The sequence below is a fragment of the Eublepharis macularius genome, chromosome 10 (assembly GCF_028583425.1).
Source record: "Eublepharis macularius isolate TG4126 chromosome 10, MPM_Emac_v1.0, whole genome shotgun sequence".
Lineage (NCBI taxonomy): Eukaryota > Metazoa > Chordata > Lepidosauria > Squamata > Eublepharidae > Eublepharis > Eublepharis macularius.
This window is the reverse complement of record NC_072799.1, coordinates 27214759-27286847: the sequence shown is the minus strand read 5'-3', so window position 1 is coordinate 27286847 and position 72089 is coordinate 27214759. Positions and strand designations below refer to the sequence as shown.

Below are 72089 nucleotides of genomic sequence, written 5' to 3'. Positions count from 1 at the left end.
CAATCAAGTTTTGGTATCAACCTATAAAGCCCTAAATGGACTGGGACCAGTATACCTTAGAGACCGTCTCTTCCCATATGCTCCCCGGAGGGTGCTGTGATCAGCTGGTAAGCACCTACTGGTGGTCCCTGGCCCCAGGGAAGCTCAATTGGCCTCAACCAGGGCCAGGGCCTTTTTGGTCCTGGCCCCGACCTGGTGGAACTCTCCGAGGACACCCGGGCCTGCCAAGATCTTGTCTCCTTCAGGCGGGCCTGTAAAATGGAGATGTTCCTCCAGGCGTATGGTTGAGGCCATCAGGGATCCCATCAAATGAGCCTCTCTCCCAGTCTCCCCTATGTCTGTAGGGGGGGGCACTGACCATCTACCCCCCATATATGAGCCACTATGCATGGTTAAGCTGCACCTCCACCTCTGTCAGATGCTATATGGTTTTTTATACGATGAAGTGTTTTATTAGATGGCTGTGTTAAATGATTGTGATTTTATCTCTGTATATTTATCTACTGTGACCCACTCCGAGCCCAGTTGCAGGGAGGGCGGGATATAAATATAATAAATAATAAAAATAATAATACAAGAGTAGTTTTTAAAAAGACCCCCTCAGGAAAAATGCAATTAAATATGATGCAAGGATAACCATATTTGTGTCCAATAGCACCTTAGAGACAAGCTTTTCATGGTGCAAACTTTCAAGAGTCAGAGCTTCTTCAGATACACATCTGAAGAAGAGAGCTCTGATTCTCGTAAGCTTACTCAACCTGTACTCGGATCCTGCCATTCTACTGTAGACCAGCACGGCTACCCAGCTGATAAAAGGATGCTATTTCTACACTAATAAGCTGGAGAAATATATAAATTATTAACAAAGGTTGCAATTCAGCCACTAGAAACTGCGTGGTTCCATGGCAGATGGTCAGCTATCCCACTTCATAAAGACTAGTTCTTGAGCATAATTAGTGCTTGATGTTGGGAAAAAGTGGGATAAAAATAGTTAAATTCAGAGTTGCAATGGCTCTTGATCAATAGAAAGTCAGATGCTTGATTGCTTTTAAGAAAACATTTACTATAAAGGAAAAAGGTACACGGGATTGCTACATAAACAAAGAAAGCTACTCCCTACATCGTTACACTACAAAGACCACATGAGCAAAATGGAGATTCTCCTTCTTCTTGACCCTTAGAGAGGAAGTCACCTGACCTATTAACCAATAGTAGTTTCTCAGTTCCCTGGGCTTTCAGATAGCTAAGGCTATTGGCTCTGTGCTAGGTTTCCTTCCTGGTCAATACAAACAGGGAGTAAACACATTAACCTCATAATGACTGAATGTCAGACCTTGCAGCCTGTATTCCAACACTTGAATGGATCCACATTTACATCGTGAAAACGGAAAGAGATAATTGTCCTTTTCAATTGTTGCTCTGTGTACCTAAGACTTTTCAAAAGTGCTTCAAACATTAATTACTTGAAAATCTGCAAAATAATGAGCTATAAAGAATTTGGAGATGTCATCTTGGGTAGGTGCTTCACAGCCATGCACATACTTCACAGCCAGAGATACTTACATTTTCGGGCTCCTGGGCCTAGCAAATTCTCCTTGTAGCTGGACTGAGAGCATGAAACCAAAGTACAGAGCAAGTCCTGGCTTTCCTGTGCCTTCTGGGTGAAAAGGTGGATCAGAAGAGCTCAGGAGACATTGTCTTTGTATTTGCAGGGAATGCCCATTCGGAAGCAGCTTTCTCTGAAGCTTGTATTGAACCGTCCCAACAGTTTGCCATTGAACTTACCCCAGGATTATCCGTTTATGGTACTGCCTACTTCTTTAAAATAGCTTGTGGGCAGGGTTGTGGGCAGGGTCACCCACACCAACTTGTGTGTGGGTGAGTGGGTGTGGGTGGGTGTTATGTGCCCTCAAATTGCTTCCAGCTTGTGCAACCTTATGAATTAAGGACTTCCAAAATGTCCTATTATTTACAGCCTTGCACAGGTCTTGCAAACTGAAGGCTGTAGCTTCCTTTATTGAGTCAATCCATTTTATGTTGGATTTTCCTCTTTTCCGACTACCTTCATCTTTTCCTAACATTATTGTCTTCCTCAGTAAGTGTTGTCTTCTCATGATGTGACCAAAATATGATAGTTTTGTCATTTTAGCTTCTAGGGAGAATTCATGCTTCATTTGATCTAGAACCCATATTTGTCTTTTTGGTGATCCATCGTATGTCTTCCAAGACTCAATTTCCTAAGGTTTCCCATGAAGATGGAATGACTCTTTATCCGTTTTCTTTATTGAACTGGATGTAAAAGGTTGAACCACAAAGTTCTTTGGTTTTCTTCCCTCCTCTTTGGAGCTGTCCAGAGACATCATGGCTGAGGGCAGCCGAGTCCCGAAGCAGTTTTTGACAGGGAAAATCCATACCGCTGGGCTTAGGGAATATGGCATTCTTAATTTAAAGCAAAACAGTGAGAGATTCCTCTGTAAACTACTGATTTTCTCTTCTGACAGATGTGCATTAATGATCAGACTAATATTCAAGGCGGACAGAATACACCACCATGATAATTTTTTTTTAAATGCAAATGATTTAATGCATGCATTGGACAAGGTAAAGAATTGATCTTTTCTTGGGTTATATATAATCAGTTCCTGTTTCCGCAGAATATTCTTGAATGAAACAAGTCTACATCCGAAATGGGTTGAGATTTTTGTTTTGTTTTGGAGGGGAAGGAGATTTGCCCTGTAGCTCAGTTTTAAAAGTTCACTTTTAACCCCGACCAGTTAAAAACACTGCAAGAATGGATGGTGCATTCCAGAATACACTGTTGCAACGAAAGGTCCAGTGCTATAATAAATGGTTTGAAGTGTACATGTGTGAAAAATTGTCTATACTTTCAAGCCATCTCTAGGTAATTTGAAATATTGGCTTTCAGCAAGCTGCCCTGAATGCTTTTCATTTTCAGCCGGTTACTCTACTGCCACAATTGATAGCTTTCCATGGTGTGGAAAATATTTCATCCTGCTTTATATGTCTCATATAAATTGGAAAGTAGAAACACAGACAGTGGGGGGATGGGGAGGTGAGATATCCACAAGGAGGCAGGTGAGCAGGCCGCTGAAATGCATATATTTCCGAACAGTGCAGGTAATAATTCGGACAATTATTATCAGATTCTTGGTGCTGATTTGTGCCAGCGTTGGGCATGGGGAAGTTGCTGCCAATGGCTGGCAATTGCAGTGTCAGCAGAAACATCGTCCTTTTTTTGCCAGGTTAAGTAGATTAAAGTTTCATATCATACATACCCCTTCCAGTCTCTCAGTTCTCTCAGTACCACAAACCACCTTGAAGAGACTAGAAAGAAATATTCAGCCTCCCTGGCAAAGGGAGGAACAAAGTGTTGTGATTTGGGTGACCCAAGACCATTTCATTAACTGAGTAGAATCTTAAAGGGATGTTGGTGTGACTGTTGTTGTTTTTATGATGTTGGCTTTCATACAATGCAATGGGAAATGATCAATCAAATGGAAAAATAACTTTCCTATTAGCCTCAAACGTCAGCAATCCTCGATGTGGCACCTGTGAGAATTATGGTCCCACTGATGTGTTTCCCAGCAACTGCCTCCTTCCTTCACAGAGCAAAGAACCAAGCCTGGCTTCCTCATTAAAACAGGAAGACCCTAGGAGGCATCACCTTGTATCTACAAGGACCGCCCATTTGAAAATACTGCCTCCATCATAGAAGGGTGTTCCGTTTGGATCCTCCCAACATTTTGTCATTTGCCCCAGCATCTATAGAAGCCGTTTTGTGGTGGCACACACTACCTGCTCTCAAAAATTCCATAAGCACTCACAGGGTCAAGAAGGTTGGGGATTCCTGTCTTACATCCAGCCAACGTGTATTGCAAATATCTCCTATAAAATGTGCCGTGGAGTATAAATGCAGACGCATGAGGAAAGTGTTCAGGAAAGGGGCCACAGACCAGTGGTACATACTTTGAACACAAGAGCTAAGATTCAGTCCTTGGCATAGTAGGAGGGCTGATACAGATCTCATGGGAAAGGCACGGAGAGTTACTGCCAGTCAGACTAGTCAGTATACAGAGGAGATCAAGAGTCTGAGTATAAAACAGCTAGCTTCCTGAGAGGGGTTACGTATGATGAGAGATTTTCCATCCTAGGTACAGATCCATCATAGAACGGGAGAGAGGACATTGGTCATTCTAGACACTCATCCAGATTGGATGGACTGTACTGTTAAGCCAACCGAGCTGTTCTGCTCAGGTGACAGTTTCTTATGAGGGTTCAGGAAGCCCTACATGGCATGGATGACCACCTGCACTGAGGTCGAAGGAAGTGAGCAAGGAGGAAGGACTGCCCCAGCTTCTAAGTAGTGGCAGAAGTGGGAGTGGAGATGGCCGTGAGACTGACCTCCAGCAATGAAGTTTCTTGATCTGGCCCTGTATCATTGTTTTCAAAGCTTCCTCTAGCAAGTTCAGGATGATGTACTATCGCACAAGGCAGGTTAGGTGACTGGCCCAAAGTCCTGGCTGATTTGAACCCCAAGAAGGATATGTGCACAATTAATGCATCATAGGGGGCTTCCTGTGCTTCTGTACCCATACACAGATAGTATTCAGTTCCATCTCAAAGTTCCCAGGGAAGCTGTAGAAACCCTGAAGCAGGGTCTGCGGGGGCAGGGGATATGGGTGAATAAACTGAAGCTTCATCCTGACAAGATCGAGTGCTACTGGTGAGCAGAAGGTCTGGCACAGGATTTAAGGTATCGCCCATTCTGGATGGGGTTTCAGCACTCCCCTTGAAGGAACATGTCTGTGGCCTGAGGATGCTCTTGGCCCCAGGCCTACTGCTGGATAAGGAGTGGCCAAGGAGTGCCATTTACCAGATGCAACTGGTTAGCCAGCAGTGGCCTTTCCTGGGAAGAAAAGATCTGGCACTATGGTGCTTGCCATGGTTACATCTAGATTAGATTACCACAATGTACTCTAAACGGGGCTGCCCTTGAAAAGTGTTTGGTGCAGAATGCTGCAGCCGGAATGTTCACTGAACCATATTACTCCAGTCTTGGGCCATCTATACTGGCTCTCAATCCATTCCCAGGCACAGTTCAAGGTGCTGATGTTGACCTTTAAAGACCTATACAATTTGAGACCAACATACCTGAAGGACCACTTCCTCCCTTATGAACTTACTTGGTCACTGTGGTCATCTTCTGAGGCCCTGCTTGGATGCCCCTGCTTTCTGAAATTAGGTAGGTGGCAATCCAGGAGAGGGCCTTCTTGGTCATGGCATCAAAACTTTGGAACCCTCTCCCCAAGGAGACTCTCTCCTCCTATTGCCACCTTCCACCAACAGGTAATGGCTTTTTTGTTTCATTTGGCATTCCCTCAGTGATCCTTCCTTCCTGCTCAATGTTTTATCTCTTTTAATCAGCAGCTTTGCTCGTCTGAACAGGGCTTTCTGCAGGTGGCACTCTACAAATGGGCAAAATCAACAACTGCCTGTACATGCTCATCCTCTGCTGTGGTCTTTTCCTTGTGGAATGGCCTGTTTGCTGAAGTCAGGAAATCTTCTAGTCTCCTAGCTTTCCACAAACTATGTAAAACTCAGGAGTGCTTTTTTACACAGGTAGGAGGGCTTTACCATAAGGAAATCTTTCAAAAAGATACTTCAGTGAAGAGATAGGGGTTATGGACTATACAGCATACTACTATGTATTGTCTGTTGCTGTAAGTATGTTTCTACTAGGTAATTTCTGCATTGTTTAATATGTCCCGTTTAATTGTTTATGCTTTGTTTCAGCAGTATCAGATTTCCGCTTGCTTTCAAATTTCTGCAGTCAGCACCCTCTTGCATTGTTTATTTGAGGTCCCAGCTGCTGATCGTACTGGCCTGTATTGTGTATGCAGATGCCTTGAGATACAGTAAGAAAGGCAGATTAGTAAATAAATAAATAATAAATAGCTTTGGTTTTGTATTAATTATGTGTTTTTGTTGGTTTAATGACTTTTAAGATCTGGTTTTTATTAGGTATGTGTTTGTTAGCTGCCTTGGAGGCCCTTATGAGGGCAGAAAGGCAGAGGTATACATTTTGTAAACAAATAAATAAATAATAAACATCTAAAGTGGGTTTGTGGTGTGTCAGGGGTATGTTTTTAAACAAAAAATAAGCGTGTTGGCAAGGGAAACTAAACCCTGTCCTCTCCTGCAGTGTACTTTCTGCGTTCTAGCACCGGAAGCAAATTTCTCTTTGTCTTGCCTGATCCAAGAATTGAGTCCATAGTCTGATGTTGGAAGCTAGTAAGGTTTCTATATGTTTATGCTGGGTTCCTATACTAAAAATTATTCCCTTTACCAAAAAAATTGTCCCTATTGTCTGTGTCCCTGAGAACATGCTACCATCACAGCTTTGAAAATGGCGATGTGCTTTTTATATCTTTTAATATCTTTATGTTTGGAAAAGAACTTTCATTTCTGACACCATGTTTTAGTAGTGCTTGAATTACACTAAGAGTAAAAAGATTAAGTCTTAATGACTCAGACTCTGTAGTCTGATTAGAAGATACTTGATCTTCTAATCTCAACGTTCCCTTGGCTCTCTGATTTGTAATCTGGAGCTGCATTGCCACTTTCCTGTACAAGTCCAATAAAGTCTTTGTTGCACCGCCCTCTGTTATGCAGGAGGACTAGCAGCTTGCTAGGGGATGAGTTATGCTTCCAAATTCATCTCACATTCATGGCAAATACGTCTCTTGACAGCCATGATGGCTAAATCAAACAGCCTCTGTATATAGCAGATGCTGGGGGCCAAATAGTGGAGGAGGGACATTGCCTTCATGCGCTGTTTGTCAGCTTCCCAGAGGCACATGGGTGGTAAATGCGTGTCTTAGCCAGCAAGGCTCTTCTTATGTTCCTAATCATTGCTTAGCTTTAGAATTCTCTCCATCCACCCTATATTCTCTTCTCCAGTCTCACTACTACTCTCATATTACATAGGATTTGGATCGAGATGTGATTTGTGCTCTGATAGATAGTGGTTAAGCTTCCCCAGTCTTTTGGAAAATTAAGGCTTGGCCCTAACACATGGCTTCTGTTTTGCTTCCTGTGAGACAGCCAGGAGTATAATCAGTGCATGGATTTCAAATACCAAGAGATGCCAAAGAGACTGACTCACTGTTTCCCATTTAATTAGGCCAGAGCAGGATGCCGGGCTCATAAACACATACTGGGAGCCTTTCTATGACACAATTATTCACTAAAGCTGAGAGCCTCCTCTTTTTAATCTCCCACCACGTCTTGCCTCCAGACTCGCAGTCCTATTAGCATGCCAACTTACTAGTCAGCAACCCAGCAGCTGTACAAACAATACCTCTGCTCATCTTATCCCAAGACGGATATGGACTATCAACCAATTTTATAACAACAAGAATCTTTTGCTTTTATTAAAAGCAACAACGAAACTTAGGCAATGATTTTTACGACTGGGTATTTGCCTTGGTGGCACTCATATGCCAATGGAGTGGTTTTGCTACAGATCCACAGGTGGCCCAAATAATAATTCAAATCTGGTTTTAGGTTGTGGTATCACAACAGTTTGTCAAACCGTTCCTTTGAGGCATAATGGGGGGTTTTCCACTAGAAAATCAGTCATGGTATACTAACCATGGTATACTAGCCGCCGAACGATAGCTTACCCTTGGTTTCAATCTGAATTTGTAATGTGCTGTCAGACTAGGATCTGGGTTCAAATCTCCACTCTGTAATGAAACTCACTGGGTGACTTTGAGGCAGTTGCTGTCTCTCATCCTGATCTCACAGGGTTTTTGTGAGATAATTGCATATGTCACCCTGAGCTTCTTCGAGAAAGGGTGGGATTTAAAAATGTACTAGGTAACACATAGCTACAGAGGATTATTGGGTGTGTTTTAGATCAACTCCCAGTTAACTCCCAAATGATGTTGTTATGGAATTTAAAAGCAGGGACTGTCGAGCTCCATAAGGGATGGAAATCTATCTGCTTTGCATTGCCCCTCGCTGCTTTTCACTCCCTCTTTTGCTGCCCCCCTTGCCACCTTAAATTTCCTCTTTCCCACCTCTTTGCAACTCCCCCCCTTTGCCACTCTGCTGCTTTTTGCCATTTTCCCCATCCCTTGCCACTCTGTACTGTTTGCTCCCTCACTTCTTTTTGCTCCTCTTCCTCGGTCCCTTCTCTATTTTTGCTCCCCTTTCCCCACTCCTTGCTACTTTTCACCACCCTTCCCCACTTCATTCCATCTTTCTCTGCTCCCTCACCATGTTGCCCCCCATTGCTTCCTTCTCAACTGTCAGTCATTTCTTTCAGTGCCTTTCCATGAGGAAAGCCAACTAATCTGGTAGTGTTACCCAAGTAGGAGGTTGGGGGTGTCAGGTTCTGTCCCGGGCACTGCTAGGCTGGGCGCCAGCACCCCTGATCTTGACTCTGGGAGGTCGTTAGGGACAATGCAGGTTCTCGCTCTGTGGAAGGAGGGGAGTATACATCACCCTCGCTCCCTCTCAGTCCACTTGCAGGCCTGCTCAACCTGGCTGCCTCCCCTTACTTCTCGCCTTCCAAAGCCTTCAGCCTCCTTGTCTCCTCCAGGCTCGATCTTTCTCCTTTCCTCCATCTTCCACGCTCTTCCTCCTTCCAGCTCCTCTCTCACTCTATCAAACTCCATCACAATCCACACTGTCCTCCTTCTCCCACTTCCTACTCCTAACTCACCACCCCAACTTGTGAGTGAACTTTCCTTATATGCCTTCTCCCATTCCCGGCTCCACCTGCCAACCATGCCCCCCAGCCCTCTAGCCATGGTTCCGGCCATCTTAGGCAGCCACAGCTGTGGTTGCTTTGCTGGCTGCTGGGCTTCCTCTGCTAAATGCCTCAAGCAGCCCTAACTGTGGCTGCTTTGCTTCCAGCCTCATCTGGCTCTTGTTACCTCCTTCTAGCCTGCCTGCAGGTTGAGGCACAACCCCGTGCTGCCTTTTCTCCACTACAGGTAAGGTTGCCGGCTGACCGTCTCTGCGTCTTGTGCTCTCTCCTACTGGTGGGGTCCCTTCTTGGCTGTCCTCACTCCCCCTATCAGGGCGCCTAGGCTCCCACTGGAGGGTGGGGCTAGCTGGCTTCCACCTGCCCTGTCTGACCCTCTGAGGCTTTGGTGCTTCTCCCCCTCCCTCTGTTGCTGTTGGGTTTGGGGCCAGGGTATCAGTTGGGGCGGCTGGGTAGCTGTCTCCTGGTTGTCACCCATCCCCTCCCCCCAGTAAGTCCGGGGGCTGGGCCTCAGACCCCAGATAGGTGGAATTAGCATTAAAGGAGACAAGCGAGAGGGGGTAACTGGGATCCTCCACTTATGTATACGGGGATTGTTCCCTTAGAGAACTCTCAAATAAATAGGCAGATGTTGAATCAGAAAGATTTTCTTTATTAACAGAGAAATAAAAGGCAAGCACACAGAAAACACACACAGTATACACACAGAGCTAACTTAGAAGACTAGTGAAATGGGAAAGCTGTTTGTGGGGGAAGGGCAATAATTGCAAGTCTTTGAGAGGAAGAGATCCACAGAGGAGCAGCAAAATGACCAGTATTTCATAGAGAGAAGTCCTAACAGATTGAGGGTGTGTGAGCAGATACTGGGGCACACATACACAGCACATGGCTGGGGAGCCCAGTTATAGGACAAACATTCCCTGGAGCAATGCTGACATCTTGCTCCCCAAAATAATGAATTAGTGGCCTGTCCTGAGGTAGGACAATAGCTTGAGAAGGGTTTAATATAACTATCTGGGATGGTCTATAGGTAAAAATATTGCTTGATGAACTGGTAAGTACCAGATGGGAAAGCTATCAGATGTGTTGAATAGCTTTGATTAGGTAAATGGGAGAGGGGAGGTAGAGGAAGGCATTGATGAGATTAGGCAAGGAGTTTTCTCAGGAAGCCTCATTATCTCAGCTTCTCTTCAGGGTGTGGGGATTGTCAGTCAGTCACGTCTCCTCTGACTCATATCTTGGTAATTTTCTTGTCTCCAGGACAGCTGGCATCTGTTCTGCCTTGAGCCAGGCAATGCCTAGGATTTATGGCAAGGGGTTTACCATGTTCCATATTCATAAACTTCCCTTACAATGTGGGGAGAGGGTCTGACTGCTAACAGTAGGGTTGCTAGGCACCCCATAATGCCAACCATGATCCTGTGAGATTTTTCATAAACTCAGTATGTATTATCTCTTGGGGGGGGGGTGATTATAATCCCCATACACAACTTTTTCTTTGTCTGGATTTTTCTGCAAAACACTAGGCTGTCTTAAGTTTGAAAGGGGGGGGAACCCTTCTCTGCTTATGGCACCATTCCATAGATTTTTGTTCATTTGCACTCTGGGACCATGTTCAAAACTAGATATATTAACTTTATCTTTGGTTTTAGTGCTGTTGGAGTTTTGAAAGTTGGGATTCTGATTGTTGTGCTGTTTTAAGGTTTAAAATCTAATTTTTGGAGGCTTTGAAGGAGTTTGTTTTTGCTTTTTACTCTGGTTAACTTGATCCATTTTTGTGCTGTTATCTTTCTATCATTTGCAGTGCAATCCTAAAAAGAGTTACTCCATTCTAAGTCCATTGATTTCAATGGGCTTAGACGGTAGTTAGTCTTTTTAGGATTGCACTGTTAGACATGTCTATTGTTTCATTTGTGGTAAGCTACCCTGAATTCTTTTAAAGCTAGAGTTTATTTTCTATAAGCAACACACAAAAAATCTAGTATCTATTGATTGTAGTTGTCTGAACAGGCGTAAGGAAAAATATCTTGTGTTGACATTTCCATATTAACAGTATCTTCAGAGTGGAATTCAGCTGTATATTTATTGTAAGCATTCCAACTTTCTTCAAGTGCCATCCCTTGAGGACTTGCTTTTGTTTACCAACTTCCTCAAATAAGTCCCACCTCTCCATTTCCTTCTCTGTCAGGGCTTAGAAAACTCACTATATTTCAGCCTGGTTTACACTTGGCACTATTAAGATACATGAGAAATATTGTAAAGCAAATGGAAGGAGTCAATAGAATTTTCCTCAAATTCCTTTTGAAGGAAATCGAAAAATTTTGCCTCAGAGATGCATCAGAAAAGTCTAAAGGGAAGCCAAAAGTTTCAATAGTAATAGTGGAATTTCTTGTTCTATAGACACATCAATTTTACTCATTACAAGATAATATTAATAATGATGTAACATGATGGAGTTAGCAGGATTTGAATCCAGTGGCACCTTACACACCAACAAGTTTTTCGAGAGTCAGAGCTCCCTTCTTTAGACCTTATAATATATTACATTAGCTTGATACATGTGCTTTGTTACAGTATTTCACTACTTTAAATCGAATTATAATACTTATGGGTATGTAACATTTTTTGGTCTGTGTTTTTTAAAGTTAGTTTTGTAGTATAATAGCATAGTACCAACCCTCAAGGGGGGGGGGGGCGGAATGAGGTGTAAAATGTTGTGAGCTCCAATCAGTTTGCGTATGCAAATGACCTTGAAAGGCTGGCCCAATCAGTGAAGAGTGGCTGAGCTGGCAGTGGGTGGAGGCAAAAGCAGGCTGCAGCCTGCCAGCCACACAGGGAAGCTGTATCCCTTTGGGAAAACACACTGTACCCCTTTTTACCCCCTTAAGGGGCGAATTTCTTAAAATCGCTTCTTAGTGGGTGTTTACATCATGAATGTTCTCCCCAAATGTCATGTTTCTGGGTCCAGGGGTTTGGGCTGGGTATTGATGAGTCAGTCAGGACACTTGTCTTTATATAGAGATTAATGATAATGTAACATGAGGGAGCTAAAAATATCTGTGATACTTTATTTGTGCAATTGAAAATTGCTATTAATATTAATTTCTCCTCAAAATATATAGAATTCCAACATGTCTTTTTTAAAAAAATATGAAGCTAATCCTACTCTAAAGAAAGACCCAATCTCTTCAGAAACTTTCCTGACCTCTGAGGGCAAAGAAGAGCAAAATAAAGTGGTAACAAAAACATGGTAGCCTGCCAAAGAAAAGGAGTTCCTGTTAACAGGCTGAAACAATAAATCTCCTCTGTGCTGAACTCCCAGAGGGAGTCTGTCGTGTTTCCTCCTCTTCTTTATCAAGGCCCCCAAAATAAGCAGGAAGGGGCAGAGTCTCTGCACACCTTTCCCACTTGCTAATTAAGGCCCTGTCTCACAGCAAGAGAGTTTGTGGCCTGCTGTTTCTGAAAGGGAAGGCCGAGGGCAACTATGAAGCTCTTTGGAACTGTCCTCTTCTCTCTGGCTGTGTTCAGTTCTTGGAGTGCTGCTGACAATGGTAAGGCCATTTTTCCTCTTTGCTGTTCCTTCGACTTTCTTGTTGGACCACTCGGAGCAGACAGGAATCTTCCTTGTAAAGAGATTTCTGGCTAATAAATGTTTTAACCTGTTCTAACTGCTGCCTTCTCCCCGGTGGTCTGTCTTAGTTGCTTGATTCAAATTTGCCTGGGCGGTGTGGTTTCATGTCTGAAAGTGAATGAGGAGGAGGCTAGCTAAATTCCCCAAAAGAAGCTTCAGGGTTTTCACAGAAAACTATTTATTTTGGGGGAAACAATTTTAGGTAATCAGAAGTCTGACAAAAAAGGATGGGGGAAATAATTTTGAAAATCTCTGATTGTTGGTTTATGGTGCTTTATTGGCCTCGGCCTAATCCTACCAAAATTAGAATACTCAGCACATTAAACACCCATAGAAATTAACCCACCTCACCTAGACTATAGGCAATGCAATCAAAGAGGAGGAGAGACAGTATTATGCCGCTTATTATAGTTGCCTGCATAATTTTAGGCTAACCTTGAATTAAATGTAGTCAGTGATTTGGTATATTTCATTATTGCACTGGCATTTACAACCATTTTTATTTTTTAAAATGAAGAATGTGGAAGGAAAGAACTGTATTCCAATAAACAAACATAACAGATCTTTCTCTTTCTTTCTTTCTTTCTTTCTTTCTTTCTTTCTTTCTTTCTTTCTTTCTTTCTTTCTTTCTTTCTTTCTTTCTTTCTTTCCTTTGTAAAGAGTGTTTGTCAGAACAAAATAAATAATGTTCTCCAAAATGATAGCCAGAGAGCAACTGGAAATGTACTTTGACCGAGTTGGGAAAGAATTCCATTGGAAGGCCAGGACTTTCGAGTTTTGCAAAAAAAAAATACCAAAAAAGTGTGTGTATTGTGCTTTTTTAAAACAATAGCATCGACCCTTTTACAACTGTCATGATAGACTAGTTGATCAAGTGGCTATGAATCAGAATGTCTGTTATTAAAAAGGATTGTGTCAACAAAAGTATACATTCCAAAGCTTCTTTCCCTCTTTGAGCTACTTGTTAGGAACTGAAAGAAAATAAACAGGAACCTTGTATGTCATCATAACCCATGTTATTGTCAGGCTCATTGCTGTTAAAAATGTGGCATCAGAGATTGGCATTAATAGTCTTGCTGCTGAAAGATCTGCTTTTAAACCCCTGTCCATGTCAGTGTGAAGCCTGAAAGGCCAGGTTGGAGGTCCACTAATGCTGTCTGAAAGCGTTAGAATAAGGAACCTTGCTGCCATTGTTAAACTGTGAATGAATTATATGATTTCTGTGGAGCAAAACGGAAAAGGATCAATAGAGGCAGCCTCCACTTTGTGCCCTACTTATGAGAAAGCAGCATAGCAAGAGGATGCACTACGCAGTCTTTTAATGCTGTTTCTTTGTTCTTCCAGAAAGTAATTGGATGTATGCAAAACTATGACTGATATACATAGAGATTATTATGCAAATAATAAAATATAACATGAACAGTGCCTTGCTTAGTTTTGTTTCCCCGTATACAAATGACCTCCAAACGTATGAGCTCAGGAAACTGCTTTGGTAAGCCATAGAGAATGAGTAGTTCCGTTTTGCTAAAGGAAACAAGCCTTTTGGCACCTACTTTTATACAGATGCCAATCAGAAATAGCAGAATATAAATCAGAGCAATTATTTTATAAATTATATTGCTATTGTTTTATGTTAGGTTTGCCAGCTCCAGGCTGAGAAATTCCTAGAGATTTGGAGGGTGGAGCTTCAAGAGGGTGGGGTTTGGGGAGGGACCTCAGTGGGGCATAATGGCATAGAGTCCACCCTCCAAAGCAACCATTTTTCTCCCGAGAAACTGATCTCTTTGACCTGGAGATTAGTTGTAATTCTAGGAGATCTCTAGCCACCACCTGGAGGCTGGCAACCCCAGTTTATGCGTATGAAGATAAGAGAGATCTATGATGTATCTAGAAGGCTTGTGAAGAATTTTGGGAAGGGAAACATTTAGGAAATTGCACTCCTTCTGAACCAAGGGAGGATCTCAGGGGCTTTAGCAGGCTAATTTCCCCTCTACTTCTTTTTTCTTTAACTGATTTTCAGCTGGTATCGATATCTGTGTCTTGTAGCTATTTTGAGGTTTTCTTTTTGTTGTTGGTGGTGGTAGTAGTTGATTTGCAAAGTTATTTTTTGTTGCACATGTGGGGAATGCTCCTAATTTTTATGTGGGCGAGTTGGTTTTACTGCTTTCATGATTATGGGAGCAGCCACTTCATTAGCAGGAAGAGAGATTATATTTTTATCTCACTTTTTCTTCCAGCTCAGGGCAGAATGTATGGCTTTCTGATTCACCGGATTATCTTTACAGAAACCCTGTGAGGTAGGTTAGTATGAGACAGAGTGACTGGCCCCAGGTTACCCAGTGAGCTTCCTATCAAGTGACACTGACACCATGATGTCCCACTACACAGTGAGAGCAAGAGAAAGCTGTGGACGCATTCGGTGCCCATCAATCCACTAGGGCCTAATTTCCATGTTTCTGCAGATTGCAGAGCTGATGCATGGGGACAGCACATGACATTCTTGCGCATGTATTCTTAGTGTATTTATTTGTATATATTTATGCCCTGTTGCCGAATGCATGATGATTGCATTCACTGAATCACGGTAAATAAATACTTGTCCACCAGTTTCTGCACGGACACTTAACATTTAATGCCCTATTTGTGTTTGTGCCACAGGGACGCTCTTGCAAGTGTCAATTGAGGGGAGAGAGAGGCAAGTAGACATGGACACGAACGGAAAAAAACCCCGAACACCCTGTTTGTCGTTCGGTGCCATCCACGAACAACCAACATGGATTAACATGGACTGTTCCCGGACATGTTCATGGTTCGTTGTTCGTGGGGGCCAGAACCAGATTCTCCCATACTTCTCAGCAGCTGATTTGGGCCCCAAATAGGCTGAATCAGGCCTGTTTGAAGCCCCAATGAACCTGCTGTGAAGCGCGCACGCCTCCCCTGCCTTGCACGATGACATCACTTCCTAGAAGTGATGTCCTCATGCAGGCATGGGGCTGCGTGCATGTGCTGCATGTGTGCACAACAAAAATGCCAACCAGGTAAGTGCTGCCCCTCCTCCCACAGGGAGAGTAAGGGGACCTGGCACCTCTACCCAAACCTCACCCTCTCCAGGCTCCTCCCCTAAAATCTCCAGGAATTCCCCAACCAGGAGCTGGCAACCCTACCCTCATGTCTTCTTGCTAATGTAAATTGCAGAAGGCTATAGCTGTTAGAAGATGGCAAATATAGCATTAGAGGATATGCCAGTGGAAGAAGCCTGGGAAATACGGTATGCTCTGTTCTATTCCACTTCTAATGTCAGTGTTGGATCGGCACCCTGATGCAGAGAACCTTACATGCAGCAGCGAATCTCTGAACCTGTCTAATAATATTTTTGTGGTAGGGATGTGAGAGCAGATGGACATAGCTGGTTTGTTGCAGGGTCCCCCCCCCCCGAGTCTTGTCCCTGCCAGGTTACCTTTTTTTGCTTCTGGTGAGTACTTCATTCTGGGTGCTGCCTGACCTTCCCTATATGAGCATTGTCTTTCAAGGAGTTCAAAACAGCTTTCACCTCATGACGCCCCTGTGAAGTAAGGTTAGATTGAGAGCCAAACTAGACATTATGATGGCCTTGGGTCTGATGTGTGGCTGTCAGCATCATTTTAGAGAAGAATCTGGCCATTTAAAAATGCCTCGAGGGCCCTCCACAGCTATTTTGAGACCGGAAACAGCATGGGGGGGGGAGATCGCCATATTGGGCCCCTGCAACATTTTTAAATGGCCAAATCCTTCTCTAAGATGGCATCAGTGTCACATTTACTTTGGCCCTGAGAAAGAGATTTCCCAAGACTAACCCAAAAGAAAAACTGAGTTCAAAATCAGAAGCTGGCAAGGAGGAAGAGAAAGAAGCAGGTATTTTCCTGCTAGTATCGTCATCCAAGAAATGAGTTGCTTAGCTGAAGAGCAAGCTAGTTCAGTAGAACTTGATGGTCAGGAAATAGACCTTAGGATCAACTGACCAAGCTTGGGGCAGCTCATATTAGAGGCATCCTTGAACTACAGGCTATAAGGTTTTCTGTGAAAACAGGAGTTGATATAACAAAATCTGGCTGCTGGGATCCCAACCACCAAGACCAGTGTGACTCAGCAGCCCTGTTCAGCTATTACAGTTTTCACACATTATGCATTATGGAAGAATATGTGACCTGTGATGTTCCCAATACATACAGTTGCCATTTTGTGTGAATAGGGCAGCATGCGTATTTTCCAAGTCTGGTACCCATAAGGTACCCTCAAAAATCTGGCTTTCAGAGCATGTGTACTAAGGCTGGGAATAAGGCCTTTCTCACACAGCCTTTGTGAAGAATTTTGGATTCTGGTTGCAAATCAGTTTTTTGTGCCCTTTCAGGCACAACTGGTTTGGCTGCTGATTGCTAATGAATGTTTTTAAACTTTTCACAGGTTAAAAACTGTATGTGTCTGTTTGCAATGTGGACTTGAACCTTTTTTAAAAACTGTTTTCCCCATTCTCTGCTTATCAGTGCACTTCCAGCTCACTGCAGACTACTGTCTGAAATGTCCATAGCACTTCCAACAGTACTGTAATTTTAATTTCCCCTCCCAATTCCAGCATGCTCTTATTTTAAACATATATATATAGATTAGTGCTATAGTACTATAGCATTATAACAACAGGTATAGCAGGTTCTCTGAATTCTCAGCTTTCTTTTTTTTTTAAAGTAAGTCCCTAGTCCCTTCCTTTTTGGAGATATGTCACATGGGAAGGGGCTTGGAGACTTACCTTTTTTTTAAAAAAAAATGAAGTGGTTCAGAGAACCTATTATACCTATAGCACTGTGATATTTTTGTGCCAATTTTTTTAAAAAAAATAAATGCAAAAGCCGTGATGGCACAGGGGAGGACAGGAGCCACTTCTGGCACCAGAAAAAAGCGGCACTATTTGAAATGGCCAGACTGATTCACACATAGTTCATAAATGGATGTAAATGCTGTCAAAGGCTTTCACGGCCGGTGAAAGATGGTTGTGGATTTTCCGGGCTGTATCGCCCGGAATGCCAAGACCATGGCTATACAGCCCGTAAAACCCACAACAACCATCGATGTAAATGCTGTTTGAAACTGCTGCTCCTGCATCACTCTACACGAAGTTAGGGAAGCAACAAATAACAATTGAGTTAAAATGGAAATGTGAAAGGGGCGTAAGTGTATTGCCATCTTTGCACAAAATGGCAGCCATGCATATCGAGAGGTTCACACATAGGAATATTGCTCCTGATGCACTGTTGAATTGCCAAAATTGTAATGACCGTACCGGGATGGTGAGGATCAGTATTCTGATGGTGAAGGAGATAAATTGAACTCTACCGGTTTGCGTATCTTATCCTTCTCTGGAATTTCATATTCCCTCTTTTTCTGCAGGGAAGGATCCCCCGCAATCAGAGTGCCGTTCAGCAAGAATGTGAGGCTGGTGATTGTACATAAAGACATTTGAACTATGTGCATAGGCTTAGAAATCATTGACACCTATCTTTTCATTCTTGGTACCAGAGTAATATTAAAACTATGAATTATCCAGTATTTGAGTTTTACCATTAATCAGAATTATTCACACAACTTCCCTAATCCTATTTGTGTTGACCCAGTGGAATCTCTTACATTTTTAATAAATTAGAGATTGAAGTGACCTGGCCTACTTAGGCAAATTACTCGGTTCTATGAAGGACAGGATTTTTTTTAATCCAGTAGAAAATTGTCCATGGCTTTGTCCAAATGCCTTAAACAAGTGGGGATTTAGCTGTTCTTCTCCACTGCAGGATGATTCACTTTCTGGTTAGAAGAACTGAATAAGTGTTTTGGGTGATATTCCTGTTGAAATGCATTCTTTTGCAAAATGTCGTACTAGTCTTTTTGAGTGATAAAGGGGACCCGTCCTCCCAGTAAGGTTGCTGGGTGGTACCTGGCAACCAGCAGGAGGGCTGTAGGAAGGGATATGGAAAAGTGTGATCCCAGCTGTGGCATCACATCACTTCTGGTACAAAAAGGAAGAGACATAGGTAAAACCATAGAGTTTCTGGAAGTTCCCAGAGCTACCCAGTGTCATTTCCTTTTCTTTTTTTTTTACCAGATGTGATGCGACAACATGGGCAATGCTGCAGGGTTTTTTTTTTCTCCCGCTGCTGTTCTGAGTGGCAGCAGGCAAGGAGAGTGGGGGACATGGAATCCTCTACCCCCACCAGGGGAATGGAATCCTACCTTCCAGAGGGTGCCTCTGGGGCCAATTAAGCAAATACAGCAAACCTTCAGACATCTCCAGTGCTCACTTCTCTCCCCAGACTCTGCCCAGGTGTTTTTCATATAACTGAGATACTTCCTGATATTACTGAGATTACTTAATAGACTCAGTTATGCAGAAAAGTGCTTGAGAAGAGATGCTGCATGAAAACAAGTGACCAGGGTCTGCATTCCTCTTCATCTCCATGCCATTTTTACTAGTAAAGTCAGATCTCCCAGCTCCCTCTTTCTTTGATTGGAGCAATTCCTTGTTCTTGTGTAAATGTATGGAGCTGCCACTACAAAACTAATTTGGTTTGGTCCTTCTCCTTGCATGCCAGTTAAGCAAGATGCTGATGAATTCCAAGATCTAATACAGGGATTTAGAGGTCTCTAAGGCAGTCTGCTAGTCCCTGCAGAGATCTCATGAAAGCCTCTAACCAGGTATTTCTGTTTCTCCATTTCACTCTGACAACATGGAAGGGCTCTAGGTCTTCACTTGGGGTCTGATAAGATACTGCCTTGCCAAATAACACACTGGGGAGAAACAGACCAGCTGCCCAGGTTTACTTTGGTCTCCTTCCCTCCTTCTGGCCCAAGAAATTGTTGCTGTATTGAGCAGCAACAAGATACCCCTCCGGTTGGCCCTCTTCTATGAAAGTAAGCCTGAAGCCTGGATTCTTAAAGTACTATGCATGAGTTACTCAGAAGTAAGTCCCACTTCCAAGTCACATGCACAGGATTGTAACAGGTTTACTGTTTACTGTAAATACCTTCCATGAACCCAGCCTTCCTGCACTCTGCCTCAATCTTCCTCCTTTCATTTCAAGCTTCCGTAGCTGCTGCCCTTTCAAACTGGCACAGCTTTCTGGCAACTCCTGCGACTTCTTCAGGGCTTCTAATGATCACTTCTGCCTCTGATGACTACCTCTCTAAATTTGGCTTTAAGGGAAGTAACAGAAACAAAGCAACAGCAAGTAAGCTGGTTGGCACCTGGGAAGATTCCCTCGTGCCATCCATAGTTGTAGTACCAGGAAGGATTGTACAGACAATGCAAAATTGCTCCTTGCTGCAGCAGGAGGAGGCTGCATCTGTTGAATGCCTGCTGCAGAGCTGATAAAAAGAAACAAGGCATGCCACCCCCACTCCCTTTGCTCTTGGAATTCGTTTTTTAATAGTATATAAATTGCTTTGTGGTGAAGATATAAGGCCAGGAAGTGGTAGCCATAAAAGTCTAGGGTTGCCAACTCTGGGTTGAGAAATTACTGGAGATTTGAGAGTGGAGCATGGGGAAGTCAGGATATAAGAAAGGAGGGACCTCCGCAGGATGTAATACCATACAGTTCACTCCCCTCAGCAGCCATTTTCTCCAGGAGAACAGATACGTGTAATCTGGAAATCAGTTGTAATTCAGGAAGTTCTCCAGGCTTCACCTGGGGGTTGGCAAATGTAGTTGTTCTGTTGTGGCAAAGCAAAAACAAAAATCCTGGCCTGGATTTTGCATAATGGCTAGGGTTCCCAGCTCCTGGTTGGGAAATTCCTGCAGATTTGGGGGTGGAGCCTGAGAAGGGTAGAGTTTGAAGAGGCAAAATACCTCAGCGGGTTATAATGCCATAGAGTTCACCTTCTCAAACAGCCATTTTGTCTAGGGGAACTGATCTCTGTGGCCTGGAGATCAGATGCAATTCCAGGAGATCTCCAGCTACCACCTGGAGGTTGGCAACCCTAGGTTCCCCAGGGGCATAGCAGGAGGGCAGAAGGCTGGAGTTGGGGGGCAGCGGGGTTCTCAAATCTCGCATGCCCATGCTTCTGTGCTCCCTTGTTGCGCTGGGAAGTGACATTATGGGAGAGCTGCAAGTTGCACTGAAACCCAGTTTGTTAAAAATCATGTCATTTTCTGGCATGACGAGGGAGTACGAAAGCATGGGCATGACCAAGTGAGTGGGGCTGGGGCAGCAGGTGGGGCAGGTGGGGCTAACAGGCCTAGTAAGAACCGTTCATTGCTCATTTAATCCATTTGTAAGCAATCCATGGCACGCTTGCCAAGCGGCACACCAGATTATGAGAGGCTCAGGCCTGATCCTCCACTCAAGGGAACCGGGGTGAGAGGACCCATGAGGAGCTGGCAATGCCGCTGGAGCTCAACTTGCTCCTATTGTGTCTGGCCAAATCAATTCCTCTTTCGTCCTCCCTTTTGTTTGCCAGCAAGCCAAACAGGCAGCCTACTCTGGAGCTATCAGGTGCTTCCCCCTTTTTATTTACGTTACTTATAATCCAGCTTTCTCATTGAGATTCAAGGTGGATTACACAGTGTGAGTAAATATGATCAGTAGCAGGGAGTCGGGGCATTCAATAAACAATGCAGTTGCAAGTACAAATTTGCAGAGACTCGAAAACAAGCAGAAACCCAACAGAGCTGAAGCGTATAAGCCGTTCTAAATGTGACATATTAAACAGTGCAGAAACTACCAAGTAAGACCATACTTACACCAACAGACACTATCTAGTAGTATAGTCTACAGTCTCTCTCTCTCTTTACATAGTCAGTTTACCAGTTTGGTGTAGTGGTTAAGAGCGGCAGGACTCTAATCTGGAAAATCGGGTTTGATTCCTCCACTTGAAGCCAGCTGGGTGACCTTGGGCTAGTCACAGCTTCTAGGAACACTCTCAGCCCCACCCACCTCACAGGGTGATTGTTGTGGGGATAATAACAACATACTTTGAAAACCGCTCTGTATGGGTGTTAAGTTACCCTGAAGGGCGGTATATAAATAATTGTTGTTGTTACATACATCTCTTGCTTTTTCATCTGCAGCAAACATTCTTGAATTGATTTGCCAGACCCCTATTTATATTTTCTTCTTGGTTTGCAGTGTTTTTCTTATATGCTTTCTGAACATACTAATGTGCTCTGCAAGTGCGGTAGGTCTACCTGGTTTCTTGCTCTGGTGAGGGATCTCTTGTACTCGACCCACTGTTCTCGCCAAAATGGGTGTATCATTTAGGGTTGCCAGGGACCTGGAGTCCCTCATCGGGTTATGCCTAAGTCCCTGGACTCTCCCAGCGGGGTGTTGCAAAACACTTATCCCTGGCTTTTCTTTGTGCACGTGCGCAGCATGCATGCACTCCCAGCTCATGTGATGACGTCACTTCTGGGGGTGACATAATCATGCAGGGGTCAAAGGGTGCCCCCGGGTCAAAGGGCACCCTTTCCTCACCAGCACAGCCCGCTCTCGCTGAGGCCCCGGCCCACTCTCGCCACCACCGCTGCAGCCCGCTCTCATTGGGCGCAAAGGGGCGGTGGCAGCAGCAAGAGTGGGCAGCGGTGGCAAGAGTGGCCTGCTCTCATGCTGCGCCTCCCGGAGAGGGAGTGTGCCCCCCACCAGCTAAGTAAGTGGGCATGGGGGGGAAGGGGGGGATTTGGGGATCCCCCACCCCAGGCAGGGGAATGGGAACCCTAGTGTCATTGCACCAATGGCGCAACATCACTTCTGGTGTTAATCCAGAAGTGACATTGCCACATTGGTGTTATGCTCTAGGATTTCCCCCCAAAAGTCCACCCCTGCCCCCTACCCTCTCCCACCAGTCACCAGTCAATAGCTGGCAATCCTAACCTACAGCGTTATTTTTTAAGCATTTGATCAGATTGATCAGGACAACATTCAACTGGATTTGCACGTATTGTGGAAATGATGAGCAACATTCCCACAGAAAGTTTCATGTGGGCGTGCTGATTCCCAATGCCATTACTAGCAGCGCTCTGCCAGGAGCCCACTGGTGTGTGTGGGTGTGGCTGCAGCAAGTGTACAAAAGGACAACAGGATATTCTAAAAATAAGCGTATTACGGGAGCAGCTGCAGTGACCCCTTTTGTGCTGTACAAGGCTTTGTCACGTTCCTCTAGCTGCTATTACTCACTAAGGTCAAGCTAGCAATACACCAGGATTGTACTGAATAATGCAAAAACAACTTCAGCAACGATTTGCTTCAGTTCAGAATTCCAATTCCTGTCTGGCCTGAAGTCAAGGAGAGCCTTTTTTCCTGACTGGAGTCCTAACTTCAGTTGTGATTTTTCCCACATACACAGAGCCAGTTCACATGATGAAATTCCTAAATGTGATACGCAGTGGTACCCTAACTTTTCTCTGCAGAGATGTGAACTGGGCCATCACGTGAAGTGCTGGTGTAACTTCTCTTTTCATGGGTTCTATGGGGCTTAGGAAGCAACTTTCACACAATTTTAAGAAATAATTTTTCTTTTAAACTTTTTAACAATTAATAAAATGCAACTTTTTAAAAAACTAATTCATAAAGCGCAACCATACAGAAAACTTAAAAACAAAAATGTTTTTGGAAAGGTAAAACAGTTCAACATTCCACGAAGTGGTGAGTCCTCTTTCATTAATTTGAAGCAATTGTATCCCAGGCTTCTGTCCTCTTGTTGGGGAATTACAGCCCTGCAAAAATAATACAACCCCAGTAACACCAACCAAACACAATACACAAACACCACTTTAAATCATATTGTTTACATACAACATTTGATTACCTTAATCAAGGTGGTAAGAGCATATTAATTATTAAGCTCCCCAGCAACCAGCCTCCTCCTCAGAGCCTGTGTAACTTCTCTTTACATGGGTTCTATGGGGCTCAGAAAGCAACTTTCACAAAATTTTAAGAAACAACTTTTTTTTCTTTTAAACTTTTTAACAATTAATAAAATACAACTTTAACAAAAAAATTAACTTTTAAGTACAACCATACAAAAAAACCTCCAAATCAACAACGTCCTTGAAAAGGCATCCAAGAAGGGATGATGTGTCCTCTCTCATCCATTTGAAGCAGCTGTACCCAGGCTTCAGGCTTCTGGTTGGGAATTATAGCCCTGCAAAAATAATACAACCCCAGTGACACCAGCTACACACAATACACAAACACCACTTAAATCATATTTTACATACAATATTTGATTACCTTATTCAAGGTGATAAGAGCTTATAATTTATTAATCTCCCCTGCAAACAGCCTCCTCCTCAGCAGCCTGCCTCTAGCTTCTGACTCCACCCCACTGGGCTAAACCAGTTAACCTCATAGGGGTTACACTGGCAAGTCACCTGAATTTTTTTTTCATACAGGTGACTTCAAGTTGTTCACGTGACTGACTTGATTTACACCAGATTTTCTACTGGCTCTTGTGGTTTGGAACAAAAGAACATCATATGGACCATCTTGGTCCCGTATTTCCTCTAGACATGTGAAAAAGACAAGTGTTCCTGAGCATGTACAAAGTGCTTTCTATTGTTACATAACATGTTAACATGAGATTTGGCAAAGGGCTGTTACTTCTAGGAATGATCTCTTGTTTCACTTATTTTAAAAAGATATACCTGTCGATTGTACCATTGATAGCCACAAAATTGTTTAATCCTATTTTAAAGCCATCTAAAAGCTAAACTAGACATGCGGTTTTTTAACAAGTTGGGTCTGGAGGGAGGAACAAGAGCTGAGGGGGGAGGAAAGGCTCCTATCTTCCTGACAAGCTGTTTTTCCATGCCGAAATAGCACTGGAGGTGTTGTTTCTCTGTTTTTGCTGTTCCACGTGGAGTGTTCTGTGTATGTGGAACAGCAGAAATGTGGAAATAACCCCCTGGTGCTATTACGGCATATGAATATGGCTTGGAGGGGGAGTTCTTCCTTCTCCCACAACAATGTTCCAAGCCAGTTTGGGCTCTTCTTTAGTTTTTAACAGCCATTCCCTGAAGTAGCTGTGTGCCTGCAACAAAACCAAGTTGTGTCGAGGTAACCTGGACCCAACTCATCAAAAACCTACATGTCTAGTTTGGCCCTAAGCTAGCAACCATTACTATCTCCTGCGGCAGTGAGTTCCATGTGTCCTGTAAAGAAACACTGTGTTTAGTCTGCCTTGAATCCATTACTCATGATGACTTCATTGGATGTTCTTGTTTTTAATATTACTAGAGAGAGAGAGAGAGAGAGAGAGAGAAAAGCTCCCTCTTTATCAGCTTCCTCAGCACCAGACATATTTTCATATGCTTCTGCTTTAGAAGAAGCAGAAGTGGCATTTCCAGTTCATGCACAATTTCTTTCTGCAAACAATCCATTGTAGTTATCACATAAAGTAGATATTTATTCAATTGAGCATACATCGGCCTAAGAGGATTGTACTAAAATCACTTGAAAACTTTAGTGTTCTAATTATGCAAACTTTTTTGAGACAAATATAAAGAAAAATAACCTTCCTAAATGTGAATAATATGGAGATGAGTGAGATTTGTAAATAGAGCATATATTCTTATTAATGTGTGATCAATCAGCAATTGATTAAGGGAATATTAAAATGTGCCCCCCAATTAATTTGTGGGCCAACAAACAGCAGAGACTTTGGGACTAGAGAGTCTGCCTACCCTGATGGTAGGGTTGCTCTATCCCCAAATCTCCATGAATTTTCCAACCTGGAGTTGGTAACCCTACCTAATTTTGTAAGTTAACCAAAGATCGGGAGAAACCCTAAACATCTGCCCTGATTACAACTGAGCATGGTCTGGGATGGAATACTGAGAGCAATTTTGTGTTAGTTAAAGGAAGGGGTAGGGAATCAGCTTGCAAATCCCATGATTTATAAAACCATTAGCAGAAAGATTTTGCAGATAGGGGATTCCCAATTTCTACTCCTTTTCCATGAGTCTTCCTAGACCCCCATTGTTTCATGTTATTTAATAATAAAGTGGCTGGCACCCATTCTGATAATGAAAGCGGTCAAACCAGGCTACCTACTGAAAAGGTGGGGGGGGGGTCAACATGTTCTCTGCGAATGTAGAAAAATGTGAATTTGTAAGTTAACTGTAGAAAAGAGCAAGAGTGCAGTAGCACCTATAAGACTAACAAAATTTGTGGTAGAGTATGAGCTTTCGTGAGCCACAACTGAGCTGTGGCTCATAAAAGCTCATAACCTACCACAAATTTTGTTAATCTTATAGGTGTTACTGCATTCTTGCTCTTTTCTACTGTTACAGACAGATTATTGGCTACCCATCTTGTAAAAACTGAAATAGAAAGAACTTCAAAAACAGTTATCTGATGAAGACTACTACGCATGCTTCAGAAGGGACAGAATGTTGAGAGAGGACCCGAGTGTCAGAAAAATGGCTAGGGAAAGAGAAATTGGTTTGCTCAAGCTCCTGGGAATTTACAGAATCCTAAAATGAAAGATTTTGGAAGATAGGATGTCAGAATTACTGTGTGCACCCCATGATTACTTTTAGGATCCCAGTTTTTATATCTCAATATATGTTAATGTGATTGTAGCCCACTAAGATTTCCAAGTCCAGGTTGGGAAATTTCTAGAGATTTGGGGGGGGGGGGGCTGGGGGGGGGTACAGTGCCATAGAGTCCACCCTCCAAAGCAGCCATTTTCTTGGGGGGTACTAGGGATCCCATTCCTCTAGTGGGGGATCTCCTGCTCCCATCTCTTACCCCCCACCAACACTTACCTGACTGGCGGAGAGGGAAAGGCAGGGAATGGGCCTCCCGGGCACACTCCCAGGACTGGCACAATGATGTCACTGCTGTCACTGCCCCACCCCAAGAGCGCTTTGCAGTGGGCTGAATTGGGCCCCAAATTGGGCCCCAAATCAGCCCACTGCGAAGTGTGCAGGCTCTCCCCTGCCTTGCACAATGACATCACTTCCCAGAGTTACATCATCATGCCGGCACAGGACTGCGAGCACGAGGAGAATGTAAGGAACATCAAGAAGGTTAACGCCGGGTCCCCCGCTCCCACCAGGAGGATAGGGAGACCCGGGAACCCTAAGGGGAACTGATCTCTGGAGATCAGTTGAAGTTCTGGAAGAACTTCAGGTCCCGCCTGGGGATTGGCAAACACATAGCTGACACTCCAATTTGATCCTAAATCCAAACTAAAGTAACACGAGAGTGAGGAAATTGCATTCCTTCTGTGGCCTTTCACTGTAAAGTAAAGGAGCTGCTGGCCTATGTTCTGCATCTCTTCGAGATGCAATCCCCCCTCCATGAGCAATGATGACCCCCATGACAGCAGTAAGAGATTTCTGACAAAGTCATGGAAGGAACACTGGGATCCCGATAAAGGGTTTCGGTTTTTTTTAGCAGAATAGTACAAGTAGCTGGGCTGGGAATTATCAATCTTAAATACTCAGAATAATATAAAGCATTCACATGTAATACTAGAAAGTCCACTAAAGGAATCCCTGAAGGAGCAAGTCACTCAAAGCATCCAAACAGTGTAAAAGTAACACTACTCAAGGGGCAATAGGCTAAAAAGTAAAGGGAAAGCAAAAGTGTGAGCGGCTGGGCAGCAAATAATCCGAAAGAAAGGAGGCAAAACCCCTGGGGTGCTGCTGTACGGGGGGACTTGAATAGCCACACACACATGAGTAGTTTGGGACAGAATCTGGCCCCAGTTATATATAGGCAGCACAGCTTAGAAACAAGATTATTTTATTTCATGTGTGTAACTAATGGAGGAAAGAAGGTGACTCAGGGTCCTGGGAATAATTGCAAATCAGACAAAAGAAGGCAGAGAGGGGAGTAAGTTTCCAAGCACTCTTGGTACAATCAGTGACCTCAGGCTTTGGCAAGCAATTAAAATAACCAGAATTGGATCACTGTGGAAGTCAGTCTCAGGGAGGCTGGTAGAAACACGAGCCTCGATTTGTTGATAGGCATATTGATTGACTATGAGGAATCCTGGTGGTGGCAGTCCTCCAGCAGGTACCCCAGGAACACGCACTGTGCATTCCCAGGGAGCATGATGACATCACTTCCAGAAGTGATGTTGGTGGGCCAGCCGTGAGTGCAATCCCGTGCTTCAGTTGGGGCCAATTTTGGAAGTGACATCATGCAGGCACTGGAGTGCATGCGCACTTACATGTGCACACAAAGAGAGAGCACACCACCAGCAAGAGGTAAGTGCCAGGTCCCCCCTCCCACTGGGAGGGTAGAGGAATCTGGCCTGGAAACTCTACTGATTGATGATTTTATGGGAAAAGACTGGGTAAGACAAGGCTTCACACTGAGCATAGCCTGTTCAGATCCAATTCGCTTGATGAGATTACGCATGACTGCTATTTTGGCCTTTTGTTGTGGATAACCCCGGGTGTACTGGCCTGTTACAATATGCAGAGAGGAGCTAGTACTGCTAAGATCAAGATGGAGGGGTTGGAATAGAAGAGAAAGCTAGATCAAAATGAAGGCTGTCTTGTAACACTATGTCCAACCATTTTATATCTGCCAACATGGGCACAAAGAGCAGGGCTCTAGTTGGGGTTGCCAGCCTCCAGATGGTGGCTGGAGATCTCCCAGAATTACAACTGATCTCCAGGCAACAGGGATCAGTCCCCCTGGAGAAAATGGCTGACTTGGAAGATGCATTCTATTGCATTATACCCAGCTGCCGTCCCTCCCCTCACCAAACCCCACCCTCCCTAGGCTCCACCCCCAAATTGCTAGGAATTTCCCAACATGGACCTGGTAACCCTAGCTCTAGTTGGAGGCCCAAGTTCATAGAATTAGTTCATGCAGTGAGTGAGAAGCTGCCCTTCTAACCTATGTTGCTTAAACTCATTCACGTCCTTCTATAGAAACTCACCATAGGTTCTATAGATATTTTATAAATAACAAAGTGACGCAAGTTTCTCTGCCTGCAGTATTCACAGACGTCCCAAGTTAGTACTGCTCTATACTTTCTGCAATAAGGACTGCAATTTACATTTCACATTGCCCTCGTATTTTCAGACCCATCTTCACTGCCAATAGACTTTTCCTGTGTCTCGATTCTTTACTATAATTTGCTTTTCCGCTATAATAACTGCCATATAATTAAGCTTTTCGTAGTGGATTGCCCCCTTTCAGAGCAGAGTCAATGGGCAGAGAACAGGAGCACTTAAGTATATTTACTGGAAAGAAATACTAAATCTCTCTATCTATTCATTTACGCACTCACACTCACAGCCTGGTTAGTTCTGGCCATACAACCATGTTATCTGTTTCTGCTTATAGGTGCCAGTCAAGAAATAAAAGCAATTAAAGACGACACCCAATGCCTATTGGGGCATTTTTTTTAAAGCAAGCATTAAAAACAGCAAATTATTCCTCACTGCAGCCATATGGGGCTTTGTTCAAAAGATAGCCTTTGGGGATTTCAAAGGGCCCCCCTACTCTCTTGCACCAGCTGAAACCAAGTCATTTTAGATGAATATAATTCTTGTAGTAGTGTGATAGTGGAATAAACATTTCTTGGAAATTTTCAAGAGAAGGGTTATTTTTAAATTTTTTACACTGGCTAACCACAAAAGTTTATGGCAAGCAACATTTGAAAACTCTTCAGTATCAAGCTCTCTGACTCAAACTAGGATTGCCAAGTCCAGCCTGGGAAATTCCTGGAGATTTGGGGGTAGAGACTGTGGAAAGGGGATCTTGGGAGAGATTTCACCTAGAATCTATCGTATACTACAGAGATTTCCCCCTGAAGTTGCCATTTTCTCCAATGGAACTACCCATGTAGTCTAGCAGTCAGTTGTAATTCTAGTTCTCCAGGCCCCACGTGGAGGTTGGCTACCATTACTCAAACATTCATGTGCATGACTCTTGTTTCTCAAGACAAAATACCAATTCCACTGGAGAAAATGGAGGCCTTGAGTATAGACTCATTGAGGTCCCCCCCTCCCCAAATTGCTCCCCCCTGACTGTACTCCCTAGATCTCTAGGAGTTTACCAACCTGGAATTGGCAACCTTAGCTGTACCTGAGACCTCGTGGATATAAACTATTATTCCATTTATACTGAACTTCACAGGTAAGTGCTTAGCACGAATGCAGTGACATGGAATCATACAAAGATAGGGGGTTTCACATACTCAGGGATTTTGCATATGGCATTGTACATTTTTTAAGAAGATGGAGAGAAATCCAGATCAGAACTGAGCATGCTCACTGCCATCCACAAGGCATGGAATATTGAGAGCAGTTGAACATCAAAAGGAAGGGGGAGGTGAAACAGAGATGGGAGGGTAAATTAGCTTTCTAAAGGATTTTTGAGCTTACTGAATTGTAAAACAGCATATTTGAGCCTGTGAAAAATTTCCTAGTCATTTATATCCCTTGCAGACTTCAAACTGTATGCTCTATGCAACGTTCACTTCCATATTGATTTATTTATTTCATTCTTCGTTCTCGATAACCTGTATTACCTGTATTGCTTTCTCCTCTACTGCATTTATCCCAGGAGCCCACAACTAATTTCAACGGAATCCAAAGCTGATCAAATTAATGTTGCACACAAGAGGGAAAGGGGTAAAAATGTACTTTTCTCAAGTGTCCATAAGCAAAATCAACAAACGCAACCAATGGCTATCTACATTTTGATGAAAATATGAGGTAAAAGAACAAAGTTTGTAAATATGCTTCAGATAGGTGTACCTGAAAATATTTTTTAGAAAGGTAAGGGGGAAATGGGCTCCAATCATGACTACAGTATTCCCTAGTACCACAAAACCACTAAACAATTGGCTGTTTATAATAGAAAAGGTTAATCAATAAACCATCAAAGGGCTGTATTACCAACTGTTCAAACAGCTGCTGTGCAGAATGGTTCCTGCTTCCTTTCTATTCCCTCTGTTTGAGTGCTAATTATTCCTTTGACAGAGATTGGTTCAGAACAATGGTTAACATTCGTATCGATGTCGGTTTCTTATCTTCAGTACAGGGATCTGACATTAATACTACAACATCCAGCACGAGGCAAACACCTTCTGGTAAGGCACAACCCTTCATCATCTTATTTTTAATCATCTTTTGAGAACAGGCCCATCAATTGGGGTGGCTTTGTTCTAGAAAAATAACTCCTTCCCCTGCTGCCGTGTACTGCCATAAATTTGCGTCTCCTGACATGAAGCTCAGAAAAATATTTCCTGCAGTTGAATCCCAACGTCAGAAGGCTGAGCAGATGACTTGATTAATTACTGAAGCAATGCATCATTGAAAGGAATATAGCGACAGAACAACAGTTAAGGGCCATCTAGAATATAGTGGTGCTAGATGTATTTTATGAAAAATATTTCCTTTTTCAGAAAATAGACATTGCCACACTGTTTACAAATGGTCTTTTCCCGTCAACGTTGCCATGGCTTCATTGACCTCAAAAACATATATTTTGATGCTACGGAGCATCCTACATGAATTTTAAATATTGAAATAACATTACCCGCCATCTTGGAAAATGGCAGCTATGGGGAACATCTCTCAAAATCAGAATGTCTACCCAAGAAAATTTTAAACTAATAGTGCCCTGAAACACATACAAACAATAAAATTATGTGTGCATATATTTTTGTGTGTGTCTAATGTGGATCCAGGACTATTAATGCTTGTTAACATTCATCTAATATCCTTCACTTCAGTGAACAACTTTTTCACTAACTTCCCTGTCAATAGGTGATGATTAGAGAGCATTTCATATGGCTAACTAATCTAAGTGTTGATGTTGCTGGGAGAGAAATTTACATTTTCTATCAGAGAAGTTTCCACATGATGATGTTTAGCCTGGATTTTAACAATATCAGTTTCAGTTAGAAGTGGATCTATTGTCCATTTATCTACATCATCATTCAGAGCACTGAACTCATTAAGTATTTCTCTCAGAGTAGATCCGTGGTGATTTAAATCATCTGAGGCCTATGTTCGTTTGAGAAAACAGTATCATTCTTGGCCTCAATTCTTAACCTTCCCTCTAAAGCTAAGGGAGCAATCACTCCCACCACACAACTCAAATGTAAAATAACAGTATTTTTTCCTGGGAAGATTGCAGCCAAAAAAGTTATCTTGGCTTCTAGTAGAACTAAAGTCTTAGGATCGTAAGGTCCTCCTTACCCATTCCCTAATACTGATAAATACAAGGGGATGTTCCTAAATTATAAATTCTATCACTACAACAAAGATTTCCTTTTGGTGTCTGAATTGTGAACTGGATGCTAAATATTTTGCACTTTTGCTTGACAGGGGCACTTAAGATTATGACCAAGGGGACACCAGTTCATACATGAATATATATTGCTTGATCTCCCATCATTTGGCAACTCTGCCTTTATTGAAGCTACTGAAATATTATGCACATAAAACCTGTGCCTGTGGTATTTTTCCATCAGTGATGGCTCCTTCATTCACAAAAGTAATAATTTAACACCAATTATAGTCATTGCAATGACTGTGTATGTGAACCAGGCCTACAGCAGAAAGTAGTGGACTAGTGCAAGTAATCGTACCTAATTTATAAAATAGAAGCTCTGAGAAGTTGAACCTGTTGGGAACTAAAGGCCTTGGACCTAGAAACTGTCTTTTCTATTCCCAGGTTTATGGAAGCTAGCTATGTTCATTCAGTGGCATAGGGGAGGCACTTTGTGATAAAGGTATGCTGTTAATAACTTCCTTTGTGGCAAAGTTAAACTCTGACAATCAGGGCTTTTTTTCTGGGAAAAGAGGTGGTGGAACTCAGTGGGTTGCCCTCAGAGAAAATGGTCACATGGCTGGTGGCCCCGCCCCCTGCTCTCCAGATCAGGGGGCGGGGTCACATGGCTGGTGGCCCCCGCCCCCAGATCTGGAGATCAGGGGGCGGGGCCACCAGCCATGTGACCATTTTCAAGAGGTTCCGGAACTCCGTTCCCCTGCGTTCCCCCTGAAAAAAAGCCCTGCTGACAATGTATGTACATTCCAGGGCTGGAGAGCCAGTATGGTGCAAAGCTGATGGTGAGGGGCAGTGGCTCAGTAGAAGGGCATCTTTTTGGCATGCTGAAGGTCCCAGGTTCAATGCCAGGCATTTCCAGCTAACCAGGTGAAAGACCTCTTCCTGAGACCCTGCTTTTCAGAACAGACGGTACTGAGGTTGAATTATCTGACTTGGTATAAAGCAACTTCATGTATTCATGTCTGAACCTGGATCTATCATTCCTCTGCCAGCCACAAATCTATATTATATCAGTAACTATAACTCAATCTAACCAACCGAACAAAGCTGTTGTAAGATTAAATGTCATGTACATAAGATGTAATAACAATAAAATCTAAGGTTCTACTAAGATGAAGCTGGGTGCTAGTTAGATGCTTATTGAATATTTTATTCTCACATTGTCATATTAAGTTAAACTGGAATATAAAATGATCATATTGAATACTTTGTTTGTTTGTTTGTTTGTTTGTTTGTTTGTTTGTTTGTTTGTTTGTTTGTTTGTTTGTTTGTTTGTTTGTTTGTTTGTTTCAAATTTCTATTCCGCCCTTCCCGTGAGTGAGCTCAGGGTGGATAACAACATATTAAAATACAATAAAAATTCATCTACATTAAAACATTAAAACAACAGTGTATTAATACACATTTATGTAATGTTATTTATACAGCAGCTACAGGAACTACGGGATCTACAAGCAGTGTTCTAGCAGCCACAGGTAGGGAAGTTTTCCACTTGGGATTTTGGTGTGTGTGTGTGTGTGTGTGCGGGGGTGTGTGTGTGTGTCAGTTCTGGTTTCATACTGCTTTCATTTATCCCCTGAGTTATGCATGCATTTTTTTGCTTTTAGTTTTTCCTTCAAATTTTTTTGGTTTCTCCTTGGATTTTCCCTGATTCTTCTGAGACCACTTTTACCCTGATCTTTTTCTGGAAGCCAAATTTTAGTCAATTTTTTTCCTTGTGCATAATATTTCTTTTGGCTTTGTTTGTCCCACCTATTCCCACCCACCTCCAACCCGCTTTTTGATGATTGGACATTCATCACTGTTGAATGTCATCCCCCGCCCCTACTTCCTTTCATCCCTTCCTGGTTTTGTTTCGATCTTTTGTAATTGTCAATTTCATACCAATAGATGGGCCTACTATTATAATAATATGGGCAGCAGGTTCTCTGAATTCCCAGCTTTCATTTTAAAAAAGTAAATCTCTATCCCCAACCCATGTGAAGATATTCCTTTTTCCTTATCTAGCAAGGGAAGGAGCTAGAGATTTTTTTTTAAAAAAATGAAAGCTGGGAATGAAGAGGACCTGCTGCACCTTTTATTACAATGGTAGGACAATCTATTAATATGAAGTAGACATTTTAAAAAAACTGCAAAAGCCCTGGTGGTCCGGGGAAGGGGTGTGTGGCCACTTCCAGCACCAGAAAAAGCAGTGCAGTTTGAAAAGCGCATAGCCGCTGCTACTGTGGGCTCTGTCCCAACAGAGATTGGTTTGCCTCACTGGTGCCAGATCGAGAATTTATCCATATTTCTAATTGGTGTGGTCTGGAATTGGATTGGTCTTTCATTAAGAAATTTAGCAGATCTCTACTGCACAGTCTAGAACACACACACAATGGTTTCCTGAGGTATGTGTTGCAGGGGAAGATAGAAAATAAGTTGTTCCTCAGACTTCATCATTACTGACCTTCAAGTTGAGGTTCCTCTGACAAGTTGACAAAGAAGCAAGGAGCAACATTGGAACCACCAGGGCTTTTTTTCAGCTGGAACGCGGTGGGACGGAGTTCCGGAACCTCTTGATAACGGTCACATGGCCGGTGGCCCCGCCCCCTGATCTCCAGACAGAGGGGAGTTTAGATTGCCCTCCGCGCCGCTGAGTGGTGCGGAGGACAATCTAAACTCCCCTCTGTCTGGAGATTGGGGTGGGGCCACCAGCCATGTGACCATTTTCTCCGAAGGCAGCCCACTGAGTTCCACCACCTCTTTCCCCAGAAAAAAAGCCCTGGGTACCACAGTTCTAAGCTCAAAGAGTGCAACTTTTTCAGCTATTCAGCATAAGTCAAATACCCCGTTATCTTGGTCATTTTAGTTATCCTTACTATATTGTCTTGATCTCTGAGTTCTTTGTAGTTTTCATTGCTAGAGCTTCCGTTTGCATTCTCTTACTGTCTAAAGAAAAGGTTTGTGCTGACATCAAAACCAGCACAGCAATAACGGGGCAAATCATGTTTGGAATGATTTCCTCTGAGTGCCATTTACTCTTCTCAAAGTGATTAATTCTCTGCTACAGTCTAGAAGTGAAGCTGAAGCGTTCCTTAGAAGAGCCTCACACTAATAAAGGTTAACACTTTCATTTTAAAAATGCTTTAGCGGCATTTACTAATTCATCTTTCCACCTCCCCTGCAAAGTAAGTGAGTATTCATGTCATTGTGCCTGCTTTATACAGAGAAGCCCCAAGCTATGGCAAACATAAGGGATAAAAAGCAGGACAAAATGCGTTGGTGGCTTCCCTGGCAGCTCTTATTTTAAACCCACGCTATGGTTTCACTAGTGACTTTGCACAAACATTTCAAAATGGGAAAATCACTAGATGACATCCTGGAAATGTTTCAAAAACGACTGGTCAACAGTTGCATGTGTCCAACCATCCACTTCCTCTGACAGACTGGCCTTTGAGGAAGATGGAACGGTGAGTTCTACAAATTCCTTCCTCTTGCAGAGACTCCCACTTTGCTCCCTGTCCTATTCCTGGGAATCTGCAGATCTCCAGGAACAAAATTTCCTGGGGTTTGGGAACTGCAGCAGGAGGAGGAAGTAGGATCTTATTCCACAAAGTCTACAGATGTAGGATACACACCAGATTTACTTACTCTGAATTTTAGAGAAATGGCATCATTTCCAGCATGATACAAAAGCTGTGGGCCATGACAGGCTGATTCTCTAAAAAATCAGCCTCAAGCACTATGTTTGAGGCCAATTCGTAGAGAATCAGCCCCTTTTGTGACCAATAGCTTTTGCATTGTGCTGGAAATTACATAATATGCTGGAGTGATGAATGGACATGCATGCTTTGTGCATGTGCCTCAAGCCCTTCTGGTTACCTCTTCCCTCCCACCTCCTGGCCAGGTGAGCGGTGCCGAGGGACAGAGGCTGGGGGAGGGGGATACCCTGCCAGTTTGGTGTAGTGGTTAAGAACGCCGGACTCTAATCTGGAGAACCGGGTTTGATTCCCCACTCCTCCAGTTGAAGCCAGCTGGGTGACCTTGGGCTAGTTACAGCTCTCTGGAGCTCTCTCAGCCCCACCCACCTCACAAGGGGTTTTGTTGTAGGGATAATAATGGCATACTTTGGAAACCGCTCTGAGTGGGCATTAAGTTGTCCTGAAGGGCGGTATATAAATCAAAAGTTGTTGTTGTTGTTGTTGTTGTTGTTGTTGTTGTTGTTGTTACAGTTACAGTGGGAAATCTGGCAAGTCTGGTTTTTCTTAACCACTAGGAATAACATTTCAGAAACCAAATACACAAATAAGAAATTTCTCAGCAAAATTTTCTGTAATCCAATACATTTTACAGTACAGCCTTGAAATAAATCACATTGTGCTGCATTGCTTTCCAAAATAGCCCTCGTGAAGCTCAGCTGCTGCCATTGAACAAATCTACTGTCATTTCCACTGGCACTTTCTAATAGGAAAAAAAATCCCCACAGTGTAATTGCTCAAAATGGTATTCCATAAAGAAATGGGAGCAAAAGAGCTTCTTCAGGTGAATCATAAAGACTATATTTGAACAGATAATGAGGGAAATTCTCAATTCCCTCAGAACTGAAAATACAATTATTTTCTCATATTAAATTTTATAAGTCCCTTAAGAGCCGGACTGGAATCTTCCAAGGCCCCGCTTCGGATGTGCCTATCTTCTGAGATTAAGTGGGCCTTCTTTTCATAGTACCAGAACCCTGAAACTCTTTTCCCAGGGATATTTGTTTGTTCAGGAGAAGACTTTCTTTGCTTCAACTGGTCATAGATCCAGAGGGGTTAGCTGTTTTAGTCTGTAGCTGCAAAATAGTAAAGAGAGCTGTAGTTCTCAAAAGCTTATGCTACAATAAAGTTGGTTAGTCTTAAAGGTGCTACTGGATTTTGCTTCAAATGGTATTCCCTCAATGATCTCTCCTTCCTGATCTGTGTTTTAATTTCAGTAATTAATATATCACTTTTGGTTTTAATTGTTTTTATGATTTGTTTTATAATGCTTGTTTTAACTGTTAGCTGCCTTAATGGCCCCAATGGGGGAAGACAGGCAGAATAAACATTTTGTAAATAAATAAATAAATAGCTGCCCAAACCCAGTAAATATTTTGTACCAAGCATGTTTCTGTTTAAATAGGTTTAGCTGTGCCGAAAACCTTACTATCACTAGTTTATTTTGAATTTTTATATCCTTCAACCTAGTTTCCACATTGTGACTTGGCCTCAATAAGCAAATAAGCAGCCCAGAAACCACTGGGCATAACGAAAATTGCAATCCTTTCCCACCAGGAACCTTTTAAAAAGAAACCTTCAGCTTCCAGTTCTATTAAACCTAGTTTGTGAGATTTTATCTCATCCCATTAATCCCCATAAATACCCTTTTTTTCCTGTTACATTTTACTCCTTAGAAGGAGACCAAATGTTTTCAGAGAAACTCTCAGTAAATCTCTCAGAAATGTGTTCATAGTTGAAAATTGAAAGTATGAAGTAATTTCTCCAAATAACAACTAAGAATGGATTTCAGGCTTAAGATTTTTAAGGCTGGTGTGACAGCTTTCCTACCATGCAGTCTCTGGAAGTCGAGCGATTGATGTATTATGACATCTACTTTCAGTATAATCATATATAACCAATATAACCTTCAAATGTAAAGTTTAAGTCAGGGTAGATCTAAATAGTGATGTTTTCAAAATTCACCATTACCATGTTTGGAATACAGGTTTGTTCAGCTCATAATGCTTCTGAATACTTTTCCCAAAAAAGTTGTTCTCTGGAACATCCCCCTTTCCTGCTCTGAGTCCTGAGAGGCTGAAATGACAGAATGCCATGCACTAGGAGTCTTGGGAAATGAGGGATTCCAGGATGTGCAAGTCCATAGAATTGATGTCAGTCAGCCTAAGAACGGCATGTTCCAGGGCCAGCAGAACCCTTTGTTGGCTAACAACATCATTTATCTACATAGTGCAACCCCAGCCGCCGCCACCCCCCGCACTTCTGTTACTATCAAACAATACCAGTAAGGAAGGACATGATGTCCCTTCCTCCTCCACTGTACTAAAGGCCACTTTCCACCACCTACACAGCCACATGACCCATTACTGACCTTTAACTATCAATGTTGTTAGCCAGAGTCTAAAACATCATCTTTCTTTATTAATTGAATTTGAATTGAATTGAACTCACTCCCATAAATCTACAAAAACTGGTGAGTAAATGGATCCTTCTAGGAAAGGAATGATTACCAGTTTTACACATACACATACACACACAAACACACACACACGTAAGTTCTGGAATTTTGAGAAAGGGTAGTGAACACCACTAAAAAAGGGCTACCATTAGGGTTACCTGGTGAGCGTCTAGAGTTCTTCCCAGAGTTACAGCTGATCTCCAGATGACAGAGATCAGTTCCCCTGGAGGAAATGGCAGCTTTAGAGGACAGGTTTTATTGCATGACATCCCACTGCGTTCACTCCCTTCCCCAAACATCACCATCCCCAAGCACCACCCCCAAATTGCTAGGAATTTCCCAAGTGAAACTTGGCAACTCTAACTACAAGGGGTGGGAGAGAGAGTAGGGCAAATAAAAAAAGGGCTGCCATTGGGGGATTTTTGCTCTGCTGTTTGGTTTCCGTTTCTGAAAAAAAAATGGATGAGATTCCCAAGACCGACGAAATTAAAGTTTGTGTCTGTGTATAAGCCAAGCACACGTGTCAATGATATGGCTGACCAGGACCAGTACTTTGCTAATCAGTCAGATGGTGGGCAATGATCCAGAACTCTTTTTTGTTTTTCTGTTCCATTCAAGAACCTTTGGATGTTTCCACACTTGGAAACCAGGAAACACCATGGCAGGCACCATGGTGCCCATGAGCACCATACTGGGGATCACTGCTCTGACTTATGGATGTAAATATTTTAGTATCACTTCTAATTATGGTTCTTAACTGGCCTATAGAAAAATCCTGTTTCCTTAATTGAGACTTAATGTGTGAAAATGGAGTGAAGCTTTTCATGGCATTAAACTTATGGCAGACCCGCCCCCCCCCCCGCTCCTCCTTCACTTCCCCTCTGTGAGGCTGGTTTTCCTGCCAAAATTCAGCTACCCTCAGTCAACTTAGCAGACCCAAATAGCATGCTATTATTTGAGGTTTTGAAAGTCTGTTTCTCTCACCCCGAGTACCCCACTCCAGGAACATGATGGGGGAAAGCAGGAGCCCTCCTTCTCGGGGGATGGAAGTGCTGAGATAAAATTTTGTTTATATTAAAGAATACACTTTGAGAAACAGACAAAATAGTCTCCTTGAAGTTTAGTTTCTTAAAATGTTGGTTCTTAACAATTAGAGGTGTTTTACTTAGAGCAGAGCCACAAGTGACAAAAGGCACAGATTGGACACTTGTCTGCTTCCCTCAAGTTTTGATGGGAAATGTAGGCATCCTGGTCTCGCAGCTTCGCTCTCTGACTGCTGTCCAATGGACTTTTCAACTGTCACTTGTCCAACATTCCGCCAAGCTGCCTACATTTCCCATCAAAACTTGAGGGAAGCAGACAAGTGTCCAATCTGTGCCTTTTGTCACTTGTGGTTCTGCTCTACGTACTTTAATTATAGCAACATTTCTTCACAAAGTTTCATATGACATATTAGGTTTCCTGGAGTTAGTTTAAAACTGTTTTCCCTTCACAACATACCTGGGATTCTCCTCAGAGCCAAACCCCCTTTAGACACTAGGCAGGAATTAATCTTCTCTTCAGAAGATATAACCCTCCTTCTTTTGGCTTGAAAGGGAGTCTCAACCCACTACCCAATCACTCTTGCCAAAACACACTCCCAGTTTTGTGTCTGTGTAAAATGGGCTTCAGCTTATGCTAACACTTATACTTTGAATTCCTAAATAGAATTCTTCCTCAGGATAGTAATGTTAAGGCAAAAGATTTCCCTCACTCCAGAGAGGAACCTGTCTGACCTTCCCTGTCAGACTCTTACACACACACTGAACAATCCTGAGAGAAATCAAATGACTCTCTTCAACCTGGTTCTAACTGACCAGTCAGAGAGGAAGGAACAGCCTGCTGATCAAGCTCTGTAATCCAGGCAATAGTTAACTCCTTCCCTCCCAGCTCTCTGATTGTGCTGCACTTAGGAAACCTGCCTTTAATTAGCAGTTTTTCATGGCATGGAAGTTATACTAAAACTTCCTTCACTCCCCCAGTGTGAGGCAAATTTTCCCACCAAAATTTAGTTTGCCTGCTTTGGCTGAGCAGCCCCAAGTAGTGTGTTAATTCTTGTGGTCTGAAAGTCTTTGTCCCACCCTGACAGTCAGATATAATTTTGGCCCAGCCCAAGAACTCAATGGGGAGAAGCAGCAGCCCTCTTCCTTTTTGTTGGAAATGGCATGGGAGACTGTATAATGTTCAAAAGGAAATAACTTTCTTTAACAGACAGGGATTGGATAAGTGTAGTTAGGGAATGAAAGTACTGAGGTAAAATTTTGTTGGTAGTACAGAATACACTTTGAGTAATAGATAAAATAGTTTCCATTAAGCTTCTTATATTCTTTTACTGTAGTTGCAGTAACAATGTTTCTTCATAGAGTTTCCTGTGACAGTTCAGGTTTCCTGAAGTTAGTTTAAAACTGTTTTCCCTTCACAACAGAAACGGGATCCTCCTCAGAGTCAACCCCCCTTTAGATACCGAGCAAGAATTAATCTTCTCCTCAGAAAATATAATCCTCTTTCTTTTGACTTGAACGGGAGTCTAACCTATTACCCAATCTCTCCTGCCAAAACTCACCCCCAGTTCTATGGCATCTGTGTCAAGCAGGCTTCAGCTTCTGCTGACACTTATACTAAGAATTCTTAAATTGCATTCTTCTTCAGGACTGTGATGTTACAGTAAAGGCAAAAGTTTCCTCTTCCTTCACTCCACATCTGCCCAGTCAGACTCACAAACTCTCTCTGAACAATCCTGACAAAAGCCAGCTGTTAGCCCTTCAGTTAGCCAATCAGAGAGGAGAGAGCAGTCTATCACTCAAGCTCTCTATTCCAAACAAGAATTAACTCTTCTCCTCCTAGCTCTCTGATTGCTTCACTTAGAAAACCTGCTTTCAAGGTCACAGAGGTAAATAACGTTGCTTAGATGACTTACTGTTAATCCTCTGTCTCTCTGCTCATTGGTCTTCCAGTTAAAATTGCAGTCTCAATAGTTCATTTATTTTCTAAATTATTTTATATGATTCTATTTCATTAGCTGCCTTCCAGGTTTTTTTAGGTGATAAAAATATTTGAATTTTTTAGAAATCCATTTGTAAACACAGACCTCCTCCCAACATCATACATAATGTGCAGTGCAGCCCAACCCTTCTTTTGGAAGGTAATAATAGATTAACAATAACAACAACATTTAATTTATATACTACCCTTCAGGACAACTTAACACCCACTCAGAGCAGTTTACAAAGTATGTTATTATTATCCCCACAACAACAATCACCTTGTGAAGTGGGTGGGGCTGAGAGAGCTCTGGAAGAGCTATGACTGACCCAGTGTCACCCAGCTGGCTTCAAATGGAGGTGCGGGGAATCAAACCCAGTTTTCCAGATTAGAGTCCTGCCGCTCTTAACCACTATATCAAACTGGGTCTCAGATTGCTGCTTAATTGAACAGGATGATCACCTGATCAGTGGCAACTACTAGTTAGGAGATGGTCTTCTGATGACTGGAAATGAGATACCCACCAGATCTTGGGGAAAGAGACACTGTTTCATATGAAGGAAAGTGACAGAGAAACTGTAGATGGAAGGAACTGTTTTAACCTGTTTTAAAGAAACAGGAAGTGAATTGAGAGAAAAGCTGTGAAGACTAAAAGCTGAAGTATCTTGAGTTCCTCTTCTGGTCTGGTTGATCTTGACAGCAGAATCGGGGCAAACAAAACAAAGTACTTCTTCACAGACCAATATAATTAACTTGTGGAACTTGTTCCCACAGAATGTAGCAATGACCTCTAAGATAGATGGCTTTTTAAAGGAGTTAGAGGATAGGTCCGTCATAAAGGGTAGGTCCATGAACGGCTGTTAGCCAATGGGACCTCTATGTTCAAAAGCAAAATACCTCTGAATTCTAGGTACGAGGTAGGCAGCAAAGCAGGCAGTCTTTAGCGTCTGACTTCCAGGGTATCTGATTGGCCACTGTGAAAAACAGGACTGGATATACCTTAAGTTTTATCCAGCAGTACCCTTATATGCTCATGTTTTGCTTTAGGAATGTCTTTTCTCATGGTCTGCTTCAGTATTTGAAAATAAGGCAAATGTTTCAAAGGTATCAAGCAAAACTACCTCCGCCTCCTCACTCTTGTGGTTGCTTGGAGAGGAAACAATTTCTTTTGATTTCCCCTTCTCTCTGCAGCCTCTGTGGCACATTTTGATCATAAGGCCTCAGCAAGGACTTTGAGCAAGCAGCAGGCTGATGGGGGAAAGGGAAGATGGATACTCCACCAGTACTTTCCATCAGCTTTCCACAGCATCCAACCGACTTGCAATGTCATAGGAATGAATGGAGGGAATGTGTAACAAGAAGCTAAAATAACGGGATGTATGTATGCCAAATATTGTATTAGGGAGAAACCAAACCAAACAATAGGCAGAGCAGCAAACTATGTTGATTTTGTGTAAAAGAGTCTAATATGAAGTCTTTTTCAGTTCCTTCATCAGGAAATAAACCTACAGCATCTTCTGAAACAAATACAACATCCCAAACAACAACAACCTCTGCACCCGAATCTCTAGTCAAAAATGACAGCAACTCTACAAGTAAGTACAATGTTTTTCTGTTTTACTGTGGGATTCACTATACACTTAACTTTTTCAAAAATTGCTTTGAGTTGTAGAATATGGTCAGTATGAACTGAGAATTTCCTAGTCACGAGAGAATTGGCTCCACCTCTAAACACTGTTAAAAGGCATTTTTAATTTAATGGGTTACATGAACCAACATATGTTATTGGGAACATATACTCTTTAATTAGTTAAAATAATTTTTAAAATTTGATAAAATGTAGAGCAACCTGAAATACAAATCACAATATGTCACTGGACATGCTCAATTACCTGCCGGCTCAGCTCACATCCTGTGAGTATGTTGTGAGCAGGAAGCAAGTGGCTCAGCAAGCTCTTTGGACACATCCGAATGAATTTTTGGATACATCCATTCACATGATTACACTAAGTAGTCAACTTTAAGTCAAATATCTGTTTTCTCACTTGATCCGACTCTCTCGCCACCCACCTTGGCCACCCATGTGCCACTCCTGCTGCCTCCAGTTTTTGAAAGGACATGTTGGGTTGGATTCCGCCAGCTTTCCCAATCCATCATCTAATTCTCCTCCTTACCATAGCCCCGCATCCCACATGGCTTTTATCCATGCAGGTCTCATAATGACCCATAGCGTAGCCGTTTGGTCAAAGGGAACCCATTCTGCCCTTTTTTTTACAAGTTGATAAGCTGGTTGTATTCAATCCACAGTAAACTGTTTAAAAGCAGTTAGAGATATTTGAGTTAAGGTTGACTACTCAGTGTCATGGGGTCAAACATTTTTTTAATTTTTTTATTTTATTCATAGAATTAAAAGCCCAATAAATAGGGCAGAAAGCAAATATTAAAAAGGGATAGTAAAAAACTTACAAGAAGAAAAAAAGAAGAAACAGAACTTAGAAACAAAAGAAAACAGTAATACATGTTTCATTTCCATTCTTCCATTCCATTCTTCTCTACAACACTTATCTTTTTTAACAAACATCTGATATTGAAATTGACAGCATCAATGTGGAATGCAAACAAATTACTTCCAATTTTGTCTTTACCAAGCATAATTGCTCTTAGCCAGGTACAAACATGAAGCTGCCTTATACTGAATCAGAGCCTTGGTCCATCATGGCCAGTATTGTCTCAGGTAGAGGGGCTCAGGTAGAGGTCTTTCACATCATCTACTGCCAGGTCCTTTAATTGGAGATGCTGGGGACTGAACCTTCTGCACGCCAAGCAGATGCTCTACCACTGAGCCACAGCTCCTCCCAGTTTTTCTGCTGCACGTGCAGAGAATACTTCATATGGAGAGGCAAAATCAGAGGAATAACTGCCCACATCACCATTTTGGAATGGAAAAATAGTGCAAGGTAGCAAGGCCCCTTCTCCCCCTGTGGTGGTATTGGGAGCTCAATTGGGTGCAGGGAGACAGTCAAGTCCAGGAAGCCTGGTCCCAGCTCTTTAAAAAATACCAGTCATAGTTTGGCCCTAAAATCTGGGAGTCCCCAGTTTAAATCCCCACTCTACCATGGAAGCTTGCTGGGTGACTTTGGCCCAGTCATTCTCCTTCGGCTTCACTTACCTCACATAGAATAAAATAGAGGAGGGCCAAATGAAATTGTAAGTTGCTTTGGGTCCCCACTAGGGAGAAAGGTGAAGTATAAATATCTAAATAAATGTAAAACAAGTTACCACAAGATCTTCATTCTCAGGTCAACTCCACACTCAGCTTTTTAACTTTCATTGCAGACATACATACCAATAAATAGATCGGCTCCCAGTCTTTTATCCACTTGTCATATATCAGGTTCACTATTCTTTAAAGATGTACAATATATACGTAAATTTTCATATATGTCTATTCTTTACTCACCTTTCACACATACTTATACTCAGGGCTTTTTTTCTGGGAAAAGAGGTGGTGGAACTCAGTGGGTTGCCCTTGGAGAAAATCATCACATGGCCGGTGGCCCCGCCCCCTGATCTCCAGACAGAGGGGAGTTTAGGCACGGAGGGCCATCTAAACTCCCCTCTGTCTGGAGATCAGGGGGCGGGGCCACCAGCCATGTGACCATTTTCAAGAGGTTCTGGAACTCCGTTCCCCCACATTCCTGCTGAAAAAAAGCCCTGCTTATACTTTAAAACCACATGAAAAATAAAGAAATCTGGAGATCGAGGAGGAAACATTGCAGGTGCTAGCCAACAGCTACCCCCAGAGCAGAGATTTTCCCCATTCAAGTTGTTCTACACTAATCTCCTGCAGAATGCTTTTCCAGAGCTCATCTTAAGAAAGAAAAAGCTGTTAATTTACAGTTATGGAGATATTATAAAATAGCTCTCTTCTTTCTTACGTCTCCACCCACAGACAGATTTCAGAACAAAGCCATGTTTGCCCATTTCAACAAAAACTAGAAAGGGCTGTGACATTGCAATCCAATCCTATATATGTTGATTCAGAGACAAGTCCCGTGAATGCAGTGGGCTGACTTTTAATAAAGCATCTGTAGAATTGCATCCTAAGCTCCAGTTCTTACAAACCACTGCAGCATGGCTGCTACTTCTGCTTCCTCAGCAGAAGTAGTAGCAGAAGAAGTATGTTCTTGGCTGCCACATATTTGAGAGAGAGAGGGAAGGAGCAGAAGCACTCCCATGAATTCCCATGAAGTTGCATCAGAGCCAATAATTGGAGGACAGATTTTTCAAAATTGGCTATATCAAACGTGGTTACAGTATTTAAACACTCCTGAAAATCTGAATTTCAGATCACAGCAGTGTTACTTCTCATTCCATGCATTCTTCAGCTACAGGCTCTTTTGCAATCCCTCTAACACTTCAGGGAAAGACATTCTTGTCTCATTCCTGTATTCAGATATGCAGCGAAGGTAGTTAATTTTACTCAGTGCTTGCAACAAAATGAGCTTACACCCCCACATGGTTGGGACCTGAGGATATTCAGACAACAGAGCTGAAGAATGACTCTGGTTCCCTCCTGCTTGCCTGGTGATTATTCCTTTGACAAATATGTTTTGAGCACAGCAGTTAACACACTGTCATTTATCTTATCAAAACATCAGCAGGGAGAACCGATTCACTTCCACCGAGTTCTGCGACGACAGCATCCAAGTTGACTTCAGCAACCACCGGTAAGGCATCCTCTTTATAATCTAATTCATAATCAAATGTTGACAACTGGCCCATTAAACAATGACGGTGGCAGCTTCCCTTCTGTGCCGTGATGCTTTGTTGCAGCTTCACATCCCCTGCTGCTGACATGGGCAGAGTTCTTTTCCTGTAACTGGCTAAATATGGATCTGATGAATGGCTGCAGGGATACGTCAATGGGAAGGGTGGAGGCGTATCCGCATGCTTCAGGGGAGCATGCAGAGAACCCCTGCCATAGAGTGCTGGCCCTCCAATGGGGTGGGATATTCTGCCTCTGCCTATTATTTCCCACTAATTGTGCCCAGTGAAGGCTTCATAAAGCAGAGGATCTTTTGCTGGCAAATGGTACTCAATACAGTTCTTGCATGCAAGATCAGCTGAGTCAGTGCACTGGCTAGACTGGACAACTGAGCAGCCCCTTGAATTCAGCAACCCCACCCATACATTTTCTCATAGTTTATTTCCTCCCACCCTGTGGGGCTCCTTACTGCCCTGGATTTCTCTGAAAAGGATGCAACTCGCACTTAATGAAAGATTTGGCTTTCCTGATCTTAGTTTATATCCTCTGGCATAATTGTTAATTTATAATAATTTGAGGGATTGCTCATCCCAGGTGGACTGTCCATCTTGCGCTCTTTTGGAGGCTTTTTTGTATGGTCCCCCTTTTAAATGGAGCACATTAAGGTCTCCTCATGTTTAACTGGATTGTATTCCTCCTGCAATTTCTGCAGTTAGAGAACTATGGCACATAATGTCACAACAATATCAGTTTGACCCCTTTTATCATGCTAAATTAACATTAAGGGCCAAAACAAATTTTAAAAGTGGGAGGAAATTTTTTCTATTGAAGGCTTGGACTGATAGGAGGATTTTTACTTTAGATTAATTTAGATTAGATTAATTTTACTTTAGATCAAATGAATTAATTGATTAATCATTAATTAATTGATTATTAATTAATGTCTAATTGATTAATTAATGATAATTTTTGTCATTTTGACTTTTCCTTTTTGCCAATATTTACAACTACAACATTTGTTGCTATACAAGTATGGCCCTGCAGCACTGAGAGTTTCAATCACCCACTTTTGGAAACTCTCATTGAAAATAAAACTTACAATGTATGTTTATAAATATTTGATGTTGGTTAATAAATATGATTTGCAGAATTTTAGGAACAAGTGGAATAAGGGGTTGCCCAGTTTTACCGATGTATTGGGATAAGACCTCAAATGCTCTACTGGTTAGTTCTATGGAACTTAAGTTGAGACTTAAAAAATTATGTTTAGGGTATGTTGGATGCCCCAATGCCTTACAGCAAAGGACTAAGTACAGTGTCTAATTGCTGGTGCTGTAGTTTACAGGATGCATCTCTGAAGCATACGCTTTGGCTATCTGCAGTTATTCAAGCTTTTTTGAAGTTATTACTCAGATTACCCACTGATCTTTGAGAATGTTTATGTACTTTTAAATTACCTTCCTGCATCTGGAATCTGACGGTCGGTAAAAGTGGAACCTCCATGAGTTTACTGTGGCTAACAGACTTACATTACAACACTGGCGGGGCAAATGCCTAACCTCCCATAATTCAATGGAAGGAAGACCTTACAACTTGATCTATATTTAAACATGCAGCATATAGACAACTGTGGATAGACTCATTTTGAGATTATGGATGCTTATGTGTAGATTTCTCACTATGGTCATATGCTTATTTCTATTATGTACCAGGCTTATTTTTTATCTTTTATCTTTCTTTTCAAATAAATATTCTTTAAAAATTAAAAAGGAATAGCTTACTCTCCACCAAACACTCTGGGGAATAAAACAGTATTGCCTGCCTTCCTGAATGCAGCAAATGAAGGCAACCTCCACAAGTATGTTGGTAGGCTATCCTAGAGGAACAGACCTACCACAGAGAAAGCTGGGGGAATGGTGCGAACCTTGTTGAATACGAGTCATACGTTTAAGGTCTCACTTGGTGTATGTACACCTAATTGAACTTGGGCTACAATGTTTGGCCTGAATGAGAAGCAAGAACTTTCATCTTCATGGTGGAACCAGCCACAATATCTTCCCTAAGTCCATTAGGACAGAAAGGTAAGTTGCCAAATATACAGTCCTAGTTGGAAAGAAGGGAAAATTCCCTGCAGGAAGCAACAACACTCAATGTGCAAAATCTCTCTTATAATAATAAATATTTGATTTACAAAGTGCACGTGCCTCTTACTTCTTCAAACTGTGTTACAAATCCATTCATAACTACAATTCCTAAACATACAATAATCCAAAGACGGCGCAGTATACAAATGGACTTAGGTTTGGTAGAAACTCAGTCCAGCTCTAGTCCTTCAAATACTTCCTTTAGTTAGTTTGTTCATTCTTCTCCTGCTGTTATTTCAATCCCAGGTTCTTCCAGGTAGGTGATACCGTTCTCAATGTAAAGGGGAAAGAAGGACCGCCACGCTCAATCTGGGGCCGGCTACGAACACAGATTTCGTGCCACCTTCTTCAGGAGCGTGTCACACTCCCCCTCCGAGGAACCATCACCACTTCTTATCTCTCCCGTCCTGGACAATGGCTAGACCTGCGCTCTCTTGCGACGCAAGAGAGATAAGAAGTGGTGATGGTTCCTCGGAGGGGGAGTGTGACACGCTCCTGAAGAAGGTGGCACGAAATCTGTGTTCGTAGCCAGCCCCAGATTGAGCGTGGCGGTCCTTCTTTCCCCTTTACATTGAGAACGGTATCACCTACCTGGAAGAACCTGGGATTGAAATAACAGCATGAGAAGAATGAACAAACTAACTAAAGGAAGTATTTGAAGGACTAGAGCTGGACTGAGTTTCTACCAAACCTAAGTCCATTTGTATACTGCGCCGTCTTTGGATTATTGTATGTTTAGGAATTGTAGTTATGAATGGATTTGTAACACAGTTTGAAGAAGTAAGAGGCACGTGCACTTTGTAAATCAAATATTTATTATTATAAGAGAGATTTTGCACATTGAGTGTTGTTGCTTCCTGCAGGGAATTTTCCCTTCTTCTTTCCAACCGGTATTGTTGCAGGAACAGCCATTTTGGGGTTGCATTCTGTTATCATGGCAAATATACAGTCCTAGGCAAGGATACCATCAGATGAAGGCTGTCTGAGAAGTGTAACTGGCGCCTGGAAGTATACTTGGCAATGCTCCGGGGAGTCCCACTAAGTGCACAGAAGATCCTTATGTGTACCCCATAGGGCTTTTGCATTTTTAAAAATAGTATGCCATTTCCATTCCATCTGGTTACTAACTAAAACTGCTGTTGAAGATCTCTGAATTATTTGTTTTCAAATCTTTTGTAACAGAACAGAGGTGATGGTTTAGCTGGGGGAATGGTGCAAACCTTGTTGAATATGAGTCATACATTTAAGGTCTCACTTGGTGTACATGAAAGATTTCTTGAAAGCTGTGTTTCCTGTAGCGATTCGCTCATAGTGCTATGACTTTAATGACTTTTTAATGCTTTTGTAATCATGGATCAGTGACTGGGCCATGCTGTTTCTGCTGCTCATTTTTCTACCCTAAACACTTCTCTTTTATGAGATCTTTTCTGTTTGGTTGCTATATTTAAGCTGCAAAATGGCCTCAGGTTATATTTAGAATACATTGTTTTTGCCTGGGGCATTTAAGGAAGAAAGGGTCGCTTCGGAATAATCTGCCTGCATTTCTGCGGTAGGAATTCAGACTGATCAAAGATTCTCCCAGATATTTTTTGTGACACTTGCTGTGTAACTGACGTAAGGTCACGCGTGTGCTTTCTTCTGCACAAAATGAAACAGAGGCATTCTTAACATAGATGCAGAGGAGTTAGCCGTGTTAGTCTGTAGTAGCAAAATCAAAAAGAGTCCAGTAGCACCTTTAAGACTAACCAACTTTATTGTAGCATAAGCTTCACAAGCTTATGCTACAAGCTTCATAAGCTTGTAGCATAAGAATCACAGTTGTCTTCGTCAGATGCATGAATCTGATGAAGAGAACTGTGATTCTCGAAAGCTTATGCTACAATAAAGTTGTTTAGTCTTAAAGGTGCTACTGGACTCTTTTAGATTCTTAACATAGACAAGGCCAAAATATTTATTTCACAAGGCGAGAAGCCCTTAAGGAACCCTCTTCTGTTGTGGTTTACATCCATGATTGGCAGAATTGTATGATGCAGTTGTTGGGCTGTAAGCACTCCAGAATTCATGTTGAGGGATCTCCTGTTTAAATACGTATGTACATATGTGCCATCAAGTCACAACCAACATATGGTGACTGCAGCAAAGGGCATTCAAGGCATGTAAGAAGCAGAGGTAATTTGCCAGCGCCTTCCTCTGCAGTCTTCCTTGGTAGTCCCCCATCAAAGTACCGACTCTGCTTAACTTTCAAAATCTGATGAGAGTGGGCTGTATCATATCACCCTGTTCACTGCTGGTGAAGCAGTTTAAGATGATAAAAGGCATTCTGGGGCATTGTTGCCATTTGACTGACTAGGAGCAGTGCAGGATCCAAGAGCATCTTCAAGCTACAAACTCAAGTCTTAAGAGGAACACACCACCATCCATCAGAAGTTGAACTACCCCTAGTAGTCCATCTATCCCCTTTGAATTAAGTCTCAATTTGTTCTTCTTCATTCAGTTGAACAATAAGGTGAGGTTTATTGCATACAGAAAATGATCATATCAGGAAGGAAAAAAAAGAATGGTTCTAGAGACCGACTGACCACCACCACCACCACCAGGGAATGTTTCATCCATGGCTTTTTGCATCCTAAAAATCTGACGAAGACCCAAAGGAAGAAGTCTAATAGTGCAATCCTAAACAGTTACAGTGTGTAACTATAGGACTGCATTGTAAGAATCATGCTATCTTACTCCCATTGTGAGTTATTTCTGCATCAACTAGCCTAACCTCGTTGTAAATCGTGGTGTGATTTACCACATGGGATATTCAAGATCAATTGAGTTGGGTGTTAAGAGTGACCATATGGAAGAACTTGGGGGAATATGGAAGCATGTGGATTGTCAATAAGGTTTTGCTCCTAGTTTGGGGGGGAAAGCTTGGCCTGGTATCTGTGTTTCATATGCATTGAACTGAGGGTTGTGTTTTTTTTTTCATTTTGCAGGTCCAGCCACTAACACAACTGATGATGTCAGAGGGAATAACACATATCCAGAAAACACGTCTCAAAATACAACAACTGAGCCTCAGAGTACAAGTGAGTGAAGGAAGAGATCCTGGTCTCATAGCCAATTATAGCCATGGTTTGAGAGGCAGAAAAATGGGCTCATATTTGTTCATTCTTGACTGTTTTGTTTATTACAGATGCAGGGTGCTGGAAGGCAAAACATGAAATTACATTTGTGTGCAAAGATTACATGTTTACTTTGTAATGTGTGAACGGCCAAGCAAGTGTTGTGGTTGTTTTCTTCTCTTCAACAGCCCCCTCCGGAACAGACAGACTCCTCATTCCCTGAACTGTGCTTCACTTTATTGTCCTTCATCCATCTCATCACTTTGTTCAGGACTTCCACAGCTGCACTTGATTTGGCTGTTGGAAAGAAATAGAACTGAATATCACCTGCATATTAGTGGCACCCATCTCCAATTTCTGAGATGATCTCTCCCAATACGTAGATTCATGTAGATATTAAATAGCATGGGGGGCAAGATTGACCCTTGGGGGACCTGTAGTAGAAATTGCTCTTGCAGAACATTGCTCCTTGAACTCAAAGCCCTCAAAGGATAATGGTTAAGAAGAGCCGTAAAACAATAATGATAAATCTGATAGTCGTAGGCTGATTCTGCACACGTTGGATAATGCACTTTCAATGCACTTTATCCGTCATTTGAGGTGGATTTTTTGTTCCACACACAAAAAAATCCGTTCCAAATGATCTATAAAGAGGATTGGAAGTGCATTATCCAACGTGTGTGGAATCACTTGTTGTCTACTTCTTTGACTCTCTAGGTTGACAAAATTCTTGCAATACAATTGATCGTTGGCTGGCAGTTTTCAAAGACATGCACTGAAAACAATGATACTATCAACCAGTTGTATCCATTGCCAAAGAATATGAAGGTACCTTAAAATGAGCTATAGTTCATTTAGCCCTGTACCACCCATGCCGCCTGATAACAGCTCTCTTAGGCCTTAGGAAAAGATTCTAGATGCTACCTTAGATCCTTTAGCTGGAGATGAACATGGAATTCTTTTTATATGCAAGCCTTCTGCTCAACTACTGTTTTATACTGTCTACTTCTCTAAACCATAACAGACAGACAAAAGTATCTACCACTTTCCTGGCATCCACCAGGCTTTTCAGAAAGGGGCCAGGGCTTGTTATTGGCTGCCCTACTTCAAATGAAAGGGTTTTCCATGCCTGCAATAACAGCTGCAGCCATTAGAGGATCAGAAGAACTGGTAAGCAGCGCTCCAGTTATCCTTAGCCAGTGCAGATTCCTATTCTTTCTTCAGACTTGACCAGTTGTTGCCATGAGCTGCTTTTGCAAAGCAGAGAGGGAACTTTGTCCTAATCTAAGATTCCAGGAATCTGGGTTGTTCCATTAGAGGATATAAATGTTCAGGAATAGAAGCCCACCCACTCCTCCTCCAGGCTTGCTGTCTTCCCTGTTGCTGGACAATGCTTCCAACCAAAGTTCAGATAATACGAATCTTGACAGGCCAATGGCTGGAATCTGAATAAGGTGGTTTCATGTGTTCAGTGCAATTGCCAAGCAATTCTTTTGCAAAGCGTGTAGGGAGATATTGTCTTTGGTCCACCTTCTGTGGTGGCCCATTTTGTGGTCAAGCTCACTGCCCCCTCTCAAAATTCCAATGGTGCCTGCAGGTTCAAAAAGGTATGGGTACCAAATACATCCTATCACAAAGTTATGTGTTAATCAAAACTATAGAATTGTAGAAATAATTCATTAAATATAAGGAAGCTCTCGCTACCATAAATGTACAGTATTTCTGAGGACACCATTTATTTAAAGGAATTGTGCGCAAAATACTTTATTGATTCAGAAACTTGCAGATGGGATGGGGCCAATTTACCAAGGAACGCCTCACTTCATCTAATTTTTTTTTTAAAAAACAGCCCTGTTAATTGATGGCACTACAGGTTTCGTTTAAAGCATGAGAAGAGTTTTTCTTTTAAGAACAGGAAAATTTCTTATGAAAAAATAGTGGGTAGCTGTTAGGGTCGCCAGCCTCCAGGTAGTGGCTGGAGATCTCCCGGAATTACAACTGGTCTCCAGGCCACAGAGATCAGTTCACCTGGAGAAAATGGCTACTTTGGGGGTGTGGACTTTATGGAATTATGCCATGCCATGGTCCTTTCCCTCCCCAAGCCCCACTTTCTCCAGGTTTCAACCCCCCCCCCCCGATCTCTAGGAATTTCCCAACTTGGAGCTGGCAACCCTAGTAGCTGTCCCCCCCTGCCCTGCCCCCCACCCATGGTAGTGCACAAGATTCCAATCCATCTGACTATTTAGCTGGTTGCTCCCAAGATTCCCCAGGCCTTACATTGGATTTTTATAAGATTATTCTAATTATGCCTAATTTATCCTGGAAAAAAGCCCCTTCAGCTACCATAGTTTTAAGTAAAGTGGAGTGCTTAAAAGTGAGTGAGGAATATGGATTTTTTAATTTATTTAATAAAAACATTCTTTATAAGTAGGGGAACATTTCTGAATATAAGAATTATGTTCTTATCCCATTTTTATGTTCTGATATCAGTCTTTCTCTACTACAAGAATACTTAATGGGAGTTGTAAGATCCATTTCAGTAAAATGAAAATGAAGGATCCAACCGAATGTTTTTCTGGGTTTTGTTTTTTAGTGATATGGTGATACACCTAGCTAGCTATGGCTATGATTCCTACTTAGATTAGTTATACATGTTCCAGAGGCAGTGAAGACTAACCAGTAGAAGTTGATTAAGAGTGTTTCATGAATTTTTGCATGTTCCTGGTAGGCAGGCACACAAAAGAAGTCTGAGTAGTTAGGATGTCACTACAAAATTTATGACTTCCCTAAGATTGAGAAAAGCAGTAATATTCCTCTATGGAGTTTCTAGAGAGCAAGGGGGAACTGGAGAGCTCTTGCCCAGGTAAAAGGCTGTAAGCTTTGTTAAAGGCCAGGAAACGTCTTTCAGTTCTGTTAATCATATTTCCCATGCACCTTGGCATGCTATACCAACAAAGCAGTTCAAGAAGAGAAGGTGGGCAGACAGACTCCCAGATGTGACCATGTTATTCTAATCATATCTGACTCCTTTATTACAGACTGGAGGGCTGAGAGGTAGTTAAATTCATGTGGCATGACTTTAACTTTTATGCTATTTTAGTTACAAACACAAAAACCCAACATATCCTTCAACTTATCATAGAAATATCTGTCAGCAGAAATACAAACATTTATTCTCAAGTTAAAGTTTTCTTATTTGTCAGATCCAGGTTTCTTAAATAATTTTCTTAAAATGTGCAATTTATGAAGTGAAGTTGATCATAACTTCAACCAGGGCTTTTTTTCAGGGGGAACGTGGGGGAACAGAGTTCCGGAACCTCTTGAAAATGGTCAGATGGCTGGTGGCCCCACCCCCTGATCTCCAGGCAGAGGGGAGTTTAGATTGCCCTCCGCAATCTAAACTCCCCTCTGCCTGGAGATCAGGGGGCAGGGCCACCAGCCATCTGACCATTTTCTCTGAGGGCAACCCACTGAGTTCCACCACCTCTTTTTCCAGAAAAAAAGCCCTGACTCTAACCTATTTCTTACAGTAATGTAATTCTATAAGGTGCTTGAGAGAGTTAGGTTTCATGTTCCTAACTATTCAGTAGTTACAAGAATACAATCTTGGTTCTCCAAAAATGGTAGGATAACAGTAAAATCCTAAACAGAATTATCCTATATCTAATGCTGAATCTGAACCCCATGTGAATCGATAGACCCAAAGAATGGGGCCAAGTCCAGATAGAGGGAATTTTTCTGCAGACCTGGGAGATCCCAGGATTTGTAGGAAAATGTGACACACAGACCCCCCACACACACACACACACACAAAGTGGAGTTTAAATCCCTCCCAAAGACAGGAATGTGTAATGGAGTGTACCCTTTGGGGTAGCTGCGTCATGGGTGGAGAAGCAGGAACTACTGCGGCTGCCTAAACTGAGGGTGACACAGAGAGATGGAGCCATCAGCACACAAGCCAGGCAGGCAGAAAGGAGGACGAGAGAGTTGGGGCCTCCATTGCCTATGCCAGGTAGGTGGGGTAAGAGGAGGGAACTACAGCTGCTACTACATGAACAAGGCAGACAGAGGCAGGGGGAGCTGGAGCCACCCTGCCACTATGTGAACATTGGCGGCAGCTATGCAGGTAAGTGGCACATGAAGGGGGAGGATGGGATTCCCAACCACAAGTCTCACAGGGGTTCCTGCTTGTACCCCTGTAAGTCCATTGAAATCAGTAGTATTAGAAGGGTATAACTATGTTTATGATTGCACTGCAAATTGCGGAGTATAGATGGTTAGAGACTGCAATATGCAAATGGTTTGCTTGAAATATTCTGGATGATCAATAGAATTAATGGCATATGTTACCCACAGAGTCAAGATGACCAGGTTCAATGTTTACCAATTCAAAATTTATTTATTTATTATTTTATTTATTCAATTTATATACCGCCCATCCCAGGGGCTCTGGGCGGTGAACAGTTAAAATTGATAAAAACAAAACTAAAATCAATATACAAATAATAAAACAAATTAACAAGGTGCAGTGGTGGGGAGAACCTTCCCCACCCCAAAGGTGGGAGGCCTTGCAATTTATTTAAACACAACTATGAAACATTCCCAAAGTTATCAATACTGGATCAGTAGCCAGTGACCCCAGCACAAGGTCCTACTCACAATCCCTTGGTAAAGTACACAGACAGTTCTGTGGATTTGGCCAGAGGCTAGACCTGGAACAGTGTCCAAAATATCCAAAAGGCCTTGCCACAGCAGGACTCTTCTTGTGAAGATGCTGTCTGAATCCTGGAGCTTGCTTGTTGCCCTAGGAACAGTTCCTCTTTTCTCCTAGCAAGATGAAGTGGGGCAGCTCTGTACTAGGGTGCTGGTCTCAAAGAGTCAACGAGTTCAGCTGCCAGCAATTCCTGTTCTTTGCTCTCCCTTGCTTCTTCAGCTCTTGTCAGTTACTGCAGTTCTCCAAAAGAGAAATATTCAGCTCTTCCAGCTAGCAGATTCAGCTCTATGATCTTCTTAGCTCCAAAGCTTGGAAATAAGCTTTGCTTTCCAAAAAGCAGCAGCTTCAGCTCTCTTCTCTTTCTCTCTCCAGTCTTTCCAGCTAGCCTAGTCCTATATTATACCACCCCTCCTATTCATGGTGACCTCTTTTTTATATACATGCCCCATGGGCCTTTGCTAAACATGCAAATTAAACAACCCTAGGTACGGCTCAGTTATCTGCTCGTTTGGTCTATCTACGTATCTGCAGTCTATTAATCAGGCCTAGGTCCTAGGCCCCAAACCCTTTTTCCAGTACGGGTTTACACATATAATCCAAACAACTTTTACTTAGAGATTTAAACAAATCCAGATGTGAGTGACTCCTGTGTCTGTAAATATCTTCAAACATAAAACAAATAATTCATCCCAAGGATGTAAAGAAGTGGATGTGAGTTTGTTTGATCTTTTGGAATTATCCAGTGAACTGGATAAATCTTTTAATATAATCTATATAATCTCAAAATAGTTGAAACTGAGAAATTATACCACAATACTACAAAGGCAAAAATGTATATTAAGCACAAGATTATTACCTAGGCAGTAGATGTCTGAAGTTTAAGGAAATGTTCCTTAATAGAATATTGCTAACCAGCATAAAATCAATATTAACTCAAAAATGTTAGGATCAGTTAAAAATGATCTAATTTTAATGACGCCACTACCATCAGTAGGGAACGGCATCAAAACCTCTAAAAAGCATTACGTAGAACATCTGGTACTGCCAGCAAATAAAGTTTCTTAAACTATATTGATACTTCCATCTGCAAACCTGAGAACCAGGGTTAGTTGGATTCAGTTAGTTAAAAAGCTAGGCAATCCATCTTAGACCACATCCAGGCTGCTAATGCTTTTCAGTTTCAAATACTCTGTCCTGTGTATGTTACCTCATGGCTATAGTGTAGGTCTGGTGATGAGAAGGCCTTGTCTGTGGATCAGACTATATTGCTTGGCACCCAGGGCTCAAGGCCAGATCTCTGCCAAGGAGCTGGCAGAATTGCTGGGGCAGTGGTGCAGGAGAAGACAATAGGCACGGCTTATGCCCATTTTCCTGCACAGCCACTAGCTCAGGCCAAGCGTGTCTGGCCAAGTACAACCCTTCACATTCCATTGGTTTGTAGGCATACCTGTATCTTCACATTCATATGTTGAATCCGGGGGGGGGGGGAGGGTGCACTCGGGCCTACCTCTGGACTATACATTGCCATGGAAAACGTACATAGAATTAAAACAGCTCATCTCATCTGACCTATATTATTATTATTCTTTAGACCACATCTGACAGCAGAGGAGAAAGCTGGCTACAGTTGTATTCAAGGATTAGTTATCTTTTTCAAAGAGCAAAAACCCTCGACAGTGAACTGCAAATCTTTAATTTGAATGGCAATTTTCTTTCCTAGGAAGCAACTCCGAAAACACAGACAAGAGGCTAGATACTCCTTCTTACTCCAGTGAGTAAACTTGGTTCCTCCTTCACCCCAGTTCCCCCCTTAGTAATTTGTGGGAAGAAATGGTTGGGCTTTATAGTTGACAAAATGAAACTGTCAGCCTCATCTCAGTCCTCAAAAAAAAATCTGCCTGTCTTGTCTGAGATTCTATGAAAGAGAGCCAGGAGATAATCAACCCTGAAAAAACCTTGCAGCGTTTTCACCTTTGCCTTCCACGTTTATGCCTGAGGAAGGAGGTCAAGGCAATATAAGTGAGAAGCCTGAACCACAATATCCTTAGAGAAGGCGGAGAAAACAATACGAGCACCTAAATGACTCGCCTTCCTCAGACCTTTCATTTAACAAAATAAAAGCATTCAAGGCAAACCGTTTGCCATGTGCAGCCTTCCAGTGTTATCTACAAGCTGCTCTATGATTGCCAACTCTAGCTTAGGAAATTCCTGGAAATCTGGGAGCAATTCCTGAGGTAAACAGAGGAGGCTTAGCAGAGAGGTGATGCCATAGAATCCACCCTCTGAAACTGCCATTTACTCCAGGGGAAGTGATCTCTGTAGCTTGGTAATCAGTTATGAGAGAACTTGAGGCCCCATCCTGGCTGTAACTGTTGATATGCAGGTGCTGCCTGCTCACTGTTATGCACAACAATAAAACATAGCATGTCTCCATTGTAGGATTTATTTTGAAAGGGACGGATAGTTACGAGGTCCCGTTAGCCTCCTGGTGGGAGGCAGAGGACCTGGCATTTACCTTTTTTCCAGGACCTTGATGGTCCTCGCAGCTCGCTGCAGAGCACAGGAGCACTCTTGGGGGGGGGGGGATGACATCACTCCCAGGAGTGACGTTGTCACGCTGCCCTAGGAGTGTGCCCAGGAAGCCTTTCCCCGTGCCTTTCTCCCCCACCGGCTAGGTAAGTGGAGGCTGGGGATGGAGACTGAAAGTGGGGGATTTCCCCACCCAGGGCAATGGGATCCCTAGACAGATACTGGCCTCTGTTTGGGTGTTTATTTATGTGAAAATGCATATACGAATCAAATAAGTAAATACACACTGAACATTAATAGAACGCAGGACTCCTGAAATGTCATTTAGAGCAGAGAGAGAGAGAGAGAGAGAGATCAGTTACCACTAGAAGGCCTACCAACAGAGGCCTGTCACACTCTGTTGTTGACTACTCAGAAATATGTGGCAGACCCTTGTGATACTTTGGTGTATCAAAACTAGAATATATTTACAAGACAGAAAAATAATACTACAAAAGAGTATAAGGTAGGATTGCAGGTTCCCCAGTGAAGGTGGAGAATCCTACCTCTCATTTCCCTCCACCTCTTGGAGCACAGCAGGAGTAAAATTTTAAAAATGGCTGTTGGGCCAATGGTATTAAGCCGCTTCCAGGTTTTTCCTGGAAATGATGTCACATGGCTCTAATGCTAGGAAAAGAAAACCCAGATTTGGTTGGTTGGTTGGTTGGTTTCATTGGACTTATAGTCCACTCTTCCTTCAAACGGGCTCACATTAAAACATATTAAAAACAAGATTCAGTGCAAGAAGGCAGCTACATAGCAGCCCATATATGTGATGTCAGTCGTCTCTAGGAACAAACAATAAACAAAAAAACAACACAAGAGTTTCTGGTAATTCCTAGGCAGGCATGTCGACACTTCTAAGTTTTTCCCAAAACTGACATTACAGCTGATAGCTGCCACCCATGTCCTCCCAGCCCCTGGTCTTCTGCTGGTTGCCAGTCCTGGCAACCCTAATATGGGTATGTTCCGCACTAGCCGTAAATTTCACACTTGGTAAACCATCTGCAAAATCGTGAGTTCTGCAGGTATCCAGATTTAGGACATTTCCAGCCAACCTGTAGAACTCACTGTTCATAAATTACAGTGAGTGCATGTATAATCCATGTACAATATACACTTGGTTTTTCTTTATATGTGCATTGAGTAATTCTCATGTACAGCTCAATGAATGATTTAAACCCCAGTCCTTGTACTGATCACTAGTTTCATTTATAAAGAGAGCATGTGGTGGCTCTTTTTATAAACAGATGTACATACAGGATGCACATGTGTTCACTGTAATATGTGAAAAAGGCTAGAGGAAATGAGATTTTATACAGAAAGCAGCAGTTCTAGTACACAGCAAGCAAAATCACATAATGTGATGGCTTGTTTATACACACATTTCTATACACATATTTATGCTCATTAGAATTCTGTGACTGTGATTGCTATTATTTCTTATAATTCTGCTGTTGTATGCCATTAAAGGTTCTTGATTGATTGATTGATAATTCTGCTGTTCTGTATTTTGAAGGGAAAGGTATTATTAAACCTTAAGGCCTGACAGAAGACCAGTTTACCTTCTGTCATAAAGGCTGTAAGCCTGCCACCTAGGGGATGTACATGGACAAGGAAACTGCTTCACTGGGTCAGATGTTCATTATTGCATCTAGCTACCATATATTCGGCCAGGCAGGAATTCTCCAGAGTTCTGGGGAGAGACGCTGCTTTCCCAAGGCTTGCTACCTTTAAACTGGAGGTGCCAGAATTTGACTCCGGGACATTTTGCATGCAAAGCATATGCTTTACCACTGCGGCCTGTCCGCTCCCCAAAGACATAACTACTGGGTTATTTGTATTTTTTGGTGACATACACTAATTAAAATAAATGTTCTGTATTAAATGTTGCAGGCATTCTTTTGCCAGTCATCATAGCTCTGATAGTAATAACCTTCTCAGTATGCATTCTGGTGGCTTTATACAGGATCTGCTGGAAGACAACTCCAGGTCTGTATTCAGTCTTTAAAATAAATAAATCAGATATTTCCGCATTCTTGGAAAATTTTCTGATTGTGTAGAGACTTCTGCTTCGTGTTTGGGTGGCCCCATTGTGCGGTTTTTGTTATTTGCACAGGGGCAAGCCGGCTAACTATTAGATATAGTTACAAGAAAGGATTCATAAAGATAAGGGAGAGCAAAAATTCTTCTCCCCCACATCTTGGAACTGGTTCACCACCACCCTTGGCTCATCTCTGCCCAGTCCCCAGCTTTCCCCATTCCTCCTCTAACTCCAATTCACTTTCTCTTTCTTCTTTTCGTCTTGTTGGTGGCCACCACCACTGATTGCAACATTTTTTGTACCATTTAGGGCCAATTTATTATGGCCTGTGGTCCAAAAATGGAGAGCCCCCCACCCCAGCTGATCCAGAGCCAGGAGGCAGAGACTGGCACCAGCAGTAGGTGTGTGCACAACATTTTTTTTTTTAGAAATCCAAATCCAGGTTTCAGGGATCTCAAATCCAAGATTCCTGAAATCTTGGAATGAGTCTTTGATTGGTTTAAGACAGATCAGAGAATCCAAGATCTATTTGGCCACTATTCCCTATGGGGAAAACTATGGGGGGGGGGAGTATCCGAGGGGCTAGAGGCAGAATTTTTCAAGCAAACTCCACCAAATTTTCAGGGGGCCTTTGCCTGATGGTCCTCTAAAGCCCCTCCCCCATGTTTCAGGAATACTGGACCCCAGGGTCCACCAAAACCAAACAGAAGCAAGGGACAGTATTGCAACTTAGCCTAACTGAACCATGTCATTTATAGAGGCCAAGCAGAGAAGGAGAGCTCCTGCATGGATTGGCCACTGACTTCCCCTCTCCCTGCTTTAGTCCCCACTTCCTCTTGCCTTTCTCCCCCCTCTCTCCCTTCTGGAAAAAAAGCAGGTGAAACCCAGGAAGGAGACAGCTTGAGGCTGAAACCATGTTTACCAGCTTTATCTGGATTGATCTGGAAGTCTGGATCTGGGTTCCCGGATAGGATCCCAGAGTTGCTGACTTGATTTAGGAAAGCTGGATTTAGCCAGATTGGCAAAAAAGAACCCCAGCTTTTCCCCTGAATCATGATGGCACACCCCTTATATAAGAATATAAGGAAGATATAAGGTATATCTCTGCAATGTAAGGGGCTAGAGACTTACTTTCTTTAAAATATGAAAGGTGGGAATTCAGATAATTTGCTGTATGTATTGTAACAATGGTAGATTGATAGAACACATGAGCATTTAAAAAAGAAAGCAAAACCAGGAGGGGGGATGGAAAGGGGGAGGATTTGTTCAATGATGACGACTCTCCAGTCATTGAAAAGTGGGTTGGAGATGGGTGGCAGTGGGTGGGACAAACAAAGCCAAAAGAAACATTTGACCTGAGGAAAAAAATCAACTCAAAATGGGCTTCCAGAAAAAGATTAAGGTACAAGTTTTCTCAAAAGAACCAGAAAAGGGGAAGGGACCTGAAATGAAAACTAAAGGCAAAATATGTGTGGAAATCGAAGCAATACGGTGGCGGAACTGATAGGAAAAACCCATGTGGAAAACTCCCTAGTGAAGGAATGTTGAGATAATACGAATTTCCTTCTTCCAGAGCGACAAGAGAATGAAACCGAACAGTAAGTTGTCCTACCCTCTTGTTTGATCATGCTAAAGCAAATGTGTTATAATAGTGATCTGTCTAAGAGCTCGGTTATTGAAAAGAACAATGGTATGAGACCAAAGAGAGGGATGCAGCTGATACTACAATTTCTGCATTTTTGATTCAGTGCATCAGCAGCCCAATCCTACAGCAGCTCAGCAGTTACATGTTTTGTATACGTCTCAAGAGAGACCAGTCCAAAATTAATGCCATATAACAGCTTTATTGTTGGTAAGAAGTTGAAATACTAATGCCCAGCATGATGCCCATAGGTGCTGTGGCACCCACCGGTGTGTTTCCTGTTCCTCACTTGCTTCTTCCCCAAAGCAAAGAGCCATTCCTGACTTGCTTCCGTTTCAATGCAGTAGGAAGTGCTTCAGAAGAGCCCAAAGAGCACCCATTTGGAAACACTGGCCTCCATCATAGGAGCACACTTGGCTTAGAATCTTTTAACATTTTGTGGAGTATTCCCCCAAACTCTCAATCAAGCTAGACATGGAGTACAAAAAAGAGAGGAGAAAAGGATGTTCCAGGGTATGATAGGAAAGCCCCATTGTAGTTTCCTAAAATGCAGTGTAGGAGATGTTGCAGACTTAATGAGATTAGAGGATGTTAGGTGCTCTTGTAGATTTTAGTTTTCCATCACTGTCTAGGATGTTTTGACTCAGTGAGTCTGGCAGTTTGCTTTTAAGTTCTTATATAAATCTACAAACATGATTCCCCCCCCAACTTTCCTAGCTAATTTACTGTTTTCAGTCTTGAGGGATAATTTATGAATAAATGGCTATATGCTCAGAATATATCCAAGAACAAATAGTTCTTGCAATAATTTGCAACAACTGGTGCTGGTCTATGTAACATCTTCTATGTAAACTGGCTACACCCTATAATCTCTGTCTCAGATACAGAATTTAGTGAAATCTGATTTCCCCCCCTTTTTTTGGCAAAGCTCTGAGTAAGAAGTTTTGAAACTTAACCTTTTTTTAAAAAAAAAGTCAATTTAGGTAGAATAGGAATGACATGAAAGCTTGTATAAGATGGATTTTTATGGGATACGCCTATATTCTTTGTATATATTCAGTGTGTTGTCTAATCTAGAGTGATCAGATCATTTTTAAATAAAAGTTTAATTAATACATTGTTTATTGGCTGGGAAATACAGAGTTTCTCTTTGAACCAGGAACAAAGAAATGAGCCAACGTCAATATCCTCCTTAGAGACTGAGGGCTGTGCCCTGCAAAGGTTGCATGTTTTGAGGGAGCATTCAGTTACCCAGCAGCACTGTGATTTAGAAGTTCATGTGTTGCTTTAATTCAGTTTAAAATGTTTTAATCTCCATGTGGATGTTTAAATGCACCTTCGTAGGTGGGTCCTAGCAACCACCACAATGCAGAACAGATTTCAAGTACCACCAAAGGTTAGAAGAACATAAAAGAAAAAAAGGCAATGTTCTTTCTTTTCTTTTTTTTAAGCCAGGCATAATTTGGAAATCTCACAAGCTATGTTAAAACACATGAATCCTTTAGAAGGCAGAGAACAGCAGTAAAGACAACAAGAGTGATCTTTATAGTAGCAAAGTAAGAAATTGATTTGAGGTGGTGCTCTAGGGAAAAATAGTAGACAGTAAGTATGTCTATGTCTGTCTAGATTTGGGCACAGCACCTTTGTCACTGAAACAGCAACACTGCAGTCTCCATTGCATCAGCTTCCAATTACTTTTATCCCTTAATGACATGCATTCTACTTCAGGCATTCAATATACATCTGAGAATCATACCTGAGAATGTTTAAAGGTTGTTGTTCTAATGTGTTATCACATTAAGAAGAGACCATTCCTAAGAACACATCCTGGCCGTTTCCACATGGCCCCCCGCTGCTCGTAACAACCCGGAAGATCGCGCAAAAAATGCAGAAGAACGCGTTTTCTCGCGTGAGAAAACGCGATCTTCCAGGTTGTTACGAGCAGCGGGGGGCCATGTGGAAACGGCCCAGGATAAAATGAATGCTGAACAAAACAGGAGCGCTATAATAACAGCACTTGCACAACCGGTTGCCTAGTTCTGTATGCAGTGCCTCCTGTTGCTTGAAAGACGACATTACAATATCCACCTGGAAAATACACAGATTTGGGCCCTGAAAAACATATTGATTTATGCTCCGACAGATGCAACTCAGGAGATCGGATCTGTTGAGAATATTTTTTCGAGGAGTTGTAAGGAGAGGAGGCAGTTTTGATCTGATCAGGTGGAGGAGGAGTTTTATAGATTTGGGGATATGAAAATTTTAATTAATAGCAAAAAATAAAAACACTTTCCCCAGTGCCATTTTCTTATCCAAACCAATCACCAAAGCTGTGGAGCTCAGAGTTTATATTGAAGGAGGGGAATGAATTAAAAATCCAAAGCAAAGGAAAAGGCTAGGCCGCCTCTCCACATGAATATATGAAGCAGCCTTATTCTGATAATTGATCTTTCAAGGTCAACGTTGTGTACTCTGATGGGTCTCAGGCAAAGGCCTTTCTCATCACCTACTGCCCAGTACAATCCACTGGAGATGCTGGCAGTTGAATCTCTTGGATATTCTGCATACAAAACAGATGGTCTGCCATGGCTGAGGCCCTGCCTCAGCCCATGCTCCCTTGTTACAATTTACTGAATTTCAGTAGTTGCCCTATATTACCTGTGTGGCCATTTGCAACACTGGGATTCATCAGAGGTAGATCGTTTTCTGTTTCAGCTAGTTTACTTAACTCCTGTATGGAATCTGGGAATAAATTATGCCTCAAATCACCACAGACATTATCTTCTTCCCAGATTTTAAGTATTTCCCTGGATCTTGTAAATAGTTTCTGTGGTTACTAAATATTATACAGTTCAGCATAGATGAGGCCATAGTTGTGCCGTTCTCCCAAGATAAGTACCCACTGCTGTGCTTTTTCAGGCTAACAAGACATGGATTTCCCAAGGAATTTGTTTTTAATCCTTACTGCACCTGGTCTCTGTCGGCAGCTAGTATACAAAATACCACAGGCTGTAGTCCTGTGTAGTACTGGAGTAAGATCCATTGAACTTTACGGGTTGGATCCCACAGATCTGCTTGGCTAGTAGAATTACTTTTCTCCAATGGAAGAAGCCTTTCCCTGAGACAACATATTTGGAGAGTGTCTTGAGAATACTTGAGAACATTTCTTCTATTGCGCCTCTGCTTGTGTACGTCTGCTGGCAGAATGAATGTGTAGTATACAGCCCAGTGGGGCTTACTTCTAAGTGGGATTTACTTCTGCCTCCTCTCATACTGGCCAACCTGCCATTAGAGGTCCTCTTCCCAAACCCTGTTCTCTGTGCTCTTACCTGCAGAGCTGAAGCTGGTGGTGACTAGAAACAGGGCTTTTCATCTTGCCTTTGGAATGTCCTGTTCCTTGAGGCTTGCCTGGAACCTACTTCAGAGTTTTTTAGGCACCAGTTCAAAACATTTTTACCCAGGCTTTTAATTAGGAGTTTCTACATTTTTAGCTGTTTTTAATACCTGCTTCTAGCCCAAGGACAGTTTCATGAATATCGTTTTAAACTGCTCAGAGTTGTTTTATGCCCCTGGCTTGTGTTTGTTAGCTTGTTTTGAATATTGATAATTTATTTTGTTTTTATGTTTTTATCAGTGTTTTGGCTTGTGAGCTGCCTTGCAGAACTCTTTGGGGAGACTCTCATTTTTCTAAATAGATAAATAATAAGTAACTATGCACTGAATCACGGTGACAACCAATCACACTGAATCCAGTTCCAGAAACGTATTCCTTTTTCTTCACGGTGATAATTGTCTATTTAAATGTTTCCCAACAGCACTTCATTAGATAAAGAGAATGTGAAATTAATTTCTGTTAAGACAACTTTTTCAGAGTCTGGTAAGTTGGGTTCCTTAATGCTTGTTCATCGCTGATTAAGATGGGACCTGGAAAGGAATGAAGAGAAGTCTTTTTAAAACTAGAAGGTTAATTACAAATTATACTTCAGGTTTTGCTAGTGTAAAATTAACACCAACAGATTCTCTACAGACCTTTGAATGATAATTTGCCACAAAAATTGGTCCTGAGTTAAGGCCTTCATTGATTTCAATTGGAGAAGTAAGCAGATGCTTAAATATTTCCCAGTGAAATTAATGGGTTTTGAATGTATTGGCTTGTGCCTTTTGTTTTTAAGGAAATTGGGAATGTAAAAAAAGAGGTAAAAGCTGACATAACAGACAAATATTATACACTGTTCTAAAAATCTCATGGTACCAATATAGATAGGATAAACATCCTGCAAGGTTCCATCTTGTCCCCCATGCTATTTAACTAGGGTTACCCTCCCAGCGAGAGAGGGGTCCAGCACTCACCTTGTCTTCCATCCCGGGAGTGATGTCATCGCACTGCCCCGAGAGTGCTTCTATGCTTCTCAGTGAGCCAATTTGGGCCCCAAATGGACCCAACTGAGCCCAGCTAGGGCCCATATTGGCCTGTTGCAAAGTGCAGGAGTGTTCTCAGGGGTGGCACAATGATGTCACTCCCGGGAAATGACATCATCGCACCATCCCCGGAGCACACCCAGGAAGGCCATTCCCATGCCCCCCCCTCATTGGCCAGGTGAGTGATGGCGGGGGTGGGTGGAGGGTGGGAGCAGGGAACATGAACCCCCTGGGAGAAGTTATCCAGTTATTTGGATGAAGTGCCACCAATATACAGGTGACACCCAGCTCTGTTCTTCTTAAAAGCTAACCCAGGTGGGTCAGCAGAGGTCCTGAATAGTTGCCTTGAGAAAGTAATGGGATTGATGAGGGCTAATAAAATCAAAAAGAGTCCAGTAGCACCTTTAAGACTAACCAATTTTATTTTAGCATAAGCTTTCGAGAATCAAGTTCTCTTTGATTCTCGAAAGCTTATGCTAAAATAAAATTGGTTAGTCTTAAAGGTGCTACTGGACTCTTTTTGATTTTGCTACCACAGACTAACACGGCTAACTTCTCTGCATCTATGAGGGCTAATAAACTGCGGAAAGGCAGGTGGTGACTAGCGGCAGGGCATTTTCTGTGGTGGCACCTTGCCTTTGGAACATCTTTCCATTTGAGGCTTGCCTGAGACCTACTTTACTTTCTTTTAGAAATTAGGAGTTTATCTTACATGATTTTAATTAAACACATCAGTTGAAATACAAGTTGCGTTTCAGGGCAACTTGTTTTCCATCACTGATTTTCTCATTCAGCTTTACCAAGACCACAAGGTTCAGTCGAACACAGGATGCCACTGATGTAGAGTTATTAACGTGCATCAGTCGGACAATCACATTCTCTAGTGTGTCTTTTTAAAATTCTTTTTATTTTTACAAAATGGGGAAAGCATTGCCTCAGGGTGCTTCTAAATCGCCAGCCTTGGCTATGAGTTCTCTTTTTGCTACGCAATTGCTTGATAATCTCTTTACTGTACAATGTCGTATGCATACTATATTTGGAACCTGTCTGAGTCATAACCACTTGAGGAACATTATTTTTCTCTTTCCTCTCACACTCCAGTTAATTTGATTCATGTTTAATACAGGCCGTTTCCACACGCTGTTAAAGAGATGGCCCACTCACTGAACTCTGGTATTTTATTTTCACTCACTCCATACGTCTCCGATTTCAAAGTGGAAGCAGGCAATTTGGCTTCTGTTTTTTCAGTGTCTTTTCTGAGAACAGAATTTCCCACACTTTCCTGTGCGGGCTAAAAGACGCTGAAAAAAGGAAGCCAAACTGCCTGCTTCCACTTTGAAATTGGAGACGTATGGAATGAGTGAAAAAAATCACTAGAGCAGAGAGTGGGCCGTCTCTTTAACAGCGTGTGGAAACGACCACAGTTTTATGTTGGAATTCTGAAGTTTAATAGGAAGTTATTTCTCCCCCATCCCTATCAGAGTATGGAGTTCCTATAAAGAACTCATTTCTTTTCTAAACATAAGCCAAGTGTAAGTTTGTTATTTTCTTTCTCACACTTAAGGTCCAACTATGGATTCCTTTAAATAGGTTTCTGGGGCCAATATGCTCATTAATAATATATCCCTCTCCTTTTGTCAATTCGGTTCACTTGTCCACTAAAAACGGTTTTTCCCACTGTATTTGTTAAGTCTTGCTATGTCCTATTCATCTTTATTTTCCCTCTGGCTTATGCCAGTTCTTTTGACCTTTGTTTCATGTAACTTGCTTTTACAATGCAATCCTAATCACAGTTATACCCTTCTAAGTCTATCGAAGTCAATAGTCTTAGAAGAATGTAAATCTGTTTAGGCTTGCACTATTAAGTATTCCGATATCCTTGGAGTCCTCCGATGAATAGGAATTGCAAGATTGCTCTCTCTTCAGGAATTCAGTAGACATTTATGCTATTAAGACTAAGTTTAGCCGTACACTCCTGAACGGAGGTACACTTTTCTAAGGTCATTGACCTCAATGAACTTAGACAGATGTACTCCGATTAGGTTTGCCCTGGAAGGTTCTTCCAAGAAGGCAAACATCACAGCATTGGAATGTTCCCCAACATGCTGCTATGTAAAGTAATGTGGAATTAGCCTGGGCAAGATGGTTTTTGGAAATGTTGTACTTGATCTTATTTTGCAGCTGTGTGCTATGCACATAATATTTGGGATACACATGTCTGGATGTATATTTATTTTATGGCTGTCCTCCCACTGCAATGGCCTATGGCTGATACAATAAACTTAGGTTTTATTACATTTCCGGGTGAGATTAATTTACTCGTATCTTCTGTTTCTTAGGAGAACACTCCTCTCTGGGGAAGAATAAAACTCGGCAGCATGATGATTCCTCTTCACATTTGGGCAACAAATGTGTACGTTCAGTGTTTTCCCTCGGTTTACTGAAAGTTGAATGACAGTGCCATCCTAAGTAGCTATACCTTTCTAAGACCATTAAGTTCAATAGACCTTGAAGGGAGTGACTCAGTTTAGTACTGCACTGCTAATTTCTCTCGTACTTTTATTGTCATTCAGTATTTCTTGCTGCAGCCTCTCAACTAGCAACCATAACAGAGCTATACATTTCCGTCCAATTGCCAGCCACCCCCAATGACTCTTAATTGTATGGAACAAAGTGGTGCAAAGTCGCTGTGCTGTTCTTATCCCCTGCTTGCTTGCTTGCTTTATTTATTTCTTATTTATAGTCTGTGTTTCTCACTGAGGGTGGATTATGGAGAAAGAGAAAAGAAGTAATTATAACCATATAGGACATCCAGTGAACATTGCAATAGGACTGGTGTTGGTGGAGAGTGCCATCAAGTCATAGCTTACTTATGGCAACCCCTTCATACAACTGGCTCAGAATAATCCTATGAGGGGAAATAACTGTGAAACCTTGGTGCTTTTCAGGTGTGAAGGAGTTGTATTTCATGGTTTCTTGCTGGATTCAGTCACCAAAACAGAAATGCTCCCTGGAACAGTGTGGATCAACAGACAGTTAGAATATACGCATTTAACTGCTGTATATCATGTTATTCGGAACTGCATCCTTCTCCCAACTTTGCCTGCTGTTTTCCATTGGAAAGCCTCTTTTCCTTTTTGTTTGTGGGTAACTACATAACTGGTGTATAGTATATATTTATTGCTTTCCACCTGTGTAAAAACACTGAAAGTTCATATCTTACTCATGCAAAAGCATTAAATATTTGACTATTGGTTTTGTACATAAAAATATTCTTCCTATAAAAGGAGTAAAATGTTAACGTTTTCTTGAACTTCCAATAAATGTTTCATACCAACAACTCCTTCTGCATGCTAGACTTCTCATTTTTCCAAGAAGTCAAGCTGAAACCAATGCAGTCAGCTTGGCTACGTTCCCTCCACACCTCTTCCATGTAATGGTGGTGACAGTTTATTTATTGTGCTCCGTACTCAAACAAATTGAGGACTGAAGAGTGCCGGTGCTGTCGTCACCAAGGGTATCATTGGTAGCATCACAGTGCCAGCCCTTTAAAAAAATTCTTTTTGCACATGTTAAATCAATACCTCAATGCATTGCTAGAATGCTGGAGGGGGTCTCTATTCCCAGAATTTCTTCCTCTCCGCCCCTCTCTGTGTATCTGATTGATGATTTGGGCTCTGCTCTTCCCCCTATGCAATATTCCAACTGCTACAAACATGGGAAAATGAAAGCAGTAGGGAATCACTAATCTCCAACACACTTGCAAACCATAGGTGTATCAATCCAACATTGAATGTAGTAAAATAAATTTTTAAAAATAAAGAAATAGGATGGGGGAGAGGGGAGAGATGGAAAGTAAGGGAGAAGGAATGGCTGGACAGACAAGTGTGGTCAATCACAAAAAAAATGGGCTGGCAGGAGGTAGGAAGGGGGCAGAAGAGGGTGGAACTCTAAACGCTGAAATAAAGATTATGCATGGGGAGGAAAGTGCTGACTGGAAAACGGTCATTTAAAAAGTTAGGGGGGGGGAATGCTCTCAGAAAATCTGGGGGAAAGCCGGACCAACTACTAATGGCACAAAAAGGGATGTGGAGGGCTGCAAATAAATTGATGCATTTGAGGAAAGCAACTGGCAAAATTAACTGGTGCAGAAGGGATCAGAAGCAACCACTGTTCAACCACGCACAGGTCCCTGAATAAAGATTCCTGGATCACTCTGCACAAGTGCAAAACGTGATGGTGATTGTGGTTTTATTTCTTTTTAAATGTATATATCTTGTCTCCAGCAGTTTAACGCCATAGGACTGTCATACAGCAAATCACAATGAAAACAGTTAAAACATGATCAGAAAACCTTTAAAAGCTCAGCCAAACAGATTCTTGTGCCAAAGGTCCAGCTAAATTTTTTTAAAGTCTTGCGGCTCCTCTGGAAAAGTAGAAGTTTCCCTGCTCTCCAGAAAGGTAGTTGCATAACACAGGAGCTGCCAGAAAACATTTTTGCCACCATCATTCTCACCAAGTGAGTTAATGGACCCCTAATGAGCCTTGCTCTTCCAGCCTGAAATGGAAAGTGGTCATGTATGGGAAGAGAGTGGGCTGGATCCTGACATTTTGTTCCAAATAGTTTGCCAAATAGGTGATGGGTTGGGGCTCATGGGAAGAGCCTCTGGTTTGGGAGCCAGTTTGATGTAGTGGTTAAGAGCGCGGGACTCTGGAGAGCTGGGTTTGATTCTCCATTCCTCCACTTGAATCCAGCTGGGTGACCTTGGGCTAGCCACAGCGCTCTCACTACTATAGTTTAATGACAATTTCTCAGCCCCACCCACCTCATAGGGTGTTTGCTGTGGGGATAATAATGACATACTTTGTAAACTGCTCTGAGTGGGCATTAAGTTGTCCTGAGGGGCAGTATATAAATCGAATGTTGTTACTGTTATTGCATGTAGAAGATCCCGGGTTCAATCCCCAACATCTCCAGTTAAAAAGGACAAGGCAGTAGGTGATGTGAAAGACCCCCACCTGAGATCCTGGAGAGCCACTACCAATCTGAGAAGACAATACAGATCTTGATAGATCAATGGTCTCGTTCACCTTAAGGCAGCTTCATGTGTGTTCCATCAAAACCTATACGTTCCCTCCAATGCAAAGTGCCTTCCACAGATGCATCTGTATAGGAGCCAATGGAGCGAACTTCTAGGATCGAGCTCAAGGTCCTTCAATGATGTGAGTCCCAAAATGAAAAAAAAAGGATTTAAAAATTAAAGACAGCATCTTGATTGGAACATGAAAGCAAATACATAACCAATGAAACAGACATGAATCTAATCTGGACGCCTAGTGCCATGAAGGGCCCCCAGTCAAAGATTCACTCCAACTGAAATGTTGTGTACCATTATACTCTTTATGTATCATTGTGATTGTTATAATAAAGAACATTTTAAAAAAAAGATTCACTCCAAGTCCTCCTCCTGTTACCGAGATGCAACTCAAATATCTTATTAAAACACTCACATTACTTAACAGCTCTAGAAGCTCCAGAGTGACTGGCGGCCCTAGAATTTTGTCCCCTGAGCCTCCCCGCTCCACCCTTCATTGGTGCAAAATTAATCTTGCAAAAGCAATGCCTGGGAAAGTGTCCGTAACAGATGAAAGCTCAGCAGGCATCCCAGAAGTCCGCCAATGGGTCCTTGCTATTCCTTACATCCAACAGAAGCAGTATTAAGTATGCCGATAAACAATTACTGAAAGCATAA

The 72089-nt window shown here is 42.2% G+C and overlaps 1 protein-coding gene across 1 annotated transcript; it reads left to right on the top strand.

The window, feature by feature from the left end:
- Positions 1-12196: 12196 nt before the first annotated feature.
- Positions 12197-69669, top strand: EMCN (endomucin). The gene is made up of 12 exons (XM_054990619.1): positions 12197-12348; positions 30453-30506; positions 33139-33186; positions 42412-42522; positions 45589-45657; positions 50821-50913; positions 57384-57434; positions 60128-60223; positions 61849-61873; positions 65733-65794; positions 68676-68749; positions 69285-69669. The coding sequence occupies exons 1-12, from the start codon at positions 12282-12284 to the stop codon at positions 69288-69290; spliced, it is 756 nt and encodes a 251-aa protein (XP_054846594.1). The 5' UTR covers positions 12197-12281; the 3' UTR covers positions 69291-69669.
- Positions 69670-72089: the final 2420 nt, after the last annotated feature.

Coding starts and splice junctions, on each gene's coding strand:
- EMCN (XM_054990619.1), top strand. CDS start 12,282: ATGAAGCTCTTTGGAACTGTCCTCTTCTCTCTGGCTGTGTTCAGTTCT. Junction 45,658..50,820: donor GTTGACTTCAGCAACCACCG/GTAAGGCATCCT, acceptor TTCATTTTGCAG/GTCCAGCCACTAACACAACT. Junction 57,435..60,127: donor AGATACTCCTTCTTACTCCA/GTGAGTAAACTT, acceptor TAAATGTTGCAG/GCATTCTTTTGCCAGTCATC.